Source organism: Ceratotherium simum, chromosome 19, assembly GCF_057802395.1.
Source record: "Ceratotherium simum simum isolate JZ-2026a chromosome 19, ASM5780239v1, whole genome shotgun sequence".
Classification (NCBI taxonomy): Eukaryota; Metazoa; Chordata; class Mammalia; order Perissodactyla; family Rhinocerotidae; genus Ceratotherium; species Ceratotherium simum.
Window position 1 is genome coordinate 23,476,095 of NC_141918.1, and position 72,089 is coordinate 23,548,183.

General features: G+C 39.1%; 1 protein-coding gene across 2 annotated transcripts; it reads right to left on the minus strand.

Annotated features, from left to right (window-relative positions):
• Positions 1 to 2,396: 2,396 nt before the first annotated feature.
• On the minus strand, positions 2,397 to 49,258 carry MCHR2 (melanin concentrating hormone receptor 2). 2 transcript variants are annotated; one of them, XM_087443923.1, is made up of 6 exons: positions 49,070 to 49,258; positions 22,599 to 22,805; positions 14,088 to 14,297; positions 9,855 to 9,902; positions 7,384 to 7,503; positions 2,397 to 5,070 (listed from the first exon to the last, which is right to left on the minus strand). In XM_087443923.1, the coding sequence occupies exons 2-6, from the start codon at positions 22,778 to 22,780 to the stop codon at positions 4,755 to 4,757; spliced, it is 876 nt and encodes a 291-aa protein (XP_087300049.1). In that variant the 5' UTR covers positions 22,781 to 22,805; positions 49,070 to 49,258; the 3' UTR covers positions 2,397 to 4,754. The 2 variants fall into 2 exon arrangements, with proteins under 2 accessions (XP_087300049.1, XP_004422209.1); XM_004422152.2 differs by having other exon boundaries at positions 9,708 to 9,902; positions 49,070 to 49,257.
• Between the last annotated feature and the right edge of the window lie 22,831 nt (positions 49,259 to 72,089).

The following is a 72,089-nucleotide window of genomic DNA, read 5'->3' on the forward strand; positions in this document are numbered from 1 at the left end:
ATAAATCTTTCTCCATCTCCAAGCACCAATGTCTCAGTGTTTGGCTTGCTGGGCATTGGGCACACAAATTTGAGATTAAGAGGTTCGGTATCACAAGCATATCACTACATTTATAAGCCAAACTTCTTGGCATGAAATCCACAGCCTCCTATTCTGAGTGCAGCCTATTGGAGAGAGAATGATACAGTGGAAACAGGGAAGGCCTGAGTTAGGAGCTTCAAACTTTGCCATTGTTTTGACAATAAAAAGCTTGTTGACTTTGTTTACCCTCTTTGGGCTCCAATTTCCTAATCCATACATTTAAGCAGTCTCATTAATAGTTTTACCAAGGTCTTTTACACCTAGTAATTGATGAGGCTGGAACTTAAACCAGGTCCATTGACACACCAGGGATTCCAGAGCTTTCTACACAATATTGAAAACTGAGGAGTGGAACCTCATTCCTTATTTCTTATTCCTGGAAATAGTTTTGTTAACTGTTTGGGAAAAATCTACATATAATATTTTAGATAACTATTATTAAAAAGTGCCTATTATTACTTAAATCTATCTGCAAAAGATGGATGTTTGCTTTGAATGATTTTTCAGAGAAATAGCAAATGTATTCAGTTCTGTAAATTAAGAGGAGCAACACATTTTACTTAATGTGCTACAGAAACAACTGTATTCTCAGTAAAAATCACACAGTGTTTTAGAAATGTTTTTGCTTTTGACTAGGGGGCGACTTGATACTTTTAAATAAATTTCTGATAGAAGAGAACACCGTTGAAATAGTATCCAAGAATTATGTTCCCAGTGATGGTGTGATGAAGCCCAAGATATGTTTTCACCCTCAAGAAACTCAAAGCTTTACTTTCAGGATGCAATGTTAAGTTTTTCAGTTGTTAAGGTAGCAAGTACTTGTGCCTTTGTTGCTATAGAAATACAATTTATTTCAAAATTATTCACACATTTTCTCAATCCTGTGCCTCAAAAAAAGTAAAACATTTTGTGAGATGTTAAATTGATTTTGATCCTTTTATATGACTCATTTATGTGTTTGGATTTAGAAATTTATTAGTAATGAGGAAATCACCGGGTGGAGAATTCTTTCATTGAATGATAGAGACGAGTACATTTAATCTTAGAAGAAAATACATCGATGAGTTGTTAATATTGGGTTTTTTCCCCCCTCAATTCCGTGATGTGCATTTTCCCACGTTAGTGTTTCTGAAATTAGGGTACATTTTACTATTAATGTGAATGTTTAATGTTTTTTTTTAATTTCCCAAAGACAATTATTAAATTAATGGTGCATTTTACAATCAATATTGTATTTTAGAATTGAGAAATCACTATAGATTATTCTCTGGTTCACCCAGAGAATACCTAACAGGTAGGTAGAGGTGATCTACAGGAAACACAGGAGACATTGGATTATCAGTTCTTGAGATTGGGTAATGCCTTAGGCATTAAAAAAAAAAAAAATTTCAGTGGAGCCACGTGTTAAATGATAAATTTACAAACACTAGAAATCAAGATACTGATTTAGCATGGTCTTTTGAATGGACTGGCTGTAGCTGTGCTAATTGCTAGAAGGGCAAATGAAACAATTTGATGCTAGCCTGCTGGGGTTAAGGCATGAAGGAATCATAGCTGTAAGGCTGTTCCTAATCTTAGGTGAGAGAGGAGGCTACCTGCAGAATGAACTAAATTCTTGGTATAGAGAGATAGCAACAAAAAATGTGGATAGTAAAAGAAAATGTTATTAATTTCTATATTTTGCTTTGGGCTCACTCCATAGAACTCTGTGAAGTGAATGGAAAACTAACCTCTGCCATCCTGACAAGAAGTCCAAGCAAATTATAAAGAATCAGTTATTTTTTAAAAAATTCTACAACTTTAAAAGAAAAATTATACATCTTGATTTACTCACTAAACTTTCAATAACTTGTCATAGCCATTAAATGTCAAATTTAATTTTCTTAGTAGTTGTTTTCCATGGTCCCAAAGGGAGGGAAGTTTGGTGGAAAGAACTCAGGGCTGGTTTCTAGCTTCCCGTTAGGTGTGGGTCTCTGAACACACACCAGACTGTGTTAAAAATAATTTGATCTAGCTGAGGTTAATTTTTCTCATCTGTTACATTTGATAATCTCTAAAGTATCTTTCAGGTCCAAGATTCCATGATCCCTGTGATATCATAACCCATGAAAAGCAGTAATTCCTGGGACTTCAGGTGTAATACAAGTGCCTAGATTTCTGAGAATCTGGTGTGAGAGTGCCTGCAGACTATTAGCCGTATTTAACACACATTTTACTAATTCTGAAATCTTTATTCTTTGTTCAGGAGAAATTATATTAAGGAAATATGAAATCTTTTATATAAGAGAACCTTAAGAATAGAGGTACAAGCCAGAAGTAAGTTAATATACAAGCAATTTTTATTCATTGATTTATATTAATCAATCAAAATTTAAATGAGGCACCTAAAATTGAATAAGCATAGAGGAGAGATACAGTTAGGATTATAACGATTTTATGATTCTACGTAATGACAAATACTCAAGCATTAATTAGATATGTGAAACTGATCATTAACTTCTCTTATAAGTAAACATGTGTACATATCATGGGCAAAAATACAAAACACATAGAGAATCTCTGTCAAACCACCTCTGCAAATCTGCGTATATATATGTTTATGCATAGAAAAGCTATATAAAGGCACAAAAATGAATTTAACAGTCACCCTTTTTATTTTGTCCTTTGATTAGATGCTAAAGTTCTTTACAACTCTTAATAAACATAAATTAAAATAATTCACTGACCAATTTATGTATTGGAAATAGTTGAGGCCTATTGGAAATGCTTTTAGAAAAATGTCTGTTGATTTAAAACCGTTTAAATCTTTAAAATCACAATACTTTCTGTATTAGAAAAGACAATGTAAGTTAAATCTTGAATTTCTCTTCAATTATCAAATGATAACATCTGTTTATGACTCGTGTAGGGTCTTCAGATGTCAGGGTTCAGTGAAGAACCCTGACTGTTGGCACCTTAGAGAAATGAGAATGAAGGACCCCTAGAATTGTAGCCACGACATGGCTCTTGATTGAAATTGTAAATGAGCATCCAGTCTGTGTGTGTAGCTCTCCAGACTTCAGTTACAGAACTAAAATATCTCAGAGGTGACCTGTCTCAGTTTGCAGTCCTCACATTGTTTACATGACCTTTTGTCCAGATCTGCATTTAGATATGACCTTGTTCCAAAATGGTCTCTAAAAGATCTAGAACCAAATACATTGGGTTAAAAGTCATGTGTCTTGACAATTGAGATATAAAAATGGAGATCAGGTTGTTAAAAAAGCTGGTCTCTGTGACTTTTTATATAAAGAGCTGATTAAAAATCAGTTTCAGATGTCCACGGAGCAAGTGGTTTTATGTATTTAGATGAAGGAGGTGGGTTTACAGATTTTATTCACAAACAAAATAACAATATTTACCTTTTTTGAGAATACAGGCTTTAAGGACATTTTTTTTTCTTTCCTCACTATATCAAAGTGCATGTTTTATACAATCCAAAAGAGGAAAAGATAGATATAATGAACAGCTATGAATTTAAGGGCTAATTACTTTTTGTACCCTTGAACAAACATGTACTTAACCTAAATAGAATGTGTCTAAGCATATGCTTAACATCCTGAAGAATACTATTATTAAAATGCAGATGCTGGTTTCTATAATTCATAGGCATGAGAACAAAGCTAAATGCAAAAGAATATGCTTATACCATCAACTCATTTCTTGCAGACTTTCGTTCTCTCTTTGTGGGGCTGTAGGAGAAACCAAAAAAAACCCCTCCAAATTATTGGCTCTCTCCAGTATGATAAGTACAGGTTGCCAAGGCGTTGCAGTAAAAAGACAGAAACAGGCAGAATTGGATTTTAGCCCAGCTCTTACGTAGCTGTGCAGCATTAGGCCTATCACTTAACCTTTATGAGCCTTAGCAACGTGAGGTAATGCTTACCTCATAGGTTTGTTACATGTAATCTTACATGTTGCACGTGTTCAATACATGGTAAGTGTTATGCTAACAGGTGGAGCTGATTATTGAAGGCATTAGATGGGACTATATGAAATTGACATTTTTGTAGATAAAAAATGGCCAAATTTCAGATCTCATTGTCAAGTGGTCCCCTTTTAGGAACCTCAAGGGCACGAGGCCACAGAGTGGACGGCAAGGTCAGATTCCTTGGTAAGTTTTCAGTCAGTGATCATGGATGGCCATTTCTTTTTGCTGAGGAAGATTCGCCCTGAGCTAACATCTGCTGCCAATCTTCCCCTTTTTGTATATGAGCTGCTGCCACAGCATGGCCACTGACAGACGAATGGTGTAAGTCAGTGCCCAGGAACTGAACCCAGGCCGCTGAAGTGGAACGTGCCCAACTTAACCACTAGGCCACTGGGGCTGGCCCTGGATGGCCATTTTTATCAGTGACTAGTTTATAACATGCTGAGATAATGTCCACAACCATGGAGTTCAAGTGTCTTAGATTATCCCACTCCCTCTCCCAGTACAGATAAGTATTTCACGTTTTACTAAAATTAGCATACTAAACTCATTGCACGTGAATGGTTACACTTCTCTGCCATGCCACTAAGAGTCACAAGTACACAAGAAGAATGGACACAAGCACATCATTTCACCCGCCCTTTCTAATAATACCAATAACATAGACAAGCCTGTCTAGACTTTTGATGATCCGGGTACTCTCCTAGAAGCTCGACTTCAAGGTGTTTTCCATGTTGTTGATTTCCTTCTCAGTCACTCTTTTCTGCACTCGAGGTAGGCGTTTCCGGAAATTTCCACTCAGCAGGATGTAGAGAAAAGGGTTAATGCTGCTACTGGCATAGCTGAGACAGACGGAGAGGTAATAGCCCACATAGAAAGCCAGTGTGGGCTGCTCCATCTGTAAGTTCACCAGCTGGATCACGTGATAGGGGGCTGCACTCAGGACAAAGACTGCCACCAGCACCAGCACCATCTTTGTCAGCTTCATGACTCTCCGCCTGGGAACGCTGGGATTGTAACTACAAAGGAAACATGAGGATAGACAGGACATAAACAACCAGAGAAATTGTGGGGCAATGATTTCCTAGAACTTTTTGGACAGTTCATAATGGCTATGCAGTGGAATATAAAACTCTTTTTTTATTTCTACCTATTCAAAGCATTGTGAAAAGATTCTTTTTCATTCCTGTTAAAAGTTTCCCAAAGCCGGAACATTTTGAGAAACAAAATAAATAATATAGTATTGAATTAAAATCCAAAGTATCAAATAAATATACATGAGTCTATACTGACATAAATAAATGATTGAATAAAATGGGAGAGAAGAGATAAACCTTCTTTACAGATGAATTCCAAATAATATATGCAGATGCTCCCCTTTCCAGGAGATGAAGCTTAATTTCCACCCTCCCCTTGCCTCCTTGAGGGTGGGCTATACTTAGCGACTTGTTTCCAAAGAGTAGAGAAATGGATAGTTACTTTATAGTGGAGAAACCTGGCAAACACTGCCTTAACCAAGTGATCACAGTTAACATCAACAGAGATGTCATGTAGTTATCATGCGCCCCCTGACGTGTTGTGACGAGAAGAGCTGATTTTTTCCAAAAACACATAGCTACAGTCTAACTGTGATACGGTATCAGACAAACTCAGATTGGGTGACATTCTATAGGATCCCTGACCAGTGCTCCTCAAGACTATCAAGGTCATGAAAAACAAGGAAAGAGTGAGAAACTGTCACAGACCAGAGGAGCCTAGGGAGACATGACAACTAAATGCAATGTGGTCCCTTGGATTGAATCCTAGAACAGAAAGAACACTTCAGTGGAAAACTGGTGAAATCTGATAAAGGGTAGAGTTTAGTTAATAGTAATGTACCAATGCTATTTTCTTTGTTTTGGCAAATCCATCTTGGTAAGGTAAGATGTTAATGGGGAAACTGGGTGAGGAGTATACGGGAACTCTCCGTACTATTGATGCAACTATTCTGTAAATTTAAAATTATTCTAAAATAAGAAAATATTTTAAAATTCCCAAATTTTAGCATGTTATGTCATATTTAGACATTTAATAGAAATTTCCCTGGGACATGGTTGAAACAGATGAATGAGCCTGGGGAAAATATGAAAAAAGCATGGCAGCTGAAAATCATTCGAAGATGATTCCTCCGCAGCTTATCAGAGCAGGCACCATCATTGCTCTAACTTCTTGCATTTTGAGGGATAACTGGGCAGTATGAGCTTTGTTTCATAAGACGCTCTTAGTATTTCTGAAGAAAGTGTTGGGAGCAGTGATCTGATTTGGAGAACCGTTTTGAAAGGGCTGAAGCACCCTCTCCAGCTGTCAGTGTCTTAATATTCCATACGATATTTCAACCTTCTCACCAACTCAGCTCCCTGTGATACATTTAGAAGCTAAATCTTTTTCTATAACTTTGGCTGCATCCCTTTCCCATTCTAAATAGACTACCCTTTAAGATTGTAACATTTCCAAAGAACTTCAAGAAGCTAAGGGGGAAAAAACGTCGTGGGGCAAGGACCTACCTAAACCTTTGATACTAGGGTTTGTCACAAATTTTGACCAATTGTGGTCAAATTGTTCATATATTCTTTTTTTTTTCATCTTCACAGTGTTATATATGGTGTGTGGGAAACTCAGCAATCTTGTCTTTTGAAAAGAAATACGATAATCTATTCTAAAGAAATTTTAATAATGATTTCTTAACCCAACATGATATATAATCACTGACGTACATGAACAACTTGGAATGTACAATCTCAAGTAGAAAATAATTTATATTTTTTATGCAGTTTTAGAGACAACTATCTTGAAGAGTACTTTCCCAGTTTATTGTCTTTAGGTAAGTCTTTGTTTTTATTTAGTTCTAATTAACTTGTAAGTATTCAAATATTAATGAGATTCCGCTCCTCTAAATTAAAAAAAATTAAAAAGCAAAAATTAAAAGGTTATATACAGCATCTGGGATATTTATCAACATATATATATAACTGCAAAATGTACAAAGAAAACATTTATATAACATTGTTATTGTTGATGACAAAAATAAAACTATTCTGTAGATAGAATCTTGAGTTTTGTTTAATTTTTATGAAATGATTACATCAGTGATTTCAACATTTATCACTAAAGATCCTCAAATAGCTGCTTCAGAACACGTCTTATTTTCAGAAAATGCCTTATGTAGACATTACTGCCTATATGTCTAAGTGTGGTATGTTTCAAGTTATTGTTGCTTGAGTTTCTGTTGTAGATGTCTTAGGATCTCTGAATTGTTCTTTTAACAAATAAAGCAAAAGAAGGCAAACACTTACCATCTGGCATCTTTATTCTGTTGATACATCTCCCAAGTAGAGCATAAAATTAAAATATAGCACACCAAAATCAAGGGCAAAGGGAAAAAAAAAGTTGTTATCGTCAAATAAAGTGTATACCTGTAAAATGAGAGAGAAGACATGACTGTTACATTCACAATGCTAGAAACTGGCTTTTACAGTTTATGAGGCATGGTTTTCTGATTTTTCAGGGCCCAGGATAAATATCCTTGGGAAAAGTTAAGGATCTTTGGGTGCTTTCATGTAGAGAAGTCCTGCTCTTCGTTGTCCACTGACAGTGATGCCTTTCTCTTCTCTAGCCACATCCAAGTCTACTGAGTATGGAACAAATGAGGATACCTATTATTGTCATTATCTTTAGTGTTATTAACAACAACAGGCAACAGCAGGTAACATTTATTATGTAATAGGCACTGTTCTGAGTGCTTTACGTAATTTAACCCATTGAATCTCTGCAGTCTCATGAGTACAATGCCATTGGTATCCTCACATTACAGAAGAAGAAGCTAAGGTACAGAAGAGTTAAGTGGCTTCCCCAAGGTTACCCAGCTAATAAGTGGCAGAGATGGGATTTCAACTCAGACAGATGGTCGAGCTGCACAGCCCACACTTGTAACCAATGCTCCAGGTGGCCTCTCAAAGGCCCTGTTGTAAAATCAGCCAGTCTTTTCCTTGGTGCTCCTCTGGGGGGAATTCTCAGGTGAGCCAACTCCATTTCTGCACAGACGCCAGGCGTCCTCCTTCCTGGCAGAACCCTGGCATCAGTGAAAGAATGCAGCCCAGCCTGGGTGGGTATGGACAGGGTGGCAGAGAGAGAGCACCTGGGACCAGAGGGACTCTGAATGCAGCACAGTAGCTCCAGTCCCAGTTTATTGTAAGGACTTAATTCTAGGAGGAACAACAGAGGCTGAAACCCCAGAATATCCTTTATGATAACCAACCCAAAACAGCAGAAGCAGCTGTCGGTGCAAAATAGTTGATCTTTGTCTCTTTGACCCAGGCCAAAGTCATACATCCTATGGTGAGCCTCAGGCTGTGTTCTTCTAGATAGGTTTGGGCCCATGTTACTCCTAGCCTCCAGTGATTAAGTACCATTTCACCTGCAGATTGGCTGGTTTTTGTCTGAGAGTGTAGCCAATGCTGGTGGGAGGAATGATGAATAAACAATGCTATCGATGTTGTACTCCTGGAGACTTTTGTTACTGGATTTGTGTTCTTGCAGGGCCTCTACCTCCATCCCTCTTGGGTTATGTCTATATGATGCAGAAATGACTCACCTATTTGACAAGTGGTAGATAGGAAAAAGGGATGTGCCAGATCAGCTTGCAATAATGTATGTAAAAACCACCTAGCACAGTCCCTGGCCCTTAGTAGGTAATTGAAAATTTTAGTCATAGACTCCACCGTGCTGTCAAAAATTTCAAATACAAAATTTTTGACTTAATTTTTCTTTTCAAATTAAAATGTAAGAAATGCCTGTGTTGGTTGCTGTATTAGTTTTCTAGAGCTGCTGTAACAAATTACCACAAACTGGATGGCTTAAAACAACAGAAATTTATTGTCTCACATTTTTGGAAGCTAGAAGTCTGAAATCAAGCTGTTGGCCTGGTTGGTTCCTTTTGGGAGTTTTGAAGGAGAATGTGCTCCACATCTCTCTCCTAGCCTCTGGTGGTTTCTGGCAATTCTTGGTGTTCCTTGGCTTGTAGATACATCACTCCAATCTCTGTCTCTGTCTTCACATGCCTTCTCCTTTCTGTGTCTCTTCAAATCTCCCTCTCCTTATCAGGAACAAATCAGTAGCTTTAGGGCCCACCCTAATCCAGTATGACCTCATCGTAACCTGATTACATCTGCAGAGACCCCATTTCTAAATAAGGTCATATTCACAGGTACCGAGGGTTAGGAGTTGAATGTGTCTTTTGGGAGACAATTCAACCAAACTCTAGTTGCATATCGATAAAGTTTGAGTCTGAGTAACTCCTAGACCCTTCTGGAAATTCTGCCCATCCCTTGACGGCTTCCTCCCGGCCACATCTGGTTGCCAGGGATCTTTAAAATACATATTTAAATATATTTGTGCCCACTGGGGTTACATGATTAAACTCAAAATCCTTTTCTAAAGGTTACCCTCTCCTTAAAATCAAACTATCAACTTGATTGTGGAAAGCAGAAAACGAAGTAGGGAGACCGGTCGGAAGAGGATTCCCAAGGACACTCTGCACGGCTGCTCACGTTTGCACAAGGAGGATGAAGCACTTCACAACTTAATTCCACTCTATTTTTCTTAAGTTTTAACAACCTACCAGAGTACATCGTCGGGGGATGTTAAATCAAAAGCACAACTCTCGATGCCGTCTTTAAATTTGATGACCTTCGAGTAGAGCCAGACAGGCAATGCCAGAATAAAGGAAGCCGCCCAAAGCCCCAAATTGATGCGAATGGTCTTGTACCTCGTTCTCCAACTCGTCAGTCGAAATGGTTGGACGAGAGCCAAGTACCTGCAAAGTCAGTTAAGAAGGATTTGGGAACAATCAATAAAAGCCCTGGACTCCAAGGATGAAAGGTTCATGACAAGAGTAAATTATTAGCATTATTATTCTCCCTGAAGCACACCTCTATCAGGGTACAAGAAAGTTCTATTTTTTAAGAGCTGGCTGGTACCTGTAGAGAAAACAACTCTTGACCCTGCAAGTCTGAATAAACCACTCACTGAAATAGCTGTCACTCCACGAACACACTGATAATGGTACAACTCTGCCAAGCAGACTCGTTCTTTACAAAGGTGCTTCCCTTATAGACAAGGCTTTGGAAAACTTGGTCTCTGAACAGGGATTTCCTCCAGGAGGGAGAGTAAAGCCCAGTGGGATTTACTGATGTGGAGGCGGGAAGGAGGAAAGGGCGCTGGCTGGTAGGAGAATCCTCCAGCAGGACGAGGTGGAGGCCCACAGGACAGACATTTTGCTCAGATGCCTTTACTGGAGGGTCCCCTGGCTCTTGGAGGTTCAGTTCTCACAATCACAGTGAAGATAGACAAACGTGATTCTTACAGACGATGCAAATTCCTCAGGGAACTTAGGCTGGAGGCCGGAGGGGGGAAAATGGGCTAATTTCATGGGGAAGGGTTTTTCTTTTTTCATTTCTTTTTTTCTATTTTAGATCCAGAACAAAAGGATAATCATTAATCAAACTTGAAATCCTGACATACCAAATATATTTTGTCCTTTAGCAAATCCAAGAAGAATTTTTCAGAGCCAACTGAAAGCTAAAGCATGAAAAAGAGAACTCAAGTTCAAAGGGAAGGGTATTTGAGAAAACAGTTTTGCTCAAGGGTGGGGGTGGTGGAAGGTGGTATTCATAGAAATTAAATAAATGTAAAATATAGTTTCGATGGTCATTTAATTTTCTCCAAGTTTTCGTAGAGCTACTTAATGAAGATTTATAAAAATGAAAAATTCCCTGTCCTCTTGCTCTTTCAATTTTGCTCAAGAGGCAGGACGTTTTGCACTCAGTTAAGGAACCCCTTGGTGTGCAGGAAGAGGCTGTGGTCCAGGGTGCCTCAGCGCCCCTCCTTCTGCACACGGCACCTGCATTACCTGTGCTAAGGATAGAAGGCCCCCTTCCATCCCTGCTGGGGAAGGGGATGAGGTAGTGATTGTTCAGCAGCCCAGGCATCATTCTGTCTGGGATTAAAGGATGATGGAATCATAGCATCAATCAATTAGGGAATTTTCTCTGATCATATTCTCCTCAGCTGAAAATGCTTCAATGGCTTTCTGTCATCTTTCAGGTAAAATTCAGAATTTTTACCAGGATTCACAAAGTCTGTCTCCACCTGGCCCTGCCTGCCACATGGCCTGAAGCTTGTGCCAGTCTCCTTCTGGCCTTCCTTCAAGCTCTTTCCCCTTTTAGGGCTGGGCACATGCTATTGTACCTGCCTGGCAGCATCTGCCTCGGCTTCCTTCCGCTCTTCCTTTGAGTCCCCATTTACCCGTCTCCCTCTCAGTGAAGCCTCCCCTGACCACCTGATCTATACGAGGGCCCATGACTAAATGTGGGTTGTAGGGGAACTCTACTTTTCCTTTGTAGTGTGTATCACTGTGTGGAAATACGCATTTACTCGTGTGACTCTTCACTTAATGTCTGTCTACGCCTCTGGAATGGAAACCCCATGATGACAGGAGCCTTGCCTCTTGGTTTAATGTTGCTGTATCTCCTGCATCTGGCACAGTCCCTGGCGTATGGTCCATGCGCAATAAATATTTGTTGAATGAATGAATGAATAGGGAATTTTGGATCCTACTTACTAAGTTTTGTTGTTCTAGGGAATTTATTTACAAAAGTAACCACTAATAAAAGTCTAGGTAGCTTTCATCTGGAGGCAAATATTTTTAATATTTTGGATGTTTACAATTTTTTTTTTGAACTGCTTTGGAGGTAGGAACCCACTATTAAAATGTTCCACATGCTTGCAGCTATTATTAATCAGAGACAGAAAAATGAAAGAGTTATGGGAAACACTTGAAATTTATGATCCATTAAACTGACAACTAAAATGACTTAAATGTATAAACAATAAGGCATACTGATGGCACTGATATTTGGTTATGGCCTTAAAAAAATCCATTTCTCTTTTACAAAATTGCAGATTTTGTTGAATTTTTATGAATTTAGTAGAGTTAGAATTGTAAGAAATGCTGGGGAGGAAAAGGTTCAGTTTTATAGAATCTTCATTTGTCTCTGGCCAGCTGATCCTCTAGTGTGAGGACAGGGAGGAGGAAAGGGCCTGAGTGTGTTAAGTCCAAGTAAAACCTTAGCATACTGCGTCCATCAGATTAAAGCAAACACACGCTATTCAGGTGTATAAGACACACACACACTCACATACACACTCAGAAAAAACTGTGAACGTTAGAAAATATATACAGTTGGTCTGTTCCAAGGCAGACAATGTCCATTCACTTCATTTACAGTGAGAGGTTTACAGAAGAGGTACAATTTCCTCTCTTTAAAAAAAAAAAGCTAGTATTCTCCTGCTTTCAGAGTACAGGGTATGAAGAAGCTTTTCTGCAGTGCGCCTGCCCTGTGCAAGGCCTTCTCCTCAGTGTTGGAACCCTGGCAAGCTCACCAGACTTTACTCAAGACACTGTCAGTGTTGGCTGGCATCAGCTGAACTAACCAGACCTACACAGTACATTGATTAAAAAATGTGATGTTAATTATAAATTGAGAAGGAAAGCAGCAGGATATAAAAAATGCATTAAACATTACCATCATTATTCATGTCTGAATAATAATGGTCCAGTGAATGATTTATATGAACCTTGCTATTCCTTTGTTTATCCATCTGAAGAACTGCTCATCATTTCCCCACCCCAAAGGCCCACTTGGAAGGGTAAAAGAGGCAGAGCTCAGGAAGAAGTCCTGGATGGACCAGGGGAAATTTAACACAGCCCTCAAGACTGACATACATTCATTCATTCATTCATTCATTCATCAATATTTTTTGAGCACCCATGTGCCAGGCACTGCTAGACAGATACTTGGGTTGTATTGGCGATCAAAGACCCTGCCTTTGTGGAATTTACATTTGAGGGGTAGGGGAAGCTAGACAATGAACAACACATCCATCTACACACAAAGTAAATTAAACTATGTAATATATTCAAAGCAAGGGAGAAAGAAAAAGTAGATCAGAGCAAGGGAGATCAAGTGTGCTTGAGTTGGGGTGGGAAGAAGAAGGTCAACGGAAATTTGAAGTAAGTTGTTCTCTGAGACCAGAATACTACTGTTTTGCATATTACTACTGTCTTTAGGGCTTGTTTCTGTTTGGGGAATGCTGCTAAGACCTGGTGTGGAGGTCCTGGTGTCTGGCTGATGCAGGACACATACCAGCTCGCATACTTCTTAAAGAGGCCAGCTGGTGACATAATTGCCAGCTATCTGCCATCTCTAGAGTCAGACAGCCTGGGTCTGAACTAGGCTCTACCACTCACTGGCTCATAAGTACTCACCCTCACCATCATCTCCTTGAACAGCATTGGCTTACATGGTTGGTGAATACAGCTATGGCACATTCCAGGGCACAGTTGAATAAATTTCTAATGATGTGAAATGGCAGCATTTGCATTAACCAATCATAACAATGAGTGTAAAAGATGGTCTTCCTGGTACTGGGACATCTCTTCATAGCTGTATAGGAGCCCATATCTACTCCACTGATTCCTTAGAGCTGGTAGGTAATAACAAGAGTGTGTGAGACAATGAACATACCAGAAGTAGACATGGACAGCGAGGGAGGAGACCTACTTCAGTTCTCAGCTCTGCCACTGGCTCTCTGTGCCTTCAACAAATTCCCTCACTTCTCGGGGGCTCAGCTTCCTTATTGCAAGAATGATGGGGGTCATTCATTCTGGTTCCAACATCTCATGATTTTATGACTTTTTTTCATGCAAATAAAACTGAAGTCAAAAAGAATGATTAGAATAAAGGAGAATTTAGTGCTTTAAGTTTTCCATTAAATAAAATAGAGTTCTGTGAAAGTTGGAAAAATATTAAGTAATCAGTCCTACAATGAAACAAGCAAAGCAAGAGGAGCTTTGCTATTACAAACCAGCACTGATGTTTCATAAATTGAGGTGACCTTTGGGAACCTCTCAAAGATATTTCATTGTCTCTTCACTTACCTGTCCACACTCATTACAGTCATGATGGCACTACAGGCAAACTGGTTGCAAGTGTCCAGGGATGTGATGATGGTGCAGAGAGGCCCCCCAAACACCCATTCTCCTCCTCGGGCCCACTGGTGAATAAGAAAAGGCATTCCAATGATGTGGACCAGATCAGCCACAGCCAGGTTGCAGATATAAATGTCAGGAATCGTTTTTTTCCTGGACCTGAAACAGAGGGAAACTAAGGATTGACATTGAAAGTACCCACCTTCAATTTATGCCACCTGTTACGCATTTTCAATTGCCAAAACTAATTTTAAAAGTTAAAGGAAAACCTACACAAGTGCACATATGAATGCCTAGTTTTGTGTATATTTAAACATTTTGAATGATTTATCTGATAACTAACTGTAGTGGTTTAGAAATATGTCCACAAATTCTTGGATATTGCTTTCAAAAGATGGAGCTTATTCCCTCCCTTTGAGTGTGGGTTGAATTTAGTAACTCACTTTTAATGAAGAGAATATGGTGGAATTGACAGTGTGACATTCGAAATTAGGACAGAAAAGCACGGTGGGGTTTTCTCCTGGCTCTCTCTTGGGTCACTTTGTCTGGAGGAAGCCAGCTGCCATCTTGTGAGGATGCTCAAGCAACACTATGGAGAGATCCATGTGGGGAGGAATTGAGGCCCCCTGCCAACAACCAGCACCAACTTACCAAGTGTGTGAGTGAGTTATCTTGGAGTCAATGCCCCAGCCCCAGCCAAGCCTTTAAATAGTCATCTAAAGATGAATATTTTGACTGCAACTTTATGAGAGACCCTGAGCCAGAACCAGCTAGCTAAGCTTCTCCTGGATTCTTGATCTACAAAACTGTGTGAGATAATAAATGTTTATTGTTTTAAGCCTCTAAATTCTGGGATAATTTTTACATAGCAACAAATTACACCAACTCTAAGCTCACTCAGGCAAAAGGCTTGGTCTTTACTTATCCCTACCACCAAACAGCTGAACGGGGAAAATAAATGGTTTCCATTGTGCAATGCATTTTTTCTCACTAAAGCTGTAAGTTCAAATCCTAACTGAGGCCATTGTTAAAAAAATTTCAACCATTACTTAGAAATATTCCAATAAAATCTAACCCACTAGCAAAGACTATTAATTAAGACCTTGAACTGCAGACAGCATGGAGAAGAAATCTGAAACGAGTGAACTGGTAGAGGGCACTGAGAAGGATCTCGTGTCTCCTGCCAGGGAGAGTGAGTTTGATGCTATCTAGATGTGACACTTTCCTCTGTAGGCAAAAGAATTTTCTGAAATCAGAAATTTAAATTTAAAATTCAGTTGGTCCTTATCTTCAAGAATTTGGGACTTTCAATAATAAACAGGTATCATCTTTATCTGTGAGATGCTATTCTTTAATTCAACAAACATTGTATTGAGCACCAGTTACACGTCAGGCATAATGTGCTCTGGGACTGCAGAGCTAAATAACCCAAAAACCCTAACATCAAGGAGACATGTATAAATAAATGATCACATTACAATGTGGTGAGAGAAAACTAGAGCAAGCACGAGGAGCACATAAAAAGGGCCTCTACCCACTCCCCTGGGTAGCCAAGGGAGATTTCTTGGCAGAAGTGGCATCTGAACTGAGAAGCCACTTCTTTAAATTCTTATTGAAAGAATTTAAAATTCTAAAAATTAGAATTTAAAGAGCATATAAGAATTGGCCCTAAGATTATGCCACAATCATTAGTTCACTCTGGATCCAGGGCTATTGTTCTGTTGTTTGGAAGCCTGTATTTGTGTTTATAATTCATGGGCTGATAATTCTACAGCCTGTGAACTTTATATCTAAGCTATCAAATCCTCGTGTGAGACATCAGTCTGGGCGAGGATACTTTACTGGCAACACACACCGTGTAGGGAAGTTACTGCCATTGAATCCTTACTTAGCGACCACACTCTGGGCTTTGTTGATGCCACTGATAAAGCAGGTTAGTTCTTGCCCCCAGGAGGTTGGTGCCTTGTATCAGAAAGACTAAGAAGGAGAAGAGGCTTGAGGAAAAGATCACGTCAACCAAAATGGGCGCCAAATGACTGCCCTTGGGTCTCTCATCCTCTGTCCTCTCCAGGCCATTGGGAGTGGGAGATGGAAAGGGGACAGGAGAGAGGAACAGCCACTAGAGGTGAAGTAGAAGGAGTTCCACACTAAAAAAACAGAAACAAAAAGCAAAATCACAACAACAAAAAAACCCCATAAATCTTAGCTTATAAATAGACGTTATTTCCATTTGAATTGGAATATAAACCGTAAGTGGTTGTTTAGGTCCCAATTCTAGCAATTAGGTGCATGGCCCTGACACTCCTCTAGACAGGCACCCATTGTTTACTGATAATGAATTATGGTAATTCCATTGTTGAGGACAGTATAGGCCATTAACTCGCAATTAAAAAGAATTAACTAAAAGTGTTTCTAGATGATATTCTGTATAGTGAAAGAGAATTCTGAAGGAAATGATGTATTCATCTGGGCATAAGGTACTAGGGCAATAAAAATAACACAATATTTATTATTGTTTTCTTTACTGAAAGTGACAGCATAGAAATTAAAAATACTTAAATAGAAATTGTAAAATTTCTAACTATACAATTTGCATTCTTTTTTTAGGTCTAATTTATCTTCAGATTTCCTGTTGCCAGACTTCATTAGATTTCTGTCTCTCATAACTGAATCAAATAAAAAATATAGACTAGTGATCATTTCAGCTAACACGTTTTCTATATGGTTAACATGGCCATATCAAACGCTCACTAATTTGAAGAATGACAAAATAAATTATGTTATTCCACAATACCACACAATAAATGATATAGTTGTTACAAATCATAGTTTGTAAGAATATTTAATAAAATGGGAAAAATATTTATTAAGTAAAAAAGTCCCAACTATGTATGTAGCATGACCTCAAATTTATTTAAACATTTTTTAAAAATATGCTGGAATAATATGTCACGTGATCACAATGATTATCTATTTAGTAATAGTTGTATGACTGATTTTGACTTTATTCTTTGTATTTTTTTACATTAAAAAAAATTTCTATTAAAAATATGTTTACATTTTGCAATCAGAAATAACCATATATGCAATGGATTAAATAAAACTAACAAAACATATAACACCACACGTGCAGGAGGCTGCTTTCCTGATCAGCTTGTTCTCAAATTCGTTTCCCACCCTCCCCCAGCTTTGTTCCTAGTTCTCCTTGTCAACAGGATTTTGGTTAGTTTTGGCCAATAGGAAGCACTATCAGAGGGAAATTGGAGGAGAGGAGAGACCAGGGTATTTTCTTCCCCTCTCGGCTGTTGGCATCTCTGGCAGTAGCTGCCTCCTTTCCACGGCTCCACCTTCCGCCTGCAGCCCCCACTCCATGGTCCCAGATCCCACTGTGGCCACAGCTTCCACCAGGCAGCCCAGACTGCCGGGGTCTGTAAAACCACCTCCTTTTCTCCATCCAGTTCAGGGCCAGGAGAGGGGTGGTGGTATTGGGATGCGGGATAGTGGTAGGATGCAGTAGTAGCTTCCTGCTTTTGTTTATGTCTGGGTTGTCTCACCAGTTTCTGTTTGGCATTTAACTCTCATTGAATTAAACTCCTATTGCAACCTCAATGGGTTAGTAGAGATAACGTGAAGCACTGTGCTGAGAAGAATTCTGAGTCCTCACACAGGTACTACTACAGGACAGACCGGTGTGATTAGAGGTGACTGCCGAGGATGGGAGAGTTTAGAGCAGAGCGACATATTTGCCAACCCTGCTCTAGATACATAGTGTAATAAGTGGGAAGAAAATCTAATTGGAATTCTATTTTCTATTTCTATTAATAATTCTATTTCTATTTTTATTACTATCCCTTCATTTATTGTGTCCTTGAGCTAGACATTTAGCCCTTCTAGATTTCAGAGTTGTCTCGGTACATTGGACCATAGCAATGAGGGTCTCCCACCCACTCTCCAGTTTAGTTGAACAGATGCGGCTATGAGCCACATCTAAAACATAGAGTACGTGTGCAGCAAGGATATGGGTCAACCCCAACAAGAGCTTACATATGGCTGACACTCTGGGAATGGTAGAGGGCTGGGTCAGAAGGAGACATTAGTTGTGATTTAAGCTTGGTAGGAAAAAGGAAGAGGCCTTGTGCTAAGCATTTTCCCTCCATCTGTCTTAGCAACTGGTATTCTACCATTAGATCATTAGTGTTCCTTTAGGTTAACACACTGTCCCTCTTGCAATCTCTATAAAAATGTGGACATCAATGGGAGGGTTAAAAAGTAAGATGTTTCAGTAATTTATGATTTAGTGTGAATTAGTTGACTTGACAAGCAGTTGAGGGCAGGGAATGACAGAACGGGGACTTTTTATTTATTGGGAGACAGGGCATCCCTTAGAGAGTCTCTGCCTACTCAAAGCCATCAGTCAGTAGACAGGAGAAAGATGTGTCCAGGAGGGGGAGGTGGGGAATTGATGGAGAAAAATGTCATCTCTTTTACTGAAGTAGTTTCCCAGGGCCCACTGTGGCTGTAGAGAGCAGTTGAGTAATGGCACTGAGTTCATTAGTCTCTCTCCAAAGGGGGGAAGGGGAAAATATGTTATAATTGGCCCAATTTTCCTCCTATATTTTCTAATCTGGCTTCCTTTTGACCTGCTATGAATTTAAAGTATGACAGACTGGTAATGATCTGGCCTCACCAATTTCTAGTCACCCGCTTAATGCACAAATTGCTCCTTACTTTTTAAAAAAGCCACATAGAACATCTTACTCTGGAAGTTCTACCTTCCTTAAATCTACTTTTTCATACAGGTTTCTACTCTTCCTTTGGCAAAGTCAAAAGTTAGTTCATTGCTTGCTTTCCAGCACCATTAATGATCCTACTGACTTTTAGTTCTATTCATTCCCTTCTGATACAAGTATTTATTATAAATGGGAAAGTTACTAAATCTTCTTTAAATATATGTATTGCTCCTTATTTTTAGAGTAGTCTTAATATTTTAATTGAGCCACCTGTCTGTTAAGAAGGTAACAAATAAAAGATCATGGCAAGGCGTGATGAAAATATTAACATAAATTGCCTAAAATTTTTAGAGGGCAATTTAAAAGAAAGTGTTAGATAAATTGCAAGCCAAAAAAAAAAATTAAAATTAATTCACTTTCAAATAACTTTTGAAAGATTAATATTTTTCTTTGCAAATTGCTCTCCAAAAATTTATTAAAGTCCTAGCAATAAAAATTAAATGAAGTTTGCTTCCAAATATTTTGAAAGATTAAAAGATTCATCTTAAAATCTACATTAACATATATCTGCTCACATATTATCTATAAAATGATAATATTAAGAAATGACATATTTTTCATAATCATTGCATATAAATTGGTCAATATGATGGCTCAGGTTTTCTTTTTTTTCAGTTAAATAATTATTTGCTTTATGTTGAGAATCTGTTTCCAGGAATTACAGCTCAGTATTGACTTTTAGAAGAGTTCATATTCCTCATTTCTTTTTTCCAGCTTTGTCTTCATATAAGTAGATAGGATCAGGCCATTGTCTACTGGTGTAATTTGAGGCAGACCAAGAAGTTTCTCTGGCCCCAAACATCTCTTCAATAGCTTTTCACAGGGCCTGAAATCCAACACTGAAGAGCTTTGCATATGAAAGTTGTCTGTTGGTTGCTGGCCCCGTGGCTTAGCGGTTAACTGCGTGTGCTCCACTACTGGCGGGCAGGGTTCGGATCCCAGGCGTGCACCAACGCACCGTTTGTCCAGCCATGCTGAGGTGGCCTCCTACATACAGCAACTAGAAGGATGTGCAACTATGACATACAACTATCTACTGGGGCCTTGGGGAGAAAAAGGGGAAAAAAGGAGGAGGATTGGCTATAGATGTTAGCTCAGGGCTGGTCTTCCCCAGCAAAAAAAGAGGGGGATTGGCATGGATGTTAGCTCAGGGCTGATCTTCCTCACAAAAAAAAAAGAAAAAAAAGTTGTCTGTAAAAATGCAACTGTTTCTGAAGGGCTAACACGTGATAAGGACTCAGTTTCTCAATAGTGCAACCAAGGCTCTATGGGCTTGATATATCTTTAGGAGAGAATGGCCAAATCCTGAGGGGAGTGAGAGAAGGTGGAAGACGCGGGCTCGCGCAATGGGCAAATAGGGGTGAGCTAGAAACAGTCCCATGTCTCTATTAACTTTCTACTCGGCACTATTGCCTCTTTTAGGCTTCCTGAGAAGATTTAATTACTTCCATTTTCCTTCCTGGAACTATCTTTCTTTTTTTCTTCACTTGATACTATTTAATGTCTTGTATTATTTTTCAAATTATTTCATGTGTTTAAATCTTATCTTCTCCACTAAACTATGAACTTTTTAGAGTTAGATGCTGCCATATTTCTTTGGTGTTCACATAACCCTTAGGACAGTGCTAGACATGCAACAGGTATTTAGTAATACATATTAAGTCGAACTGCTTCCAGAACTTTAAAAAATAATTTAAAATGCTTCATATTCACAAATGGCTTTACAGGACACAAAGAATGCCTGCATTCATTAAGAGTAGAATTCCAATGTACTAAATAAATCTTCAATTATGGATGGTGTAAAAAAATACCATTGATATGCTACCCTTAACTGCAGAGATAATGACAATAAAAATTTGAAAATGGGCTGGATGATGAGAAGCCACCTGGGGAAAGTGACCAGTTATGAGCTTTCTCAGGGATGGTGAGCGTCATCCCCATCGCCATCCTCAGGGCTGCTCTTGCTCTTAATTGATCCTGGGAGAATTCTTCCATCTACATGGTAAATCCAAACATCTTTCTAGTTTTGACGATTTGTTTGTTTGTTTTCATTAATGTGGAGAAAATAGCCTGGAATTTGAAATCATGGGATCTGAGTCAAGTGCCAGGACTGTCACTTATTAGCTTTGTGAGGCTGGACAAGTTTTCTCTCCTGAGCCTCTTTCCTCACACGGGTGTTATAATAACAGTACTGTTGTTTTGAGGATTAAATGAGTTTACAGTGGTGCTTTGTAAGTGTAATATGCTACAAAAAAGTTTGTTGTAGTTATATGTTAACATAAGGTTAACATCTATTAGGTAGTACTCTAGAAGGTGTTTTATAATATATAAATATGGACAAAAATTTTTTTTTTTTTAAAGATTTTATTTATTTTATTTTTTCCCCCCAAAGCCCCAGTGGATAGTTGCGTGTCGTAGCTGCACATCCTTCTAGTTGCTGTATGTGGGACTCGGCCTCAGGATGAACGGAGAAGTGGTGCCTTGATGCGCACCCGGGATCCGAACCCGGGCCACCAGCATCGCAGCGCGCGCACTTAACCACCAAGCCACAGGGCTGGCCCCTGGACAAAAATTTTTTAAATGGTGGTTATAAGTATGCTCGGAAACCAGGACAGAAAAAATTTAACATCTTTCATTGATTAAAACAAGAAAACTTAGGGGGCCGGCCCAGTGGCGCAAGCGGTTAAGTGCACGTGCTCCACTGCGACAGCCCGGGGTTCGCCGGTTCGGATCCCAGGCGCGCACCGACGCACTGCTTGGCAAGCCATGCTGTGGCGGCATCCCATATAAAGTGGAGGAAGATGGGCATGGATGTTAGCCCACGGCCAGTCTTCCTCAGCAAAAAGAGGAGGATTGGCAGGTGTTAGCAAAGGGCCGATCTTCCGCACAAATAAATAAATAAATAAATAAAACAAGAAAACTTAAATGTGAAAATAATCAGGATAGCAAAGATACCAAGCAGTGATGGTATCCTAACTGTATATCCATTTTGTCAAGCCCACAGAAAACAAGCAATCTGTTCTTATTCTCCAGGTTAAACCTTATGCTCTACACTTGAGAAGAAGGAGGAAATGACCTGAATGAGGTGACAGAGGTGAAGCAAAGGTAGGAGGTACTAGGGAGCAGATGTCCCTCAGTGTGGCCTACATGGGGGTGGTCTGTACTGAGGGGAAAAGCCCGTCATTTATGACCGCCTGTATCTTTGGGTGATCAAGTAGACTCTGTCTCTTGCCCACATGAGTGAAAAAAGAGTCTCTTTCACCAGCCAAATCAGGTCAACATCTTAGGATAACTCTTACTGCCAGAAAATAAAATGGTTGTATTGTAGTTTCAATCCTTGCCTGGGCTCTACCTCCAGAGATTCTGAGTTCATTGGTCTGGGGTGAAACTGTGTATTAGGAGTTTTAAAAGTTCCCTAGGTGATTCTAATAAGTAGCTAAGGTTGAGAATTGCTGCTCTAAAAATTCACTAACCCAGCAGTAAGCATCGGCCTAGGTCTTTTCATTTTGAGATCTGCAAATGATGAAAATATCTGTAGAATCTTCTTTAATTATCTTAAGCAAATATTTCAAAAACGTGATTTCATTAAGAAAAATCCTACAAGGGGAAAGGATTCATTTAGGGAGTATAAGATGTCCCTAAATTATGGAAAAGAATAAGAAGCCCTTACCTTATTATAGTGGATACAATGAGGATGTTGCCAACCAGCCCCATTGAACAGATAATTCCAATCATGGAAGGGAGGATGACTGTATCCACAACGCTCAGGGCTTGATAAGCAAACTCTTTATTCCAGGACTTGTTCAAAAGTTCAGCAGAGGTGTTCCAACAGGATGAGTGAAGTGAATTCATTGTTCATGAACTCCAGTGGTTAAAGCTATGAAGGAATAGGAAGTGATTTATTTATTAAATTTTTGAGGCAGTTCCCTCAATATAGATTTTCTTTAACTTGATTAAAAAAATATTCATTGGGGTCTTCTTTGCACCAAGAATCCGCACAACATAAAATTCCAGGATGAGTATAATTGCTCCCTGTCCATAATGATCTCACAGATTGTCAGAGGAAATATGTAAATAGCAAATTACAGAAGAGTGTACTATGAAAGTGTGCATATGTTATCACACCTTATTGTGGTCCGTGCTTTGAGCATAGCTGATATTGACTCAGTACACACTGGTTCAGGTTGTTTACAGCTGGCGCTTGTTCTTATTGACCTGTGTGTCTAGTCATATTGACAAGTATCCCTGCAATACTTATGTTGTTAATATATCTCCTCCGTCTGTTATAAAGTGCATGAGGGACACTAACTCTGATTATTTAAGAATGGAATGGGATAAGACTTCCTGAGATGATTCCTGGGCTTTATCTTGAAGGATTAGGAAGAGTTAGCTCAGTAAAGGACAGTGTAGGAAGGGAAAAGTGTTGTAGCCAGTGGGAGTACCATGTACAAAGAAGAATTATGGCACAGGAAACAATGCCCACCAATCAACCTACAAATAAACAGGTAAACAACAAAATCAAATAGAACTGGAAAATTATTTGCGTGATCAATCTTCTTGATAAAAGACATTTTAGAAATGCCATCTAAGTCATGTTTCTTAATGGTAAGTTGGATAACTCAGACTAACCATCCCAGGGAAAACAAAAAACTATGCTGGACAAAATGTATATATGTATATGTATGAATATGTGTGTGTGTGTGTGTGTGTGTGTGTGTACAGCAATTTAAAAATATTCAAGGTCTGTAAAGTTAGTGAGCCTTCCTTGGCCAGTTTTTGGATGAGATCCTGTAACTGGGAGGTAAGCAGATTATTGAAGCACCAAGGCTATCTCTATCTAGAAGGCAGTTATTGATGCCACAATCATTAGAGCTCTGTTTCCATGTCTGTATTGTGTTCAGAGGGAAGTCAAGGCCCACAACCCACTACGGGTGGGGAATTTTGCAAGAGAACCCTTTGTCTGGGCTGGAGCTCCAGGGGCTACACCCTCAGTTAAGGATGAACCAGACTTAGATTTTCCTCTCCTACCTCCACAACAGTTGGAAACAGCTGAAAGAGCTGCCTTGGTACTTTTGGAATGGACAAGAAAATGAAAAGAAAAAGAAAAGCCGACTTCTCCAGGAGGTCGTGGCTCCCAGAGACCCTTCCTTGGGAGGGTCCAGAAGAATCCTCTCAGATTTGCACCCTGAGCAGGCAAAGCCTAGTTTGGCCAGCGACTCTAAAGGCTTGAACTTAGTCTGAGGTGGTCCAGGACTAGGAAGCCCCATATGTACCAGGCAGATGCAAATGCAAGTCCTTTGTGAAGGGAAAAATAGCTGTCCTAAGGCCTCAGAGAACCCATAAAATATATTTTGAGGGTAATGGCCAGCAGGCAGTCAAAGATACAAGCATTGCTTATATACTGCTGGAAATAGATTAAAGACTTAAATGTAAGATCCTAAACTGTAAAACTTAGGGAAAGACATGTTTCTTGAAAGAAAACATAGGGAAAAAGCTCCTTGACACTGGTCTTGGCAATGATTTTTTGGATATGACTCCAAAAGCACAAGGAACAAAAACAAAAATAAACAAGTGGGAATACAGCAAACTGACAAGCTTCTGCACAGCAAAATAAGCAATTAGCAAAACAAAAAGGCAACCTATGGAATGGGAGAAAATATTTTCAAACCATCCATCTGATAAGCAATTTATATCCAAAATACATGAGGAATCAATAGCAAAATACAAATAGTCTGATTAAAAAATGGGCAAAGGACTTGAATAGATATTTTTCCAAAGAAGAAATACAAATGGCCAATAGGTACAGGAAAAGATGCTCAACATCACTAATCATCAGGGAAATGCAAATGAAAACCACAATGAGATATCTTCTCACATCTGTTAGAATAGCCATTATCAAAAAAACAGAAAATAACAAGTGTTGGTGAGGATGTGGAGAAAAGAGGACCCTTTTGCACTGTTGGTGGGAACATCAATTAGTACAGCTACTATGGAAAACAGTATGGAGGTTCTTCAAAACATTGAACTACCACATGATCCAGCAATACCACTCCTGGGTATATATCTGAAGGAAATGAGATCAGTATCTTGAAGAGATCTCTGTACTCCCATGTTCATCGTAGCCATTACTTACAACTGCCAAGACACAGAAACAACCTAAGTGTTCATTGGTGGATGAATGGATAAAGAAAATGTGATACACACACATATACACACAATGGAATATTATTCAGCCATAAAAAATAAGGAAATTCCGCTTTTTGCAACAACATGGATGGACCTTGAGGGCATCATGGTAAGTGAAATAAGTCAGACAGAGAAAGACAAATATTGTATGTTCTTCCTCATATGTGGAATCTAAAAAAGCCAAACTCATAGAAATAGAGAGTAGAATGGTGGTTGCCAGAGGCTGGGGTGGGGGCGGAGAAATGGGGAGATATTGGTCAAAGGGTATAAATGTCCAGCTATAAGATGAATAAGTTTTGGGGATCTCATCTACAGCATAGTGACTATAGTTAATAGTATTGGATTGTATACTTGAAAGTTGTTAAGGAAGTAGATCTTAAATGTTGTCACCATAAAAAAAGAAAGGTAATTATGTGAACAGATGAAGGTGTTAACTAACCTTATTATTAACTAACCCGAAGGTATTAACTAACACGTATATGTGTGTCAAATCATCACATTGTACACCTTAAACTTACATATATGTCAATAATATCTCAATAAAGCTGTAAAAGAAAGAAAATGTAGTATATACGTACAAGAGAGTATCATTTAGCCATAAAAAGAAGGAAATCCTGTTATATGCTACAGTGTGGATGAACCTCCAGGACATTATGCTAAAAGAAATAAGCTAGTCACAGAAGGATAAATACTGCATGATTACACTTATATGAGGTATCCTATGTAGTCATACTCATTGAGAATAGAATGGTGGTTGTTAAGGGTAAGGGGAAATGGGGATTGCTGTTCAATGGATATAAAGTTTTAGTCATGGAAGATGAAAAAGTTCTAGAGATTTGCTGTACAACATTGTGCCTACTCAACATTCAACATTTTCCGTTCACTTAAAAATTTGTTAAGAGGATTGATCTCATGTTATGTGTTTTTTTTTTACTAGAATAAAAAAAATGTATGTGAGGACAAAAAGAATGTTTAAGAAATGGGATACAGTGAATGTTTCATGTTCTAGACGGAATATTCCAGTCAGTAGCCTATCGAAAAAAATATGTTCACAAAAAATAAAAAGTAACATGGAAATTGAAAAGAAAGAGATATCATTAAGATAGAGAAAAGGCAAGCCACACAGGATATTTCTAAGACATATAACCAACTACAGGCTCTTGTTGAAAATATGTAAAACATGTCTACAAACCAATAAGACAAATATAGACAACTCAACAGAAAAATGGCCAGAGACTTCAATAGGCATTTATAAAACAGGTATCCAGTGGTCAATAAACGTTTCATAAGGCATTCAACATCACTAGTGATGAGAAAAAAGGCAAATTAAAGCCACAATGGGATACCTATACATACCCATCAGACTAGTAAAAAATTTCAAGTCTGCGAGTTCCAAGTGTTGGTGAGGATATGGAGCCACAGAAATCCCACCACTGGTGGGAGTATAAAATGATATACCACTGTGAAAACAGGGAGGCGTTATCTATTGAAGTTGAATAAATACATGTTATCCTATGACCTAGAAACTTCCTGTCTAGGTAGGATATACCTTAGAGATACATATGTTTAATGTACCAGGATAAGTGCTCCAGAATATTCACAGAAATATTTGTTTTAAATATTTTAAATGGAAATTAGTCAAAATGCCCATTACGATGGGATGGATAAATTGTGATATATTCACACAATTAAATACTGCACAGCACCAGAAAGGAACAGACTGTAGTACACAAAATAACATGGATGACTCTAGTAACTTACGGTTGGGCCAAAAGCAAAAATTTATACAGCATGATTCAATTTGCATAAAATTTAAAAATACAGGCAAAATTAATCTATATTATTAGGGATACATGTAATAATGGTAAAAATATAAAGAAAAGCAAAGTGATAACGGGAAAAAGACTGATGGTTCCCTCTAAAGAGAGGGTTTTCTGTATGGCTCTGCAGGTTATATTAACAGTAAAAATAGTTTTTAAAAAGCAGTCTAACATCTGACCATATGGTTTCAAGGCAACAATCTAAATCTCTATTTTTTCTTCTTTATTAATACTTATCTTCCTCTTAATTTTCCTACTCTGCTTCTGTTATCGTCTACTTACCTGTCCAGTTATTTCAAACTTTAATAATCAGCTACTATAAATGTTAACTTTGTGTTTCTGTTATGCTGAAATCTGATGCCAAAAGGCATGCAAAAATTTAGTAAAAGACCCATTTTCAGGCAAAACAGGTATATAGGATTGACTGGCTGAACTCACTGAAGGATTTCACATGGCGAAACATATTCACAGTCCATCACCTCATGTTGTTTTAAAAACAGGAGTCCCTATTTGAAAAAGTCAACATAATTTATTTATTTCAATTTTTATTCTGTTATTTAGATTATGAAAAACGAATGCTTAAGAGAGATTTTGGGGAATACACAAAAATATAATGTTTAAGATAAGAGGTGAAAATTAACTTTTATGACAACTGTTTTTTAAGCATTTCCACAAGTTTAAAAAAGAAAATACGGATTACATATTCAAATTAATAGGTTTGGGGAACGTGCATTTTTGGAAATGATGGTTTAAGTTTAAGACATAGGCAAACTTTTTCCACTGAATTATGTATATCATAATCCATTATCTCCCAAATCATTTATGTATTTCAATATCTCTTCTGCAAATATAATCTACAGGAATATGACTCCCCAAGTTTTGGCCAACAGTTACGCTAATAAGCGTGTTTCTAAGACTAAGGGCCTCACACCTAAGATTTGGGAGGATAATCTATATGGCTACATGTTAATTTTTTTTAATGTTACATGTTAATATTTTTTAATGTTTAACAAGAAAAAATTTGCCAAGTCAGAGGGCTCACCTGTTATTGACAACTCTTAGGTTATTGAAATCTCAACCCAAATCTCTTCAGTCTCACCCTTCCATCTCTCTGTACCTCCTGCTCTATTTATCTCTAGCTCTCAAGTTCTCTGAGGAAGATGGGAACTTCAGAGAGTGGGAAAGGAAGTTATCTGTAAAATAATACTATATGTGCAAAGGACTCTGAAAGTAAACTGTAACCTTTAATCTAAAACCTTTACTCACGTCACTAGAAACCTGACAAAGTAAGGGCCTTGTTACACTGTTCTTCCCCAGTGTCAGTTAAAACCTCATGTTTAGCATCTTCTATAAATGTTGGAATTTGAAGTAAAGGCAAATTGGTGTATCTGTGAAAATTCTATATAATTAAAATTGTGTGAATCCTTCTGTCATATTTATAAGAAATTTCTTATTTTATTAATGCACTTAATTTCAAATTTGAGAAATTCATCAGTCAAATAAGAAATCCATGTCAAGGAAAATAACCTCCATGTCCTTCATCTTGTCATGTTAGCTGTGGCAGGTAGCAACCTGCTTTCCCTCCAGGTCTATGATTGCTAAACATGAAAAGCTAGTATCCAACAATATGTGGTGCTTCATAAGGCTCAGCAGGTACCATATTCTTATCTCATAGTTAATTATACAGAAACAAAATATTAATTCACTGATGGTTGTTAAATATTAGCTGTTGAAAAAGTTTTAAGCATTATTATTTAAATTATGTTCATATTTTAAATACTGTTAATATTTACTCAGAAGGTTATTTTTTAGGATCCTTTATACAAAGAACCTCTCAATTGTTAGGTATGATTTCATTATATTTAAGGGTCATTTTCATCCAGGACAACTCCGTCTAATTTTATAACGAAAGCTAGTACTTAAATAAGATTAACTTAATAAATACTCCTTTGCAAAAAACTCCCTGAACTCTGTCCGTCTTCATGTGGTACCTCCAGGGTGAGGCCATCCACCCAGATATTAAAGTACTTTCCTTTAGAAACTTTTCTAAGTGTAGAACTCTTTCTCATTTATTAAATTGCAAATTTTGACACTTATTTGGAATATAACCCAGAACACTGATCTTAAATAGTTGAAGATGACTTTTTGTAGGAAGATTTTTCCTTAAAAAAAAAAAAAGGAAATTTATGCTTGTGAGGTTGTTGTTGATAGAAGACTGACAGGGTCAGTTTAATGTATTCTGATTCACATCGTTCATCTATATACACTGACATCTTCATACATACACAATTTATTCATGACTATCAGCACAAGCAAAAGGAGGAATGAATTTAAAGGAAGTTAGATTTTTTTAAAGAAAAAAGAAGTGTTAAGAAGTCTGAAAAGTGATAAGAAAACGTGTATGACAAAGAAGAGCATGATGTAGAGAATATATTAAAAGAACTAAGAGATGATGAGTTTACTTACATTGCAGTGACAATTTCACACAATTTTGATTATTTTTAAAGTAAATGCTATAATAGTAATCCTCAACTATTTTTTAGGAAACATAGCCATGATGATGGGATTAACTGAATCTAATGAGCCAGCTTTATGGCTGCCTGTCTTGCTAAGTTAAATAGCAAGTTTAACTTGCTATTTTCAAGTAAATATCAGAAGAAAAATCATACGGGAAAAAGCCTACTGCCGGTAACTAGCAAAATCAATAAGGATGTTTTGATAGCCACAAAACACAAAATATAACAATTACATTTACCTACTACACTCCTGTACACACACACACCTGTGGGTCCATGTTGTATAGATTTGTTCTCCAAGTTATGGTCCATCTAACTGGAGGCTCATTATTTTTCAGTTGATCCAGCCATCTCCTTCCTCTCCATTGAACCTCTCTTTGGGGAATCTCTATTTTAATTATCTCCAGGCATGCTCTATTTCATGTCACTCATTCATTCAACAAACATTACAATGTCTAGAGCAAAGAATAAGATCAACAGGATTTCCAGCTCCTGAGCAGAAGAGCTTATGGTTGTATGTGTGGTTATAAAGGTTTATGGTTTATATAAATGTACTGTGTTCTGCCACTTGCAATCTGTAACTTTGGTTAAGTAATCTAAGTCTTAGTTTCCCCATTATAAAACTAATAATAACAGTAACTATCTCAAAGTATGGTTGTGATAATTAATATGATAATATGAAAATGTGCTGAGAATAATGTGTTCTAGTAAGTGTTCAATTAATTTCAGTCATTGTCGTCTTTATCATCATCATCATCGTCATTATTATGCCATAGAGTTTGCTTACTGGGGTACAGAACCTGGGAATGGGGATTGAGTGGCAAGAGTTGTAGGAATAAGAGTTGTGAACCAAGACAGGGCTGAAGTTAAGGCTGCCACTTTTTAATCTTTAATCTACAGTGAGCGGGTTTAGAAACTGTTAAAAGGTAAACTGAGGCACATTAAAATTTTCAAGAGTTTATTTGAGCAAACATCCATTCGAATTAAGCAGCACCAAACCAAAAGTGGTTAGGAGTGCTCCACCGATAGGAAACTTGGGGAAAGGTTTTTATAGAGGAGATGCAGAAGCAAAGCAAGGAAATGATTTGATTGGCAATAGCTTAAGGTTCCCTTATTTGTGAAAGCCTCATTGGCTGTTGTTGGTTGTTCTTAAGTGTTATTTTCTCAAACAAAAGTTGGTTTGTTCTTAAGTATCGACTCTGGCTTAGGTTTTGGTTTGCTTACGTTGGCTAGAAGGCATCAAGGCCACCTCAGTCTAATGGCCTCCTTGTTGAATTACTTTAACATAACATAGTACCAGTTTTTGGCTGAAAACACTTCAGACAGTAAAGAGAACCAGAGGAAGGGATCACTCCCATGACCCTGTCTCTATTGATTGTCTAGACAGCAGCTGCAATGACCTGATCCAGACTTGGGAAAACCAGGCTTGGTCACCTCACACAGCTAGAAGAAAGCCTTCTAGGGGCCACACCACCTCTCATTTCTCAGTTTCCAATCTATCTCTAAGTGACAAGGAGAAGCCGGAGAGAAGAGACTAATGGAGTTTATCCTAATGAGGAATACACCAAAAACATGGTCAAAATGGCCGGGAGTGTGTTTTATAATTTTTATTTATTTATTTTTCCCCCAAAGCCCCAGTAGATAGTTGTATGTCATAGCTGCACATCCTTCTAGTTGCTGTATGTGGGACGCGGCCCCAGCATGGCCGGAGAAGCGGTGTGTCGGTACGTGCTGGGATCCGAACCCGGGTCGCCAGTAGCCGAGTGCGCGCACTTAACCGCTAAGCCACGGGGCCGGCCCCTGGGAGCGTGTTTTAAACATACTCACCACTTCATTCTGCCTCACACCTATCTCCTTAGGTTAAGTAGTAGCTAAACACTGTAATCAATGTAGCCTGAACAACTGATATTTATGCTCACACTTAATTGATACAAAGGCATTTCACTTCTTATCCCAAACATTTATAGCATCCTTAATTTGAATTCTTTTTCTAACTAAGCAGAGAGAAGTCTCTCTCCACTGGAACAAGGAAGGAATTGGACCTCGCATGCAGACAGTCAGGAACAGATGCAGGAGATTTGTGGGTCCTTTAGCTAATACAACAGGGAGGGGTGCTCTTTAAGAAAAAACAAAGTTACAAATTTAAGGGCAAATGTTTATTTAGAATGAGAAAAGACATGACAGCACATTACAAACTTTAAAAAGCTAAAAATACTCCAAACACAAAATCCAGGAAAATAACATAATATTTTTATTAATTGCCTAAGAAACCTCTATAATACTTTTCCCCTATATGTTTTGGTTGCAGAATCTTTATCTCTTCAAATGACAATGATTATAAAATATCATCTCTCTCACAGTTCAGAATCTACAGCCTTAGGAAACTGTGACTTTGCACAAGTCTCAACCTTTTTATGTCTGAGTTTTTTCAGTCTATATAAAAACCAGTTATAATCTGGTGGGAACCAGCTCTGTGCAGATTTGGGGCATCTCGGGTTGGCATTAGCACCCTGGGAGATGAACCCACTGCTGGTGATGGATGGTGTGTAGAGCAGGGCTGCTGTAGGCTCGACTTGTGTAGCCACAGCTGCTCCACAGCTCCATCCTTCAAACCACTGCCCCCCATGCCCTTGTGCAAAAATTGCTACCCCAGGTGTGGCTGCTGCAAGCTAGCCAAGTCTTTCAACTTTCGTGAAGCATCACCTGTGGCTTTTTGACAGCTCTCCCCAGCTCCCTCATGTCTGCTGATGCACCCACCTGACCTCCAGGTGTCTTCAAGCCCCTGTGTCCTACTTCAGCTCACGTTCTGGCAGCTTCTTTAGTACCAGCACTTTCCAGTCGCTGCACACGGACTGCTCAAGCTTGCTAAGGTAAAGCATGCTGGCTAGGATCCAGGGCCTGCTGCTCAAATTCGTTTTGCCTTTAATGTAAAGGATTTGCATCCTTTGCTCGCGTTCTTGCCTCTCGCACTTGCTGGCCCCTTGCCACACACATTTCTTTGTCAGCAGCTCACACATTCCACAACATCAAAAGCGATCTTAGGCTTAGAGAGGCCATAATACTAATACTTACCTGACTTAGTGATTTTCTTTTAACTTAAACTTCACTTTTATTATGAAGTTATATTTAGTGAATTTGGTTTGATGTAAGTAAACGCTTAACTTTTGAGAAGAGATTAAGGTCTGCGATACAATCTGACATGTTATCCCACTCATTCATGAATCACACTCAAAACGTGTGAATAAAAATTAGTTTTCTTCTGCTCAAGTAATATCTAACTTTTTAATTAGCACGTTCAAAATCTCCTTTGACCTTGGACTGAATTAGCTGGAAGGGAATGTTCTTTGCGGGTTTGAAAACAGGTTAGAGAATCCAGACTTTCACATTCTAGGCCTTATTTTTCTAAACTTTTTCGATTCTCAGGAAAACTCCAGCTCATCATTTTGCTAGAGAGTTTTTTTTTTTTTCACAATAGCTGGAAAGATATTTGAAGGAAACATACTCTTTGCTTAGGAGGAACAGAGTATCTATGAGACTGTTTCCGGGACTTGTGGTGTCAACCAGAGCAAGGCTGTGTCGTTACTTCCATGGCGCTAGACACTTTTGCTGTCATGACCCCCTCCTCCATAAAAAATATTAAAAATTTTATTTTATTTTATTTATTGTTTTTTGTGAGGAGATCAGCCCTGTGCTAGCATCTGCCAATCCTCCTCTTTTTTTGCTGAGGAAGACTGGCCCTGGGCTAACATCCATGCCCATCTTCCTCCACTTTATATGGGACGCTGCCACAGCATGGCTTGCCAAGCAGTGCGTCGGTGCACGCCCGGGATCTGAACCTGCAAACCCCGGGCCGCTGCGGCAGAGCGCGCACACTTAACAGCTTGCGCCACTGGGCCGGCCCCAAAATTGTATTTTATAATTGCAGTGATATAAAAACAAATATAATCCGGGTTGAATTCTATTTATTTTTTCCTTTTGAATTTAAAATATTTTTGTTGGCCTCTAAAAGTATCGTGGGGCCTGGGCAATGTGGCTTCTGTGCCTATTGAATAAATCATTTCCACTTCTCCTTACATTAAAAAAATATAGCAAGTATTTAATTAGAAACCCAAAGTGTTATACTATTCACTCAGCTTTGAATGAAGGCTCACGCACAAGGCTATTACCAGTTAATTCAACCACAATGAAGTTTACTAGATGCTAGGTATAATTTATCATGCTAATATTCAATCTTGGGCCATATCATTACTTTTCTGGAAATAAATATAAACTGAATGTAAATACTTCTAATATGTGGTAAACTCAGTAATTAAACCCACAAATTGAGTAGGCAAGAAAAAAACACTTTAAGCATCGACTTAAGCAGAGATTCCAATGTTATGTGGTAAAGGTATGGAGAACTGTGAAGGAAGAAAGTTGCACTGATGGGCATGCCTGGCAGAGCCACAAAGGCAAAGTAGGTTTCCACTTCATGAGCAACGTTTCAGCAGCTCCAGGCAGATGCGCCTCTTATGTGCTTGATGATGCTAGAAATTAATTAAACTGAGAAGGTAGACTTTCATCCCCATAGTGAAAATGGTGCTTACAATGTGAAAAACTCTGGGAAAATGAAGTATTGTATTACACGCATGATGCAGAATTAAGGACTGCCATATGAACCTTCTCCAAAAGCACGTTGTGTTAAGGGAGGATGTCCTGGTTTTGCCTAGCTTTTAGAATCTGGAAGAGGCTATGGGAGGTCAAGACAGTTCTTTAGAAGTATAGGTCATCCATTGGCCTTCCTTGAAGGAGGAAGATAGCATGTTGTGGGGAGGGGAGATACAGATAAAGGAGGCTGGAATACCAAAAAAAGTACCCTTCTTCACAGTGTGTGCTATAATTCAGGGTGAGAGGGCAGTGGACTTTCTGAAGCAGTATAGGAAAGTCCTGTTCTTCTGATGTGGGTTGGGGTGTGGGCCGGGATGGAACTGGGGAGAGGAGAAGGTGCCATGGCCAGAATTAGGCCAAGGGAACCAGAAGGGCATTTGGTACAATAGTGCAGGTTGTGCACTGCTCAAAGTTACCACATCTAAGGGAGGATGGTTCATTTACTTGTAGATATCATAGGTTTTTATACTTATTAAAACCATTTTCTGGCTGATGGTAGCAGAATATCTTGTATTATTAAAACTGGTATATTATGTCCATTTTCTGACAGATGGGAGTCAAGTGACTGGGGAAGGAGAGAGTCTCTAGTTTGCAAAAAGGTACTTTTAGGCTAGTAGCCCTGTACCCCCCAGGAAGGTCCCCAGCTTGAAAGAATCCCTGCACTTTGCCCTCACTGAGGGCAGGGGCCATGTTTTATTCATCATTTTTTGCTATCAATTAACATAGTATCACAGTATGCATGTGAAATTGAACTTTCCCCGGAACCATGGTAGCCGCTAGCCACATGTGGCAGCTGAGCACTTGAAATATGGCTTGTCTGAATTGAGATGCTATGAGTATAAAATACACACCAGATTTTGAAGACTAAGTATAAAAAGAATATAAAATATCTCCTTAATAACTGGTTTATATTGATTATATATGGAAATGATAATTTTTTATGTAACAGGTTAAAATGTATTATTAAAATTAATTTCACCTGTTCTTTCTTACTTTTTAAATGTGGCTACTAGGAAACTTAAAATTACATACGTGGCTCGCATTGGTAGCTCGTATTTCTGTTAGAGCTGCCTTAGAAGGCTGACTAGAGAAAATATCCTTGATAACAGTTTATACAATACTTATTTACATTGTTCCTACTTTAATACCCTTTGATTAACATAATTCTGATTCACTTCATATCCTTTTTAAGAATTACATGAGGTATAATCCTAAATAGGGGTAAAGAAGAAAATTTCTGAAAAATTTATGTTCCTTCTTGGCAAAGACAGTTCAGTTAAAAAGAAAAGATAATTTTTTATTGGCTTGGTACTTTGCCCAGCTAATCTACAAGTTTTTATTTGGAGAAGAGAGTTGTTTGTTGCTGAAAATCTGCTAACATTATTTAAGTAGTCTCATGTGAACATAGTGACTCATGTTTGGTACAGATTTTTGTTTAATTTGATCAGTTCAATTTATATACTGGTTATTCTGTTCTGTAGTTTATCTATAAATTAATGAGAAAGGAAGCATTCTAAAAGCACTAGAAGGCTTTACTCATCCAACCATGGACCTTCGTTAAATACTAGTTTCCAAATATATGACTTTTCCACAGCACCACAGACTCTTCTATGGAGATGAGTGAGGTGGACCAACGGAAGGTCAATACACTCCATTGAATCTGGACTATTCTCATGCTCAGTAGAGATAACATTACCTGGGAGCATCTGGGTGCCAGGTTAGGTCTGGGCAGGCTGAGACTGAAGCTGCTTTTCTATGGAAGTGTGCGTGTATGTGAGAGAAAGGGAGACAGAGAGAAAGAATTTTCTAACATAAACTTTCCAAGGACTAGACACTACTGCCAATAAAATACCACCTATTTTGGGATTTTCAGAGTTGAATCAAACCCTAGCTGTCTCAAAAATTGGGAGTGAGGTACATAATAGCAATTAGAATGTGGAAGAATTCTTTATTCTGTCAATATTCAGTGTTACACTGACAGGTACTGATTACATAAAACTAATTTTCAAAACATCAAAGAAAAAGTATATTCACTCAGATGGTACAGTCCCAGAGGGAATGCATGCAATATTTAGTATTCATTTCTGCTGCAGGTTTTATGATAAAAAGTGATTGTGTATTTGAGTGGATGTCAAAATAGGGTTGTGAATTTAACAAAGGAAACCCTTAGATAATTTACACTTCTTTCAAACAGGTCAAATGCTCATAAAATAAGAGATATTTTAGTTTGACAATCAGAAATCTACTATAGTAAAAACAAGCGTCTTCCTAGCTGCTAATCCTTAACTTGGTCACCAAAGGTAACACTTCATTTGCTTGTTTATCATCATCATCATCATTATTATTATTATTTGGTGAGGAAGATTGGTCCTGAGCTAAAATCTCTTGCCAATTTTCTTATTTTTGTTTGAGGAAGATTGTTCCTGAGCCAATATCTGTGCCAATCTTCCTCCATTTTGTATGTGGGATGCCACCACGGCATGGTTTGATGACTAGGTCTGCGCCCAGGATCCGAACCCGCGAAACCCCTGGCTGCCAAAGCGGAGCATGTGATCTTAACCACTATACCACCAGGCCGGCCTCGCCATTATTATTTTTAATTTTAAAAGTACAGATTGTCCTAAGCTGTGGTCCAAATAAAAATTTAGCAATTCATATATCTATCCCCTATATTCTATACTGAAGACAAAAAACAAAGATGTTTTATCTAATAAAAAAAAAAAAAAATCACAGGCACCTGAGCCTCCATCCTGGAAAGAAAAAAACATTGTTGCTGAAAACATTATTTAAATAGTCTCATATGAACATAATGACTCATGTTGTTTTTTTTTTTAAAGCACACACACGGTTTTCATCCCAGGCTTTTTAGGACTTGACCCTCTCTCTCTAGAGTGTATTGAGTGGTGTCCCCTGATAAAGAGTGTTTGTAGAAAAGAATGCTTGATACAAACCCAGCCATAGCCCAGGAAATATTCCTGAAACCATTCACATATTAAAATAATCTCACAAAGCAACTAAGAGGACTTAGATTTTATGATAAATACTGTAAGCTCTGGAGCCTGAGTGCCTAAGACCGAATCCTGGCTCTGACACCAGCTGTGACTTTGGGCAGGTCACCTCACTTTTCTATGCCTTAGAGTCTTCATCTGTAAAATGGATGATAATAACAGTACCTACCTCATAACGGTTGTTTTGAAGACTGAATGAAATAATGCATGTAAGCACCATGCCAGATATAGAGTAAGTGCTCATAAATATTAGCTATTATTTAATTCTCCTACAGTGCCTCACAGTTCTATGCCCATAGTCTTTAAAGTATTTGTGGAACAAATGAAATGGACAACTATTAGTTTATATAATACATTTTCTTAACATGCTCTTAGCCTACTGAATTCCCAATGATATCAGAATATCTGTTGTTACAATGACCTAGCTCTTTCCCCCTAAATTAGTGGTTCTGCCTTCCTTTCCCAAAACCCATTTGCTGGCCCCATCTCTGCCTCCTCTCCCACTCTGTCATACTTGCTCCTATACAAGTACCCTGTGTTGCTTTAAGATTTCAGAGGGTAAAAAGAGAGTAGTCATTTAAAGAAGTGTTTGCAGGTGGAAGGGGGCACTTCCTCTGCCCCACCACCATATTCTACAGTTCTTTCTTCTCCTGTGCATCTAGAAGATTGCTGTGGAACAGAGAGACTGCCACCTATAGGAAGTTTTATGGATGTTTTCTTTAATAGAGTTGAGATAAAGTTCATTGATACTTTTCTGCTAAACACTTCCCTGCAGGGGTAAGAGTTTCAAGAACAAGGAAGAGAGTGGCCATAAAGAAAAAAAGTTCTGCTGCTGGGTATCAGCTTGTGGCTGGAGCTGTTTTCCTCAAAACTGGGGCCTAGCCTCTGGGAAAATCTTTGTCTACTCTGAGCATCTGGCCAATGGTGTGTGTGGTTAATTAAGCCTGGGGATGCTGGGACTGAATCCAGGTTCTAACCTACCAGGAATGAGAGTGTGGGCAAATTACTTAACCTCTTTTAACTTTAGTGTCCTACCTGTCTAATGAGAATAATACAACCCATCTCATAAGGTCATTGTGAGGAAATGAGATGGTGCAGGCAGAGCCCCTGGCACACAGTAACCATGAAATAAGTGTTGGTTATTGCTCTTGTTACTATTAATTTCATATCTGTGGCTTTGCTCATGTCCTCTCTTCACGAAAGTCTCTACCTCCTCGTTGTTGTGGAGAACTCCTCTTCTTTTTAGGCATGGCTCACATTCTCGGAGAAATGTCCCCTGGTTTATCCGGCGCTGTGAGTCTCGCCTGCTTCTATGCTCTCAGGTTTTGTACATGTCTCATGATTTTTAGTTCTGTGTTCACATTCCTCTTTCCCCAAACTGTAAGCTACTGTCAACACGGGGCACAAGTTCAACACAAGTTTGTTGACTGATTAACAGACAATTTTCTCTCGCCAACCCTTATCCCTCCTGACAACTCCCCATATATCTTGCATCTGATTCCATATTCTAGACTTTGATTTCATGGCCCTGAGACCCCTTGCTCCCCACCGATCTTTGAGACCCCTTCTTTGGGGTCTCATCCTCGTAGCTCCACTGCTTCCTTCAGTTATGGCAGCCTCCCTTGCCCCTGCAACAAAATTCCTTCTTGGTCTTGCACAGTGCATTTCAAAGCTGCCTCCCAAATTAAGCCTCAGTTAATCACTCACGTCAACCTACGTTTCCCCAACTCCACTCAGGATGACTCTTCATAAATGTAACCCCTATGGCATAAAAACAGTCTCAATTGGGGCACTGTTACGGGTGCCATCTGAATGGATGGATATACCGTTGATGGAGAAGTAACTTTTTCCACTCCTCCCTAAATCCCCAATGTGGGCCGACAACACCCAAACACTAGATGTTAGGGAAGGAAGCCTACCCATTAGATGCTGAGACAAGAAGAAAGTGGCACCACATGCTCTTATCACCCCATTGTCTCCCTTCTGGACTCAAGGCAGGGCACTCTTGTGGTGAGAGTGGTCTTCCTCAAATGTATGTGGTTGGTGTCAGCCATGATGTTACTGACCCTTCCTGGAAAAGGACTTTTCTTGCTCCTGAGTCCTTGCTTAGATGTTTGCTCATAGAGGATGTGATGAGTAGAATTAGGTCTCAAAGCGCCATCTGAGCTAGCAGAATATGCACGGCAGCCAGCCTTTCTGTGACTCGGGCCCTATTCTAGTATAGCCCTGTCCCCTACTCTGAACTATAAGAAGCAAGCCTTTTCCTAATTGTTCCAAAAAAAGAACTTGAAAGCATCATAGTCTAGCTTTTGCCTCACCACTCTAATGAAACCATTCTTGTCAAGCTTGCACAATCTTCTGGTTGGCTAAATCCAGTGAATTCTTCTCTGTCGTTTTAGTTGGTTTCCTGGCAACATCTAACATCACTGCATATTTTCTCCTTATAATACTCTTTTCCCTTGACTTCCTTAACATCACACTCTCCTAGTTTTCTTCTTACATTCTGGGTGTCCTGCTCAGTCTCCTTTGCTGCTGTCCCTTCTCTTGCCAGTCCTTAAATGTTGACACTCCTTAATGTTTGGTCCTAAGCCACTACTTCTTGCCCCTTCTCCATCCTCTGCAAGGTCTCATCCATGCCTGATTTCAATGATTGTGTGTGTGTGTGAGTTTGTATTGCTGCTAAAATGCTAATCATGATGTTGACGAAGATGATATGTACTAAGCTCTCATTATATGCCAAGCGCTTTAAGAATTTCATTTGTGTTGTCTCATTTAGTGTTCACAGTAAGCCTACGAGGTGGAACTATTATTAATCCTATTTTACAGATAAGTGCAGAGCCAGCACCTCACCAAACAGTCTAGCCCTAGATCAGTATCTTGCACTGCCTCTTTCAAATCTACAATTCTGTCCTTGTTCTTGAATATCACCCTTGGATTTTCCAAAGGCACCTCAAATAATATATTAAGAACGAAACTTATTATCCTCCACATACTCCCCTTTCTCCTGTGTTCCCTATCTCACGGATGGCACCACTTCCACACAGTGGGACAAACTGCACCTTGGCATTGTCTTTGCCTTCACTCTCACTCTCTATTTAATCAGGTGCCAGATCTTGTCCATTGTCTTTTTCTCCCAGATCCAACAACTGTCTCTAGCTTTATTGCTACTACCCTGATTTTGGACACTGTTAAGTATCCTTCAGTCTGCATTACTGTAATAAATTCATAACTGGTTTCCCTGCTTCTTATCTTCCTCCCCTCTGCAGTCAGTACTAAACAGATGATATCACTTCTCTGCTTAAATCCCTTCTCCCTTTAAGGCCTTCATACTGCCCCCAGGCCAAAGCCTAACCCCCTCCATGTGGCTGCTTCTCTCTTCTGCCTCAACTTGCATAGGTGCTATGCCCCAGAGCTCTAGGCTTCTTTCAGTTTCTGGAACTTGCCACAATTTCTTCATCTATGAGTCTTCACATTCGCTGTTCTCTTTGCCTTTAAGTGACTGGTCTCTCCTCTTCAACTGAATAACTCTGATCTCAACTTAGCTATCACTTCATTCTACAAGCCATCCCTGACTTCGAGACTAGATGATTCTACTATGCACCCCATGGCACCCTGAATTGCCCATCACAATAGTTATTATTCCATAGTGAACCTGCCTGTTTTGTGCCTAAATCAGTTTCTCAATCTTGGCACTTTTGACATTTTGGGTCAAATAATTCTTTGTTTGGGGGCATGTCCTGTGCATTGTAGGATGTTTAGCAGAATCCCTGACTTCTACCCACTAGACACCAGCAGTACCTCCCCAGTGGAGACAACCAAAAATACCTTCAGACATTGCCATATACCCTAGAGTAGGAGGTGGAGGCAAAATCACCTGTTGTTGAGAACCGCTGGTCTAAATGATAAGTCTGTTTTATTCCTTCTTGTATTCTCACCACCCAGCTTGTTGGCTGGCACCTAGAAAGTGCTCAGTTAATATCTGTTGAATTCATTATAGAAATGCATATCTTAAAAGAAGATTAAATATAACAAATTAGGAAAATGAGTAGATGGCTGCTGTTCTTTTTTTTATTAAAAAAGAATTTTATTTTTGAATGATTCAACAATCAAAAGTCATTTAAAAAGTGTGCAGTGAAAGGTCATTTTATAGTTCCTTTATGATTCAAGAGTTGTGTAAGTTTTTCCCCCTTATTAAAAAAATTTCCAGGTGGTAGGTCTTTTTATTTTCTAATTTTGTCATTAATTTCTAGTTTTGTTGCATGTTGCCTGTACTATTTCTATTTTTTGGAATTTACTGAAGTTTTCTTTATGGTCCATTTATAGTCATTTTCTTCACTATTTAAAAAATATTTCATGCAAAGAAGATATATTTACTATTATTAAGTTCAGAGTTAGATATATATCAATTACATCTACTTCATAATTGTGTTATTGAGGTCTTCCATAGTCCATTTTATGTTTTGTTCCCTTGTTATACTATGAAATGAAAGAGATAAATTAGTCTTTTACAATATGTATGTTTCTATTTCTCCCTGGCTCTTCTGTAGTTTTTATTTTTAGTGTTGATTCTACATTATTTGGTGCATAGATATTCATAACTGTTATAACTCTATTAGAAATTACACATTTTAGCCTTATACAGTATTTTTTGTTTTAACAATTTTTGCCTGAATTTCACCTAATTAACATAAGATCTTTATTTAGGCTTTATTTTTGTTTGCATTTATCTGATATACTTTGCACATACTTTTAATTTACAACCTTTTGGAACCACTTTAAGGTATGTCTCTTGTGTATCGTATAGAGTTGGATATTGTTTTATAAGCCAATCTGATATTCTTGTAATAGAGGTGGAGTTGAACTCTTTTACATTTATTGGTATGACAGATATGTTTGGTTTTTGCTCTGGAAGAAAGATTTGTGTCTTGCCAGGGGCTTATGGTTAGGTATCCTTTAGCTGGTAGGTGAATCATTTGGGATGCCTTTGACAGCTAGTTTCAAAAGACCCATCCCAATGGCTTAAACATGAAGGGGATTTATTATCTTGCATAACGAAAAAGTCTAGAAGTCTTTCATATTTTGTCTTCTGTTACACACACACATGCACATGTATGTGTATGTATATGTACATGAAACATTATCTACTTATCTAAGTTTTTTACTTTTTACTTCTTTGTTTTGGTTTTTTAATGCATTTAGGAAGCTGTGTATTTATATGTTACTTTTGTTTAACTTTATATACTACTTTTAGATTTTAATTCTTTAGACATTATCTCTTAGTTCTTTAATATGGGCAATGATAACATTAGCACATTTCCTCTTCCTTGCTCCCTTCCTTCTGGCCCTCCCCTACTCAATTTTGGTCAACATATAATACTTTTAGTTTTTAGCTTTGTACATTTTAATGTTCTTATATTTTAAATACTTGTTTGATAAGCTTGAATAATATATCCTTTGACTAACATTTATTACACATGAGACCATAAGTGAATTTACTCTACCTCCCACCTTTTTCCCTCTTCATCTTCCAAGTTTTGATAGGTATGTAGTTAAAAGTTTCAGGGCATATAGCATGCCATCTAATCCCTATACTTGCTTCAGGATTGGTTCTACAATTAAATACATTCCATGCTTATTACCATTCCTTTTGCTTTAGGTTAAATAATTTGCCAAAAGCTACACAGAAAGTAGGTGGTAGAGCCAGTATGTAAAAGAAAGTATGACACAAAACTTTGTGTATTTTCCACTACCTCATGCCTGTTTTGAAAGTAGAAATATACATGCACACACATTTAAAAGATAAACCATACTGAAAACGATAGAGATCAAGACAGTATATGGAAAATATGAAAAAAGGTAAAAAGGAAACATAATAAAATAGAAATAAATGGATAAATATATGAAAGAGACTAAAAGTCACTTCAATGGCATAAAACATGCAAAAATAAGTATGATTTAAAAATTTTTATGTGGGTGCAAAAGATTATATATTTCTTGATATTTATAAGCTAACAATAAAATAAAATAAAATAAAAGGCAACAAGGGATTAACAAGCCGTTAGAGGGTTAACCTTTTTTTTTCAAAAAGGCATTAAAATAGACCACAGGTTAGGTTAAAAATCATTAGAGATAATCTGCATTCCTTGAACACAGGCAGCTATAGACTCTAGCAGAATATTTAACCCTTTTGATCACTGAAGGGATAGATTTCTTGCAAGTAATTTCTTGTTTGGTTTCCTTTGGCTGGTATGTAAATCATATCAGATGCCTTCAACTGCCAGTTTCAGAAGATCCAACCCTAAATAGCTTAAATATAACAGGGAAGCCCAGAGATAGGATGGTAGATCCAAGATTGTTTATTTCAGTGGCCTAATGGGGACATCCAAGTTCTAGGTCCTTTCCATCTTCTTTACTGCAGCCACCCTCGTCAGGTTAGCTTTTTCCCAAGGCTGGTCCCCTCAGAGATACAAGATGGGTGCAGCAGCTCCAAATACCACATCCTCACATAACCACAACAAAGGCCAGAAAAGAAACCACTCCTTCTTTGTGGATGTTTTAAAGAATGTGTAATCCTTTCTGAGCGGCCTCTCTTGCAGACTTCCCCACAAGTATCAATGGCTGGAATTGTGCCACATGCTCATTGCTAAACTAATCAATGGGAGGAGGAGTGCAATTACAGTGATTGGCCTAACATAATCTAGATTCCCTCCCGTCCACCCTGGGGCTAGGGGTGGACACAGACTTGCCTGAGGCACACAGCCACCCAAACCCAATGCAAAGAGGACGGAATAATCAACCCACAGCATTTGTCACAGATGGAGACAGGACAGAAAGACTTCACCCTTTACCCTCCACCAGTCTGCCTCTCACTTTTGACTCTCACATACCAGTGAGGGGCAGGATGTACTGGGTGAAGACACACAGCTCCATCTTTTCTGCATATATCTTGCAACAGCTGATTGTTACTGGGTACAAGTTGCTCCATTAGGTATATAACCTTTTTCATATAATGGGTAACACATTGGATTTCTCTTCAAGAATTGCCATAATGAAATATTTACCCATGACTAATGTTAAATTCTTAAAGTATTTATGAGTCAATGAAGAGACCAAGCTTAATGTCTCCATGAGCAAGGTGGATATTTATACACACACACATGCACAGTCACACTCACAAACACACCTTTGATTCCAAGGAGAAAAATAAATATAAAGTACATGTTAAAAACAAGCATTTCCAATGGTTAAAGAGGGTTGAAGATCATATGTACAGAAATATACCCTAAATTTAAAATTACTGCCCAGATTTTCATGAAAAAGGGGAAGACATAAAAACCAACACAGAGAAGTAAAGTGTCAATTATAATAATAAGCAAATTTACAGAATGCTCGTAATGCGCCAGATACTGTTCTCAGCTCCTTATGTACATTATCTCATTTAATTCTCACAATAAAATCACAGGCAGAACTACTATTATCTTCATTTTGCAAATGGGGATACTGAGGCTAAAAGGACAAGGGTATTGCTCAGGTCACCCTGTTAGTGAGTGGTAGCCCCAAAAATTAAACCCAGTTCTGTCTGCTTCCAAGGCTCTGTGGTTGACCTTTGACCTCTATCCTGAAAAGATGGTAGAAACAATCAAACACAGTCCCCCCCTAAAATGTTTCTTCTCTTTTTAGGGGCCCAAACTGCTCCTAAAAGCTGCTTAGACATTGCATTAATAGATTATCATTGCTGCTTGAAAAGAATCAGGAAATATTTTGAGAAAATCCCATGTCTCAGATATAGAAGCTCTCTATAAAGAACAAACTGTATAAATTCCCCTTCCAGATTTTGAAAATATAAAATATTTTAGGTGGAATTTATGCAATGAAATGTTTAATAGCATATAGTTTTGTACCTTTTCTTTTTGAAAAGACATTTTTATACGTGTTCTGTGAAATAATCTCCCCCAAAGAAAGCAACTTCTCTTTTAAATTTCCAAAGAATTTTAGTTGGAGGAAAAATTCACCTGGACTATTAAAAAGAGTGGCAATACATGATTTTTTTTTTTTTTTACATTTTCAAGATTAAAAGGCATTTTTTGTGCAAGTATATTTGCATGTTCATAGGCTTTTTTTTTTTTTTTTTTTTTTTTAAAGATTTTATTTATTTTATTTTTCCCCCCAAAGCCCCAGTGGATAGTTGTGTGTCGTAGCTGCACATCCTTCTAGTTGCTGTATGTGGGACTCGGCCTCAGGATGAACGGAGAAGTGGTGCCTCGATGTGCACCCGGGATCCGAACCCGGGCCGCCAGCATCGCAGCGCGCGCACTTAACCACCAAGCCACAGGGCCGGCCCTCATGTTCATAGGCTTTAAAAACAGAAACTAAGTTCCATCTTAATGAAATTTATCAGAACGTTGTTAAATGAGTAGCCCAGTTATTTAGAAGGTTTGGGACATCACGCATATTTAGGATAGAATGGGACCCAGCTGATGAGACTTCAACGTATTCAGTGCTCCACAATCCAATGGTACTTAGCATGTACGTATTCAGTGCTCCACAATCCAATGGTACTTAGCCTACATGCTTAAAAATTGGGGTAATGAGCTGCTAAATGTATGAAATGAGTTCAGTGTGGCAAAAGCTTTGCCAGTGTTTTACACGCTTAACATAAATCCCCAAGGATAAAGCTCCTTCTCATGAAGCATGGATATTAGAACGTTAGAGTCACAGAATAAGCACACTATTTACCTGTGTGTGTGTGTGTGTGTGTGTTTATTGCAGTGGGTGATCTGATAATCCTGCCAAACACTGGGATCCATGAGCAACTCTACTAGGTTTGAGTATATAGGAAAAGTTGAGATTTTATTATTTCAGTTCACTAAAATGTACCACAAAGTTATTCTGACTTGTGTATAATGAAATACACAATTGTTACTGTGCTGCATGGTAATTAGCTGTAAGTCATAAGAAATTTACAAAAGACTGTCATTTTGTCAGCATTAATTTAACACAGTCAAATCTAATTTTTAAAAACTTTTCTATAATCAAAATTTTCCCTGGATAAGAACCATTCTCTTTCTCCCTCTCTCTCTCTGTCTCCTCCTTTTCCTTTTCCTCCTGCCTTTTCCCAAGATAGAGGGACCCCCAATTCTGCCCAAGCATTCTCACTCATCTACCTTCTCCCCCTTCCCGCCCTCATCAGGGGATCCAGCAGCTGGGAAGCACCAGGCCCAGGATTCTGCGGACCTTGAAGCCATGCCTGGTTTGGGCCCTTAGATGTACATCTCCTGCTTTATTGGGAGGGGTCTTTATAACATCCCCAACTGTTGGCGAGGGATAGAAAGGAGAAACCAGGCATGAGGTAAAAGAGTGGTGCCCCGGGGAGAGAAAGGACAGAGGCCAATGGACCTGGAACCCTAGCATTTGACAGTTTGGGGTCAGAGGGATGAGAGAGTGCAGGGCTGGAGGTGAGGGTGGGGGAAGGAGGGGAGCAGAGCAGCCTGTCGGGTAGGCACTTCTGTAAGAGATCCTTGGTGTCTATACACACCCCTCAGACATAGCTTTTGGCAGTTTTAGCGCAAGCTCCTCCTCCTCAGGAAAGCTAGGAGACAGACAGAGAGGGAGAACAAAGCCATTCGGGCTTTTCTCACCAGCCCTCATGAGTACAGCATGCTTACCTTCCTGGAGAAATCAGGAGATTCAGACAGGACAGGCCTAATCTTAGCCTTACCACTTTCTAGCTGTGTGACTTCAAGTAGTCACCAACCTCTCTGAGCCTCAAGTTTCCCACCGATGGTTTCCCTATTGGTGAAGTGGGAATAATACTCTCCACATAGTTCTTGTGAGGATTTAATGAAATGAAGCACCCAAACATTCCTTAAAACAGAGTAGACCCTGGATGAAACTCCTTTTCTTCAGCCCTGAGGCATGAAGAGGGCTTCCCCTTTGCTTTCCCCATCTCCAGCTTCCCTGGATTCCCGCACCCATATTTATTTCATTGCACTTCTGAGGATCAGAATGTTAAAAATAAATACACAAGGGATTGGAGGTGAGTAAGTTTGAGACACAAGGCAAGTGACAGCCTTTGGTTCCTTCCAGGTGGGTTGCAGGAGGGGGTGTCATGGTGGGGAGGGGGTGTCATGGTGAAAGGCAGAGGCACCCTGCTGTCTAACCCATCCTAACCCTATCTGCATTTCCAAAGGCAGGGCACAGGAGCATTTCTCATCCTTTGTCCTCTGTGGAGTGGGAGCTGTGACTGGCCTTCCCAGGGCACCTAGGACCTCTGACCAGACACTGCCCTGGCCATCAGGTCTGATGGGCTTCCAAAGGTTCCGTGGAGGTAAAGCCCCATACCCTATTCTGGGACTAACCTAGCAAGCTGGGGACTTTGGGACTGCTGGTAGGACAATTGCTACACCTTATACATTTAGCCCATTACTTGTGTTATGTGCTACAGGCTCACTTCTCAAAATAGATCCTGGATGTATCACTGTACTGCAATAGACGTCCCCCTAAAATCCATTTCTGGTGTTGGAGGAAAGCTGGGCTGATACTAAAAATGAAATTGGTTCTCTCACAGCAACTTGGACCCACAGGACTATTCCTGGCTCCTCTTTAAAGTGCCTGGTGGTTTTCCTTCCCTACTTAATCTCTGTTTAACCAACTACACTAATATTTCAGAACCATTAGGTGGCCTGTGCATTGCCGGTACTTTATTCCCCAGGCTAGAAAAACTCTTTTCTTGGGATTGCATTGCTTTGTGCAGTTTCACGACCTGTGCTAGACTAAGAGTCAAACAGTATTGCCCTCGTAATTATCTTGTCATAGCCACGAGATGATAGATGAGGGCATGTCTGCTCTGCAAAAGGCCAAATTCAATTGTGACATTAAACAGATGTCATGATCCAAAGGAAATACAAATAATGAGCTACCAACCCAATCCAGTCATATCCAGCCAGTCAGCACCCCCTCTCCACATCTCTACCCACTAAATTTTACTAACAAACAAGGGATTTAAGTTGAAAATGCAATATTAAAAAGTTGTAAAACATTCACTGAAAACCCCCAAATTTGCACTGAGCTAAGTTCAGTGAAATTTCTGTGCGAGCATCAAATGGAAACAATTTCATGTTTATGCCTATTTCTTTAGTAGTGGCTTCAGGGGTATTTTAATAAGATCAGACTTTGGGGAAAAACCTTATTAAGAAGCATAAGAAAGCACATTTCTCTCTCTCGTTGCTGAAGAAAGAGCTTGTAGAAAGAATTTCTTAAAGGCTCTCAGGAGCCCCAGGCTGATGTGCAAAAGCCCACACTTCCTCCTGCCCACTCTCCCCGGTCCCCTGACAGCCACTAACTTCCTAAGGGCATTGGAGGAGTTCAGATGGTCTTGCAAGCTTCGTGTGACATGTGAGTAATATAACGTTAACCAAATGGGCAGGGGGCTTCACAGAAGGCCGCCCAAAGGCGCGAACATCGGACACGGGGATTTACTTGGGTGAGGAACTGTATTTGGCTTTTCTAGTTCAGAAAAGGCATCCTGAACTCTTCATTAGGAAAACACGAGCCAGTGATCAATGAGTCGCCTTCGCCACTCTATTTCAGCCTATTCACTCCAGGAAAGACCGGGGATGCGTGAGCTCCGCGCGCTCCAGCGTTCTGAGCTGAGGCTGCCGCTTCCCTGAAAGCCGTTCTGCCTTTCTCTTCCCACCCGTGTTTCCATTTCCTTCACCGAGTATGAAACCAGGCGGCCCCCGCCCCGCTCCAGGCCGCCGGTGCCTCCACAGAAGCACCCTCTGTATCTTGCGGGGCTGGGGGGAAGACGCTCACAGGGATCGGACACCTGCCGGTGAGCCCGCCCCTTGGGAGGAGCGGCGGGTGGAGCCGCGCCAGGCGGTCCCCCCGCGCCGCCCGCCGCCCCCCGGGCGCGCCCGCTCTCGGCGCCCCCAGCCCTCGAGCTCCTGACCGCGGAAACATCACCTGAGTGCTCCCTGTCCTGCCTCTGTGGAGTGACCCGGCGGCAAGCGGCGCGGACGCCCCTCTTCTCTTCGGGACTGCAGACCTAGCCAACGAGCCCTCGTCGCATAACCGCGCGCAGCTGGTTCCAGCTGCAGGAAGGTGGGGAGGGGTGGGAGGGTGTGGATCGGGACCGCACTCGCAGACACGTCCGGAGCTAACCCTATCTGCATTTCCAAAGGCAGTGGCAGCAGAAGGAAACGGCCGCAGCCCCAAGCAGCGAGCTTACCCTTTCCACTTAAAGCACCCTTCATCCAATCAGCGCATCTTTATTGAGCGCCTGCTGTGTGCCCGGTGCTCTTCTAGGAGCTTGGGAGGCCCGTAATGAATAAAATGTTAAAATGTCTCTGCTCTCGCAGGGCTGCTTTTTTCCAAGTGACTCTGGTAGTCGCATAGGTTCCTGTGAATATTTGTAGGTGTTTTCAGCTAAAGAGTGAAGGAATAGAAATTCGACCTTCTTTTTATTTCAGCAAATGTTTATTGATGTTCCAAAGGAAGGGAGGGAGGGAAGAAGAAACCTATAATATCACCAAGGAACTAGTTTCTTTTTAGGAACTTTGGCTTAGGCTGATTAAATCTCTTAGGTATCCTCCAAACTATTAACTCAGGCCAGCAAAAGTGCTTGAGAATGACCTTGAGCTTCATGTTTTCCCCTTGGTCAGATGTGCTGGCTTCAGTTGCTACTTAGCAAATATGGAGACATTTATAAAGCTGGAGCTGGACCATTTCTTCTTCCCCAAGGGAGACTCGTAGTGTTTTGAAGACAGCCCTGGTTCCATCTCAGCGTCATCATTCACTATTAGGCATACAACTTTGGGCAGATTCTAAAATGTCTCTAATCCTCAGTTGCTCCTTCTGTAAAATAATGATTGTAATATTTCTCTCCTAGGGATGCTGGGAGGCTTCATTGGGATGACATATGCAAAAGCACTTTTGCCCTACATATGCTGGGCCTGGCGTGTGGAAAGTGCTCAATAAGTGGTCCTTGTGATAGTTAATGGCAATTATAGCAGCTTTCAGAATCCTTCCTCCTTCTATAATCTGAGCGGTCACAGCCGCATGGTGAAATGTCATGTATTTACACATTAAATTAGAAAAGTCAGAAAAACTTGAAAGATTGAAGAAATTGGCTCCAAAATTCAGCAGATCAGAATTTTCAAAAGCAAGTGTAGTGCCAATGATTATACATTTTAGAACTGGAAGTTAACTTAGAGTTAGTGTTTTATGCAAAAAGATTCTGCCTTTAAATGAGTATTGCTCTAAAATCTCTAAGGAAAAACCAAGGGCATGAGTATGGGAAATGGAATTTAAAGAGAATTTAAAGAGTTCGAAGTGGGAGACTTAGTGGCCACGATCCTAGAAGGGTGTGGGGATGGTTAGTAAGTGGTTCAAGTGAGATTTCATCACAGCATCTTTGAGGAAAGAAAAAAACAACCACCGCATCCATCTCTTAGGCTGATTCTCACCTGTTATCGAAACTTCTGCAATACCCTTGTTGAAAAGCATTTTCTATTTCTCTGTAGTATAAAAATGCAGTCCACTATGAGTTCATACACCTTACATTTTCCCCAAGTTAACTTCTTGAAGTTTATTTCCCTGCCCAACCTTTCTATCCCTGACCAGATTTTGAGTGTTTTTCAAGTAAATTCAAAGGTGGCTTGTCTTGCAGTTCCCCTGTGGAGGCATCTATCTTAAAAAGGCAGGGTCTCTGCCATAGTAATTTTTGCCACTTTGTTGCAGTGATTGATAATGATGATGACAATCAAATTCTATCTAATTGCATACTCTGTATAAGGGATAAATAAATCTCTTTTTGTTGTTGTTGCCATATTGTAAAAGGAAAGAAACTATTTTTTTTTTTTCTAGTCCAATGCGTTGCCACCAATAGCTCAAAGGCCTGTGCTGGAGGCCACTACTCAGGAAAATATCATCCTGTGAAATTTAATTGCATCCTTGCTTATGTTTGACAATTTCCATAGATGTCAATGGAGGATATGTGGCCTCATCTTTTATTGTGGTGGCACTTTTACATATAATTTAAAAAGTGTCATTATATATATTGTTTATTTTTATAACAACTCTGGAAAGTACACAGGATGGGTGTTACATCATTTTACTAATAAAGAAACTGAGGTAAAAGTGAAAATAAATGATAGGCAGTGAAATAGGGGCTGAACCAGGAAGAGAATCCCATCCAGTTCTTACCTTAAACCATGAGTTCTTTTGATGATGTCACCTTCTTTAGAGAGCACTTGGGGAGCCAGAATTCAGAGTTTGAAACATCTGTGCCTGTTTTTCTTGGCTGGAAACTGGGCTGGGGGTTAAGGCAAACCCTTCAGTGTTAGTGGTGACGTGTGAGGAAGCTGCTGGTGACCTGGTTTTGTCCCACTCTGGACGCAGATTTTGACCATGCTTATCTGAGAAACTTCCATCTGGTTCAAGAAGTTTTGGTGAGTTCATTGATTCTGGTCTTATGAAAGTAACAAGAGGAATGAATGAGATGACTGACCACACGTGCTGATGCAAATGAGGTTCATTGTGCTCCACACGTGTATATGTTAGGAAACCTGAGATGAACAATTGACAATGATTTTCAAGCCTTGCCAATCAGACTCTCTAAAACAGTCCCTATTTACCTTCTCATGGCTGCTGAATTTCACGTCAATGACTTGTATTGTATGGCTCCAAATTACTCAATGACTAGAATTTATTTTCCACTGTTGATGCCAGCTGTATTTCAGAGTGATTTTGTAATCAGTATAAGAACACTTATTTTTAAATAAATGAGCAATGAATTAGATTGATCAATTTTAATTACTTTCATTGGTTTTTTTCAAAAATCACATATCTAGTAATTACTCTTAAAGTTACTCAGAAGCCATGTTGGTGTCAAAAATAAGAATGAATAGCCTGAAATACTGGTTAATCCCTTTTTCTCCTCAATTTTAAGAAATGTGGCACACATATAGGAGAACTGTTTTTCAGGCTTAGTCACAATGCCAAGCACCAAAGAAAACACAGAGGTTTCAGGAAACAACTCCCTTTTTATTTGTTTTGGGTAACTGTGGGTCGTTGATAACTGGTTACATATTCTTTAAGCGCCTTGGCATATGCATTCATTTCAAACATTCACAGGTGCTTATGTTCAAAACTCACCATTGGCTATGAGTTCTGTGCAACAATTTATACTTGTATTTTTTTCCAACTTTTTGAAGAATGGTCATTAATCCTCATGTATGCTGTCTTAGCAACCATAAATCAATATGACCTAAAATGTCTTAAAATCAAATGAAAAATTAATTGACCTTTTATGCCTTTTCCTCTTCTTAGGTGAACTTCTTTCTTTTCATATATTTGCCCATAGCTGGTTGGTCTATGGTAAGGTGTTATGTGTTAACTAAAGTGTTAGTAAAGCTTCATGATTCTTTGTAAGCAGTATTTAAGTGGTACTTTTTAAGGGCATGCTTAAAGACATCCATTTCCAATGACAAAATGCTCAGAGACTTGAAGAAAGCAGTCTATAAGGGTAGAAAGACAAGTGATGAACTTGACAATATTCTGCTCAATAATCTCTCAGTCATATCTCGTGTGCAGTTGGCAAACTCTGACAAATACTCTTGGGGATAAGGCCCATGCTACAATTGGGATTTCACACCTTAAAGATGTTATACTTTGCTACTGAAGTGGGTTATAGTTAGCTACTTAACGTTAATTTGCTTGGGGTTTTGTGGTATAATAAAGTTGTACCAATGTAAGCTTTTGGAAATTTTTAGAATGGACAATTGCAAAAGTTAGTTTCAACTATTTAGGAATTTAGCAAATTTTATTAAAGAAGATATTCGTTTTAATTTGAAATTCTATTCATAACATAAAAATCATTCCCTAGAATAATTCATCTAGAGGCTAATGGGTTGAATGTTTTCAATTTACCTTGAAGATTTTAACTGTCAGAACTAAGTCATTCATTCCTTTGATCAAACAACCAGTCAGCCAGCTAGGTATCAACCAACCTACCATTTAGCCACCCAGCCAACCAACCTATCCACCAATCAGTCAGCCAACCAAGCAATCAACAAAACTGACTAATCAGCCAATCAGCCAACCAAACAGTCAACCAACTAATTGGAAACCAGTCAACCAACCAGCCAACCAACTAACTAGAAAACAAGCCAACCAGCCAGTCAGCCAGCCAACCCATTTACTACACACCAGTAATGATTCCAAGCACTGCGGTGTACAAGGATCAACAAGATATCATCCCTGCCAATGAGAAGAGATGTTTGCAATCTTGTGGGGAAAATAAACACATAAATAATTACAGTACAGCATGAAATGGAGGTATTATATGCATTTCCAGGCAGAAATAAAACATGTTAATTCAATATTCTTGACGGAGGTCTACTTTAATGGGTTTGTTCATTTTGGGGACCAGAATTTTGACTGGTTAGTGAGGTAGAGAACACTCAGCCTAGCTTTCATTCTTTGAAAAAACATGAGAGGTGCTTTAATTTGAGTTTCAGGGAAGACAACCACAAAGACTTACTGTGAACTACTGCCTTTAATCTTTGGAACGAGAACTACATACTTTGTACTAACTGGTTGCCCTAAGCATAAATGCACATAAAACACCACACATCATTTAGAAAGAGTAGAATTTAATTTAATATCCAACTCCATCCTGAAGAATTTGTGAAAAAATTTGACCAAGTAAACTCAAGTGAACTAACTCTTGTTTAATTCAGTTGATATTTCTCCTGTTGCATCAGGTGCAATAACCCTCTTCCATGTCTCCATTGATTCCTGGGCTGAGGCAGAAATGCCAGGACTTCATTTTCAGTCTCAGCTAATTCACTTGCATAAGTTTCACATTGAGTTCAGAGTTTGTAAAGATAATTGCCTTCCAAAGTGCTCTGAGAAGTGCATGCTACTTACTACTCAGGTTACCATATGTCTCAGTTTGCCCAGGACAATTCCAGTTAATGCCTTTGACCCAATGTGATTATGAATAGTGTCTAATGCCACTGTTGTGAGCCCCAGGGGCAGCCACCTATGTGTCCTACTGATCCTATGGGGAACGGATAGGAGTGTTAGTCTACTCCCTTTGCCTTCAAGATTAGCTATCAATAGGAAACAGAAAGAAATGTGGGTACCATGATACTTTCTGTGGGGTACCATTAATATCTTCCTTGGGGGCATTAGCTCAGAATTCTAAGGTTTTATCATTTCATTTCCCCATTAAATAAGCTTCATGAACATACACACATACACACATTCTCTGAGAGCACAGAAGAAGGCATGACTCTGCGGGAGGGCTCTGATAAGACTCGGCAGTGGTGGTTTGAGCTGGGTTTTGGTGGATAAGCAAAGAGGGTAGAAACAAACATGTCATCCCATGGTATGAGTGTATGCAAGGTGACCATTTGGTTTTGTCTCCTTAGCACAAGTCTTCATATATATGTTACTGCTTATGAATCATAAATGTGCAAACTTACAACTGGTTATATAGAAATGTGCTAGCAAACATGCACTCAATGGTAAAGTGAGCAGTCTGGATACCCAAAAGGATCTTCTGCAAAGGGATCCACCCCAGTAAGTCCATCATCAGCAGGAACAACCTCACTCTGTCTAGGCTTTGGGTAGACAATTGAAGAAATCATGTGCTCCATTGAGCAATACCTCTTCAATCTTAGGTTTTTAATGATTCTGTTCTTAGAAAGGTCCAATTCTCAATTCCACTGCAGTAAGCTGTATGAGCTCACTTTTTAAAAAATTTTTTGAGGAAGATTAGCCCTGAGCTAACATCATTGCCAATCCTCCTCTTTTTTGCTGAGGAAGATTGGCCCTGGGCTAACATCTGTGCCCATCTTCCTCCACTTTATATGGGACACTGCCACAGCATGGCTTGATAAGCGGTGTGTAGGTCCACACCCAGGATGTGAACCTGTGAACCCTGGGCTGCCAAAGCAGAGCTCGAACTTAACCGCTACGCCACCAGGCTGGCCCCTAAATGAGCTCATTTTTAAGAGAATTATGAAATGTTTAAAAGCTCACATTTTTCTATTTACACATTTATATTTTCAAATTATTGTTTTAGTAATTTATAAATGCCCTTGATTTTATTGACACAGATACTCAGAAAATGATTTAATATATCCCAGTTTTAGCAAAGAGTCACCATAAAGCCAAGGGGGAGATTGAAGAGAACTCACTGATTTGCTATTTGTTTCTCAATCCTGGCAAATTTCATCTCTTTTTATTTCAAAGGTACACTGTGTCCTTGTGTATTGAGCAAAAATAACTCTACTATACAGTAAAAAAGGCCTAAGGTATTTGACATAGTCCAGATTACAAAACACGTTTATGGCCAAATTGATATTAAAATTTAGAGGAGCGTCTAAAACCAGTCTTAATAGATATAATCTTAAAAAAATTTAGAGGAGCAGCATGATAAGAAGACAGATCCAAGTATGAGTCTAGGTACGAATTGCAATCAAGTCCAAGCACCCCTTTTATAAGTTGTATGCTTTGTGGAAAGTCGCTTAATGTTTTTGAGTCTCAACTTCATCACGGAGAAAATGGGGAAAATAAAACTTGCCCTACCCACTTTATAAGGTAGACAAACAAATGAGATTAAATATAGGAAAGTACTTTATCAAGTGGTAGTGGTGGGGTTTGAACTTCAGCCTATTTTGAGGTATTATACTCACAGAAGAAATAAAATATATCTGCCTGCAAGGCTGAGCTTCTTACTCTCGCTCTCTTTCCTTTGCCAAGTCCATCCCTCTTTGCAGACTAAAGTCAAACAAGTTCAGGTCAACAAGAATATATGGAGAATCTGTCAGGATATAGCGGTGGGGGTGAGATGGGCAGAGGGTGCTAGTCAATGGGCACTTCAAAGATACTAGTCTTTGTAAATTCTGCACCGCTGGGGCCTGTGCTTGCCAGTACCTGAGCATGTCTTCGGGCACAAAGAAAAGTAAGACATAGTTCCTTCCCTAAGGAGCTCACAATCCAGTAAAGGGGATAGACACATACATAGATTAGTTTCAATATAATGCGGTAAATAGTATAATAACAAGACAGTCACAGAGGAATGTGGAGGCACTTAGCTAAGTCTGACTCTCATCAGGTAAGTTTTAAGAGATAGATATTTTAGGTGCCAAGGATATTGTGTGTGTCACAAAGACCATTATGGTGGAATTTGCAGGATTTACAAATGGGACAGAGGTTACACCTCCCAGATTGTAGTATACAAATAACAAGCACAGGATTTGTTATAAGACAGACTTGCGCTTAAAACCTCATTATGTCAATTACTTGCTATATTTCTGAGCTTCAGCTGCTTTAACTGGGACACAGGGGTAATAATATCTACCTCAGTCCACTGGGACGTAAGCTTTATGAGGGCAGGGATTTTGGCCTCTCTTGTTCATTACTGCATCTCTATCACTCAGAACATGGTAAACACTTAGCTTACCTGGAGTAAGTGCTCAACAAATAATTGCTGAATTTGTTGAATAAATGAAGGTAGCTATTCAGTTTCCAATCTTTACTTTTCGTCTAGTTTTAGTGGAAAAGCCACAATAATGTCAAGGCGAGATTAGAGATGGCCTACTGGTTTACTACGTGCTTCTCAATTCTGACCAATTTCACCTCTTTGTCTTCCAAATGGGTATTTCAAAGGTACACAGTGCCCTTATGTATTGAGTAAAAATAGTTCCATTATACATGAAAAAGGTGAAAGGTATATGAGAAGGCTATGCTTATGATGCTTCCCCTTGTATATATACACGTCATCCGCCATGTTGTAATGTCCATCCACATTGAGAAGTTTGTGAGGATCTGAAGACTCAGGTCTGTCTATAAAGATGGCATGACCAAACATTCTTATTTTTTCTGTTTTTCAATGTTTTGGAGTTTTTTTTTTTTTTTTAATAAGTGTACAATTCTTCTGAAAACAACCTTTTCCCAAATTGCTAGAGAAAATTGTGAATGTGCTAGAGTAGATCACCTCTCAGGCTAAACCTTTTACGTAATTTCTCATTTAATGGATTGACATATTCCGCATTTCACTGGGAAGCTGTCACACAAATACTACCCTAGAGAGTTGGTAGACCTCTGCAGGTTGAAAGTTGGGTCTTGAACAGGCAAATGCCTCATTGACAATTGAGTCTAGCACCAAATGCAGTTCTCAAAACTGACCACTTGGTGGCAGTACCAACTAAGTCCCAACTCAAGAGGTCAGGGTTCACGCAAATGTGTGATCCCAAATTTCTCTTTATCCATTCAGATTTTAGGACCTGCAAGAGGTGTTTGGTCAATCCTATGGGTTAGGATAAACTTTTCTAGTTGAAAAAGAGGCTATAGTAAAATTTTTAGTAAGTTTCTTACTGTAGTTTACTACATTAGGATAGGCCCCTAGTTAGTAACACCTGGCAAAGTGAATAATGAAAATTTCTGCAGTGTCCTTTAATAATCTTTACCTCTACTCTATATCAGTCACACACTTTCTGGGCTATATCCCAGAAATAGCTATCACTCTGAACTTCTCCACCTCTGAAATCCGAAACTCTGCTCTCTGACTGTAAGCACTGACCGTCCCTCTTCACTGTAACTGCAAAGGTTGTGTTCTCTCAAAGACCAGTCTGTCGAGTTCTTCTCTTTACTCCTTGATTCAGTCTAGGCTCCAGGGTCCACCCTGCAACCCTTCCCTCTGTAAACCTCTTTGTCCTTCTTTGATGCTCCTGTAAGATCGCAGATCCCTAAGCCAATCCTTCTCCTCCTTATATTTTCTAGCATCTCTTAGCTAGGGGTGGCTCTAGGACTAAGTTCTCACCAACGAACGTGAGTGGAAGCGATATCTGCAAATTACACTTTACTTTTTGAAAAGAAAATTCCTTGCTCTAGACTTCTTCTTCTGTCTTCCCCGTGAGCTAGAACACAGATGAACCAGCTAACCAACTTTGCACAGATGAGGATGAGAGGAACCTAGTCCCCTGAATAAACTCATGAGTCCACACCTCCTGGCCAACCTGGACTTTTCATCTTGTGCCTATTATGTGAGAGAGAAATAAACTTCTGTTTTATGAAAGCCACTGTGGGTTGGGTTTTTTTTGTCGTAGCTGCTTAACCTTTACGCTAACCGATACAGGGCCCACCTGGAGGAACCCCATGTCTAGATCAACCCAACTCTCTGCTTTCTCCATGTTTACAGGATGAGAGCTTCCTGAGATAAGCAGCATACACTGATTATCTTCATTACATACAAACAATGGCTTTCTCCTCCAGTTAGGCCCTCACACTGCCCAGTGGTTTTTTTTTCAGATCCTTAGTTGGCTCTCTTATTCTCCCTGGTAGCTTGTTCAACTCTTTCCTAAAACCATCTCCTGCTTTACAGAGAAAATAAAAGAGACAAGGAAGTAACTCCTTCAACTTCTTGCCCCAATCAAGATAATTACTTGCTGCTCTCCTAAAACTTTTACCTCCTGTCATAATGGAATTGCTCTCCTTCCCTTCCCTAACCTCATCCTTCCACCTACCCTGGACCTCATGTCCTTCTACCTCCAGGGGGACTTGACTCCATCAGTTTTCCTTTGGCTTTCTTACACCATCAAATACTCCCTCCCTATTTACTCTTTCTAATCAAAATTTAAATCTACCTATTTCCCATTTCCTATTTTAAAACAACAACTCAAAACTTTGCTTTGGTTCCGTCAAGATAATGCCCTATCTTCTTCCTTTCATAGTCACATTCTTGAAAAGTCTTGTCTACACTGGCTGTGTATATTTTCTATATATACTGATTTTTTGGAGAATATTATTTAGAAACCAAAATACAGGAGCTGGGTGCAGGCTTTATTTTGAATAATTTCAACTCAATAAATGCTTCCAAAGCTGGCTTTTTTAGCACTACATTAAAAAATAATTTGATGGTAGGTTTATAGCTGATTTTATACACACACATACAAATATATAGATATTTTGAGAACAAATGGGGCAAAAGAGACAAAATCTTCCTTACAAGGAATTCCAAATAATGTATATAAATACCAGGCCCCTTCCCTAGCAATTGGAACTTAATTCCCTCCTCCTTGAGTGTGGGCTGGACTTAGTGACTCACTTCCAAAGAATAAAGTAGGGACAGGAAAGAAAAATAGTAACTTGACAGTAGAGAAATCTGGCAAACACTACCTTAAGCAAGTGATCAGTATTAACATCACTAGTGATAAGTCGTGTTACTATCACATGCCCTCTGTACTATGTGATGAGAAAGGCACTTCATGTCTGTGATATTCTTCCCTAAAACCGATAACACTAGGGTAATCATAAGAAAAACAACAGGCAAATACAAATTGAGGGACATTTTATAAAATATCTTACCAATACTCCTCAAAACTGTCAAGGTCATCAAAAACAAAAAGACAGACTGAGAAACTCATAGACCAGAGGTGGCTAAGAAGACATGACAACTAAATGCAATGTGGTAATCTAGATGAGATCCTGGAACAGAAAAAGGACATTAGGGAAAAACTAATGAGATCTGAATAAAGGATGGAGTTTACTTTATAGTAATTGTTATGGACTAAATGTCTGTGTCCCCTCGGCCACCCCCCCCCCCCCGTTCCCCCAATTCATATGTTGAAGCCCCAATCCCAATGTGATGGTATGTGGGGGGGGGCTTTGGGAGGTAATTAGGTGAGAGTAGAGCCTTCATGAATGGGATTAGTGTTCTTATTAGAAGAGGACAGAGAGCTAGCTAACTATCTTTTTGTCATGTGAGGATACAAGAAGTCAGCCCTCTGCAACCCGGAAGAGGGCTCTCACAGAAACCCAACTACGCTGGCACTCTGATCTCGGACTTCCAGCCTCCAGAACTATGAGAAATAAGTGTTTGATGTTTAAGTCACCCAATCTATGGTCGTTTGTTATAGCAGCCCCAAGTGACTAAGACAGTAATGTAGCAATGTCAATTTCTTAGTTGTGACAAATATACCTTGGTTATGCAAGATGTTAATAATAGGGGAAACTGAGTGAAGGGTATACAGGACCCCTCTGTACTACCTTTGCAATTTTCTGTAAATCCAAAATTATTCTAAAAGAGAAATTTCATTTAAAAAAGATCGTGTAATGTGGAAGACATGGAAATTCATTCTTCCAAAAGCACAGAGGAACTGAAGAAACTGTAGAGAAACAAACAGCATATACAGATGTAAATTTTGAAATTTATAGTTGAACTCTTGAATATCTTGGCTTGTGGGAAGAATATATTGATGGAGCTCCTATTTTTAATTGGATAAATTTATATTGTCAACTGGAACTGAAAGATATTGAGAAAGCTTAGGGTTCATAGTATTTAGATATTTGACAAAATATTCAAAAGAATAATAAATACAGGCTACTTTATTCACAAGTTTTTTTTCTTGCAAAAATCATTTGTCAAAGAGATGTACTCTGAATGGAAGCAAAAAGCAGTGCCTGTGACAATGTTTGGGGTGAAATATTTACACATTTCAAGTAGAAAAAATTGGAATTGAGAATATTCTCGATAATTGGCTCTGAGTTTACCAGGTACCTCAGCACCAGTGGAGAGAGCATTTTATCAGATAAAAGTATAGAGAAGTGTCAGTTTCAGGTGTCAGCAATTGCAAATGTATAACAACCAAAGTAAAATTTTGAAGATTACAATTGTTAAATAAAAATAATATGATCATATTGAAAAAAACACAGTCTTCAAGAAAATACTAGTGATGTATTGACAGATGCAATTAAGCAACTGATAGAATATGTACTCCTAATAACTGTTCTATTTCCCTTTTAAAGCATTCATAAAGTCAATATAACAAAGGCTTTTTAAGAAATTCTTGAGCCAGCCCTGATAGTCTAGTGGTTCAAGTTTGGCGCATCCCGCTTCAGCGACCCAGGTTTGGTTCCTGGGCACAGAACCACACCACTTGTCTCTCAGTAGCCACACAGTGGCTGTGGCTCACATAGAAGAACCAGAAGGACTTACAACTATAATCTACAACTTTGTACTGGGGCTTTAGGGAGGGGAAAAAAAAGAGGAAGATTGGCAACAGATGTTAGCTAGGGGCAAATCTTCCCTCCTCCCCCCAAAAAAGAAATTCTTTAATGTGCAGTGATGTATATTATTTTTAATTTTTAGAATTTTGTTTTAAAAAACAGTTTTGAATAGAACTACTAATGTAATAAAGTAGAACTACTAACATAGCAAAAACAATTTGTTGCTCAATAAATATTTTTAAAATGGTAAAATTTTAATTGTTGTTGGCATACTCGTTTTCACTCTCAAACATGGTTATGTGGATAAAGTCTATGGTCACTTAACATATAGATCTCCCTCAGCAGCCTGCAGGCAGGCATTGGTTACTTATTCATTGTTGCATCTCCAGCATCTAGCATGGGGATATTTAGTATATGTTTGTTGAAGGGATAAATGAATGAATGTACATTTTTAGCCTGTGGAATATTCAGTGGTGTTGCCACAAATGAGAGGTAAGCCATAGCAAAGCTTGACATCAATGCTTTTCCTGTTTGCAGTATATGGACATTTAACACCTGGGTAAACCTTGCCCAAGTGCTCATGGTGGAGACCCAGGCACAGAGGGTAGCACCTCCACTCTCATGCTTACTCCATCCTTCTTGGGTTCCTATCTCCCCAATTTTTTATTTTGAAGATTTTTAAATCTACAAAAAAAGTTGAGAGAATAATATAATTAACATCCACATTTCTTTCATCTAAGAAAATTATAATTCCATATGATCAAAAATGCACTTAAATTTTCCCATTTGTCCCCAAAACATCTTATTGTATAGCCTTTTTTTCCCAATCCTGTATCTAATGAAGTTTCATGCATTTTATTTGCCTATGTCACTTTTACCTCTTTTAATCTAGAACAGTCCACTGCCTTCCTTTGTTCATTTTTCACATCGTTGACTTTTTTGAAGAGTCTTACAGAATGTTCCACATTCTGGATTAGTCTACTCTACAGTTTTTAAAATATTATAAAGTAAATTAAGAACATGTGGCCAACGTCTCTTATTAGACAAAGATGTTTTAGGGAACTGGGCTTTTAGGTATAAATGCCAGTCATAATGTGGAGAGATTTCATCTAACATACAGGAAAGAGAGTCTCCTTTCCACACAGTCAAGGAAAAAAAAACGTTACAGTTATGCACTATATAAGGATGTTTCTGTCAATGACGGACCACGTACACGATGGTGGTCCCATAAAATTAGCACCACATAGCCTTGGTGTGTAGTAGGCTATACCATCTAGGTTTAAGTACACTCTATTACAAACTCTTCCAAAAAGTTGAAGAGTAGGGGAAGCTTCCTGACTCATTCTGTGAAGCCAACATTACCCTAATACCAAAACCAGACAAGGAAAACACAAAAAAAGAAAATTTAAGGCCAAGATCACTGATGAACATTGATGCGAAAATCTTCAACAAAATACTAGCAAATCAAATACAACAATACATTAAAAAAATCATACACCATGATCAAGTGGGATTTATTCCAGGGATGCATGCATGGTTCAACATACACAAATCAATCATGTGATACACCACATTAACAAAATGAAGAATAAAAATCAGGTGATCATCTCAATTGATGCAGAGAAGGCATTTGACAACATACAGCATCCATTTATGATAAAAACTCTGAATAAAATGGGTATAGAAGGAAAATACCTCAACATAATAAAGGCTATATATGACAAACCCACAGCTAATATCATTCTCAATGGTGAAAAACTGACAGCTATCCCTCTAAGAACAGGAACCAGACAAGGATGCCCACTTTCACCACTCCTATTTAACATAGTATTGGAAGTCTTAGCCAGAGCAATCAGACAAGAAAAGAAATGAAAGGGATCCAAATTGGAAAGGAAGAAGTGAAACTGTCACTATCTGTGGATGACATGATTTTATATAGAGAAAACCCTAAATAATCCACCAAAAAAATTTAGAGATAATACATGAATATGGCAAAGTTGCAGGATACAAAATCAACATACAAAAATCAGTTGTGTTTCTATACACTAACAATGAAGTAGTAGAAAGAGAAATTAAGAATACAATCCCATGTATAATTGCAATAAAAAAAAAAAGATACCTAGGAATAAACTTAACTAAAGAGGTGAAAGATCTGTACACTGAAAACTATAAAACATTGTTGAAAGAAATTGAAGAAGACACAAAGAAATGGAAAGATATTCCATGCTCTTGGATTGGAAGAATTATCATAGTTAAAATGTCCGTACTTCCTAAAGCAATATACAGATTCAATGCAATCCCTATCAAAGTCCCAACAACATTTTTCACAGAAATAGAACAAAGAATCCTAAAATTTGTATGGAACAACAAAAGACTCCGAATAGCCAAAGGAATCCTGAGAAAAAAGAACAAAGCTGGAGGTATCACACTTCCTGGTTTCAAAATATACTACAAAGCTATAGTAACCAAAACAGCATGGTACTGGCACAAAACAAACAAACAGATCAATGGAACAGAATCAAGAGCCCAGAAATAAACTCACACATCTATGGACACCTAATTTTCAACAAGGGAGCCAAGAACATACAATGGAGAAAGGAAAGTTTCTTCAATAACTGGTGTTGGGAAAACTGGACAGCCACATGCAAAAGAATGGAAGTAGACCATTATCTTACACCATACATAAAAATTAACTCAAAATGGATTAAAGACTTGAATGTAAGACCTGAAACCATGACATTTCTAGAAGAAAACCTAGGCAGTACACTCTTTGACGTCAGTCTTAACAGCATCTTGTCAAGTGCCATGACTGATTGGGCAAGAGAAACAATAGAAAAAATAAACAAATAGGACTACATCAAACTAAAAAGCTTCTGCCCAGCAAAGGAAACCATCAACAAAATGAAAAGACAACCTAACAATTAGGAGAAGATATTTGCAAACCATATATCTGATAAGGGGTTAATATCCAAAATATATAAAGAACTCATACATCTCAACAACCAAAAAACTAACCCAATTAAAAAATGGGCAAAAGATCTGAACAGACATTTCTCTGAAGAAGATATACAGATGGCCAACAGGCACATGAAAGGATGTTCAACATCACTAACTATCAGGGAAATGCAAATCAAAACTACAACGTGATATCATCTCATGCCCATCAAAATGGCTATAATTAACAAGACAGGAAGCAACAAGTGTTGGAGGGGATGAGGAGAGAAGGGAACTCTCATACACTGCTGGTGGGAGTGCAAACTGTGCAGCCACTAAGGAAAACAGTATGGAGATTCCTCAAAAAATTAAGAATAGAACTACCATACAATCCAGCTATTCCACTGCTAGGTACTTATCCAAAGAATATGAAAACAGGAATGTATAAAGATACATGAACCCCTATGTTAATTGCAGCATTATTCACAATAGCCAAGGCCTGGAACCAACTTAGGTGCCCGTCAAGGGACGAATGGATAAAGATGTGGTATATATACACAGGGAATACTACTCAGCCATAAGAAATGATGAAATCCAGCGTTTGTGACAACATGGATGGACATTAAGGGTATTATGCTAAAGCGAAATAAGCCAGAGGGAGAAAGTCAAATACCATATTATCTGACTCAAAAGTAGAAGATAAAAATAACAACAAACAATCACATAGAAACAGACATTGGATTGGTGGTTACCAGAGGGGAAGGGAGGGGGAAGGAGGGCAAAAGTGATGATTAGGCACATGTGTGTGGTGATGGATTGTAATTAGTCTTTGGATGGTGAACATGATATAATCTCTACAGAAATCAAAACATAATGATGTACCCCTGAAATTTATATAATGTTATAAACCAATGTTCCCACTATAAAAAAAAGAAAAACAAACATACAAAAAGTACACTCTATTACGTTCAGACAATGATGAAATCGCCTAACGACGCATTTATCAGAAAGTATCCCCATCATTAAGTGACAAATGACTGTATTTCAATGAAGAAGTAATCATTTAGAATTTGTTGATAATTTTTTTTCAAAAACATTAGGTAAAATTCCCATTAAGTAATTTCGGAAGTACAATAACTAGATTTGAAAGCAAATATTTTATACATTTAAATCACATTGCTTTAACTTTATATTTTCAACAAACCTTACACATGAGCACATTTGGAATAAAATGACCTGTCACCACGTTCTGATTCAATTTATGCTAATAGATAGCCAAATAGGGTGATAAAGAGGTATTTTAATTTTATTCCATTTTCCTATACAATATCATCATTTTTGTTTCTCTTGGTAGGGAATTAACTACATTTTTTTTTTTTTTTTTGGGCAGAGAATAAACCAAGCATAGGCATCGACCCAAATCAATTCTTCTTTCATTTAAACAGACTGACTTGTATTGAATCAGTAAATAGCATTTATTTGGTTTTACTGCATTAGGTGATGAGAAAAGATAAAGACAATATAGCAGGCATGGTTCCTGCTTTGGAAAATATTATTTTCTAATAGTATAAATAAGAGAAACACACTATGTTTTTCCACTTTCCACTTTTTGTAGTATATATATATTAACTTTTGGGGATATTAAATTTTATTTTAAATGCTTCATTATCCATGGCCTTAAATCAGCCATCTTTCAGCATCTTGTGCAGAAGATGGTACGCACTCAATAAATGGCTTTTGCACAAATGAACTCCAATTTGCTCCATGCATATTGCTATTTTCAAATTGCTGTCACACATGGTCTGAGCGAATTTCATCTGCATTGAAATTTGGAGGAAGCTCTTGACAGATGACAATGTGGGCCCTGCAGGGTGAGACGAGAAGCGGTGCCAGCCTAGTGGAGAATAACGTGACCTGATAGCCGCCCTCGAAAGACAGCTTGCGGCTCACACGGCCTCCCCAGCACCTCCGCGCGGGGTGGTGGGTCCCAGGATGTACACGGGAGAAAACAGGAACTACATTAGCATTCAGAGCCACCCACATCAAAGTGCTGCCTCCTCCAGTGACCTCTGCAGAGGGGAAATCGGGGGATTTTTAGAGGGTTTTTATGATAATTATAATGCCGCTTATATGCTCATCCTTCTCTACAACGTTTCTCATGAAGTAACTACCTAATCCGTTATGCTGTTGTTAGAGAATGAAAAAAATTAAAATTATCCAATTTCTTTGTTTACATGGAAGTCTCACCCAGCAGCATACATTTACATACTTTTAGAGAAAATGTGTCCCTTCTGGCACCAAACAGTGTTGGATCAGTCCCTTCACCTCTCTGAGATTTAGTTTCTTCATAAGTAGAGAGGGAATAAAATATATCCACTCTTTTTATCTCTCAGAGTTGCCAAAAGATCAAAGGAGAGAATAAATGTGTATGAAAGTGCTACAACCTGTACTATCCCCACCCCCACCCCCATATGTATATGACCTACATACATGTATGGAGTATGGTCACCAAGAGTATCACATTCAAGCAGAGACTGCTGTGGGCAGTTGGGCTGAGTAGAACAGACTGGTGGGGATGATGAAGCTCTATTCACTGGGGTCAGAAAGTCTGCCAAGAAAGGCCTGGGATCCTTCTTTAAAGTCAGGAAAGAAGACTGCGCTAATGGTTTCCTAGAGGCTCTTTCTCACTCTCTATCCATCAAAGCCCAGCTCAGCATTTCCTCATCTGAGTCTGCAGTGGGCATTCCTGCCCAGAAAGACATTATGGTGTGGTGGAAAGACTGTGAATCCAGAAAACAAAAAACAGGGCTGGAATCCTGAATTCCCCTAATTTGGTGTGTGACCTTGTACAGAACACTGAATCTTTCAGAATCCCTTTTTCTTATCCGTGTGAGAATCTTAGCATTGTTATGACAGTTGTGTAACACAGAAGGTCTGAAGCAGCACACAGTAGGCTTTCAGAAATTGTATACTTTCCTTCACTCCAAAGCTCCAGCCCACACAACCTGAAAGTCTTCATTTTTGCAATGGGGATTATGTTTATCTTATGGAGATGCTATTCAAATGAAGAAGGCAATATATGTAAGCCCCACACATGGACGATAATTAATTCATTTAGACTCCAACCTTAGGATGGTAATACAATTAAGAATGGTTAAGAGGAAAATAGGAGGGGTTTGTGCCTCAGACAGAGACCCAGCTCATGAGGAAATTAATCTGAGTTTTATGTAAGAGGCTTAAATTGAGGCTGCATGATCAACAACTTCTGGGCACAACACACACATTTGATTTCTCCCTTGGTTTAAAAATGTGAAGTGCCAATCATTAAGTATTTTCACAACTGACTTGCCTGTTGACATTGCTCCTTAGAAGGCACTTGCGTTGAAAAGCAGAGGGGCTTGTTCTCTGGTGTAAGTTGGCTGGGAGCTAAGCCTGCCACTCATAACACTTTCCTGATCTTTTTTTGCCTGGAAGAGAACTAGGAGCAGAAGAGGGAGACACTCAGTGTTTTTTAACCTGTTTTTCATACTAACACATAGCCCCCGGTCCCAATCAAGCTATAAGTTCTCTTGACTCTACCTTCAAAAAACACTGATTCTATCCACTTCTTTCTACCTCCACTGCCACCATCCCAGGCCAAGCCACTCTTATTTTTCAATTGGACAGTTGTGTCAAAAGTATGCTAGGGGCCAGCCCAATGGCATAGTGGTTAAGTTCGCTTGCTCCACTTTGGCGGCCCAGGGTTTGCAGGTTTGGATCCCGGGAGCGGACTGACGCACCGCTCATCAAGCCATGCTGTGGCGGCATCCCACATACCAAATAGAGGAAGATGGGCACAGATGTTAGCTCAGAGCCAGTCTTCCTCACACACACACACACACACACACAGAAAAGTATTCTCTCTTGTTCTGCTCTTTTCTCTCTTCCTCCCTGTAGTAGATATGGTGATTGTCTGGACAACCTCCAGTCACCACTCTCTACTCTGGCAGCTGTGTGGTTTGTGTGGGATTGACCCCACCCCTAACTCCAGGGAGAGCCCTGATGATTTAAAGCCCATCAGAAAAATCCAAGCCCTGTTGTAACAGTAATTGGTTGAACAACCCAGGACTAATCCAATCAGCCCCTGACATCCGTCTGGCCAAAGGACTGGTTCCAGGTAGTCCAGTTAGTGCAAAACTTGGGGCATTTGTCAAATGGTCAATGGAGGCATCCTGTTCTCTCCTCCTGGATGTGGAGGAGAAAGCATGAGGTGGTATGCAGACTAGTGGCCCTCTCGCACAGCCAGCCTGAGGACTGTGCACAGCCACACCACAGTAGGAGGCAGAGCCAGCAGAATTTCAGAGAAATGGAGTAAAATCCCCAATTAAACCATACCTAAAACCCTTCTTCCTCTGAACTCGTCAGTAACATGACCTAATCAATCCCCACTAAGCCATTTTTGTGTCTCTTACAAAGCTTCCTAATGGCTACATTCCCCACACTATAGACAGAGTGGTCTTTTCAAACACAGATCAGACCATGTCATGCCCTTCTATGCTGTCCAGTTCCTCGGTCTTTTCTTCTCCATTAGGTTCAACCTCAGTTTGGCTGTTGTGAGCTCAATTGCATAGACTATAATTTGAATGGTGTCCCTGAAGTTTTTCAAGGCCCAGACCCAAGTCTGATCCTGCCTACTACTTGGTTGTTTCTCACCCCTGGGCTGGAAATGTTTTCTTCACCCTAGCCACCGGCTGGAATATGGACCCAAACTGCCAAATCACTGGACCACCATGAGTTGTAAGGCTGCTACCAGCTTGTCCTTAGCACAGCTACTGCCTTGGGGATCTTAGCGTAGCCACTGCTTTGCTGCTTTGCTCAACCCACTGGATGGGCACCCCTTTGACTCTGTTGTCTGCCTGTAGAAAGTCAGAATGTGCCACCCATTCAGCCCACCACACCCAACATACATAAGAGCTTCTTAAACTCCCCATCCTTCCATCTTTTTGGGTAGCTTCTCTTGTCCTCTAGTCTGTTTTGGAGGAGTCAGAATGGCTTGTAGCTGATCCCACTTCAACCCTGGGGAGTTCTTGACCATTTTCTTCTGGAGCGCTCTTGACCAGTCTCCTCTGGGATGTGTTGTCATCAAAGGGGACAGAAAAGTAAAGAACCAGTCAGTCTAGGAAAGTGGATTATGGAGTAAAGGAACACTTCAGTTGTGAAAAGAGGCAAATCCAAGAGGTAAGCTAGCTACATTTTCTGTTAACCAGGGACATAAAGGAAAGACAAATAACATAACTATGCAGCTGTACTCTCCTTTCAGCCCCCAGGCCTGCCTTTCTTTTTGTTGTTACTCACGCATGGAATTGAGGCAGACCAGAGATTAATGGGAGCAGATGTGGTGGAGAAGCCCTCAATTTAGAATGCACTGTTTCTTATACCACAGAGGATTTATATTGTAATGTGTAACTGAGAAATCTGGGGAAGGGACACTTACGATCATCAGATAAAATATCATTTGGGAAAAGGACTAACACTACGCAAGAGAAAGCGGATTGACTTGTGATCTAGAATTTCAAACACTCAGATCTTTCCTTTGATAATAGAACTGAGAAATGTCTTTTAGTCTGGCTCTTCCTTTTAAAGATCCCTACCATTTATTTTGATTTCTAAAATAACAGACGTGAAATCTTTTACATGCAAGACTTTAGTACTATAATGTATATTAATCAAAGAGTTGGGCAAGAAGCTCCAAAAAGTACTATCATCTTAAATCTCCTGACTCTCCTCATTCTCTTACGTGATTGGAAAAGGACATCACCACTTGTAGGAGGCCTGGGCTGGGAGTCCCACCACCCACTTCCTGGGTGACCCTGGCACCAAAGCCTTGTTTCTCTGAGCCTCACTTTACACATCTGTGAAACAAAAGATGGCTGAGTACACTCTCAACTCTTCCTATGATTCCAACTTTATTTGGGGCTCTGTTTGGGAGTAAATTCAGAATAAAGGTGGTAGTGTCAATGCTTCTACTCCACCAAAAAGATCAGATTCGAATGGACATTTAGTCTGGACATTTAGTGACACACTAGGTTACTATTGGAGCTTTAAAAGTTAGATAACTCCTTAGAATACTGCTGATTGGGTTTCTCTGATGAACTTAGGGTTTGGTGATGATAGTAGGCAAGATAAAATTCTTTCTCTTTATTAAGGAATCTCCAAGACCTATAAACTTCTAATTTATGAACTTTCACAGTTTGAAGAAAGTTGCCTACCAGAGCAGAAGTGTGCCAGCTCTGCCCAACAGGTGGGGTTAGTGGGTGCTTGCACACTTTTAAACAAAAAGATGGAGAAATGACATTTGAAACTTTAATCTGTTCATAAAGATCTGGTTCCAGTTCAATCTTGTCTCAGGTTCACATTGCACAAATATATCTAAATTGGACCAAGATACCTTAAAATGATGTGGGGATGTCTATGGGCTAAAAACCCCAGTGGGCTTTTTACTACCACGATGATACCATCCTTTTAACATTTTAATTAGTCTCCAGGAAGAGTAGATTCTCATCTCACTTTGGTGTGTGTGCAGGGAAGTTAATAATATATCACTAAAAAGGTAATTAAAAATATCCTGGGTCCTTATTTTTCCAAGAGAAAAATATTCAACTAAGAGAATTTGTGAAATATTCACTCTTCTAATGAGGATTATGAAATTTAGGAGAATTTTTTAAAATCCACAATTATTTTTGTCTAGCAAGGAAGTCCCAAGGCTTTCTTATGAAGGGCTGAAAGTGTCCTAATGCAGTCTCAAAGGTCTTCCTGGTCTACTCACCTATTATTCTGTTAGGAGGCACCTTTGAATAAAGAGTAGAAACCCAAGACGGCATTCAGCAACATGTAAAAACATCAAGAAATGGTCACACTGTTTTATATGACAGCAAATAAATGTTCAAAAATTTCCCATCGATGATGTCATAACTCAGGTCTGGGGTACAATGAATAATGATTTCTCTGGGAAAACATAAGGCAAGTGAAGAAAGAGGAAGAGTAGGTGAGACCTGAGGTAAGGGAGTTGGGGAGAGGGATGAAGGAGAGAGACCTCCCTAAGTCCTACTGGGCTGTGGAAAGGAATTCTTCTGTGTTGAGCTGAAATATGAACCGGGACGAGAGGGGGCCCAAAGGAGCGTCACCGCTCTAGATAATCTGAATTTATTACGTTAATAAGTGTTTCTTAAGATCTATTTGTATTAGAAATATGCATGTTGACTCCAGTACACCGTATGCCTAGGAAGGGTATCCCAGTAACACCATTGGCTGGTGACAAAGAAAGACCCACTATGGGAATGGAGGAACTAAGGAGATGGACAGGAGTCAGAGGACAACCCCTGCAGAAGGGTAAAGGCCCAGAGGAGGAGAAAGAATCTCAAATGTCAATGGTGGAGACTGGAGGGCCCACAGCCACTCTGCTGATCACACTGCCTGCCTGTGTGGGGCTGTGCTGAAGTTACAGGCCACCCATTCTCTAGGTAGTGTGGGCAGTTTCACCAGTGTAACTCATAATAATCAGATCTGTGATTTTAATTTTAATAATATAAGTTATTTATTTACGGCAGAGACTATCGTATCAATCACAATGTCAACAAGTTATTTTTACTAATGACTTTTTGAGATCTAAAACATTTATAAGATAGAAATCATTTAGGCAGAACAAAGTGTATATAAAAAACAGTGTACAAACCATTTGAGCAAGTTGGGTACATCTGAAAACCCCTCATATATGCTAAGAGCATCAAGTTTTATATTCACAGAATAATGCCTTACAGATGAGTTACAGTTTCAGAAAAACACATAGTAAAAAGCTCAATATGGATAAACTTACCTTTTCATATTTTTTCCAAAAAGTGCCTTGAATTTAGATATCATTATAATAGAAATTATATTCTCAAGATACTCATTTTTCTTTCCTTAAGTATTAAGGCAATATTTTCTAGTATCCTAAAAAACAAGCACATTGTACACATTACACATTTATACATATAACTTTGATAAATTTCTG

What these genes read in the sequence shown, in the direction of transcription:
- MCHR2 (XM_004422152.2), bottom strand. Translation starts at nt 22,780, where the DNA reads ATGAATTCACTTCACTCATCCTGTTGGAACACCTCTGCTGAACTTTTG. An exon ending in ATTGTATCCACTATAATAAG is followed by an intron (nt 14,298 to 22,598) that starts GTAAGGGCTTCT and finishes CCTCTGTTTCAG; the next exon opens with GTCCAGGAAAAAAACGATTC. An exon ending in CAGAATAAAGATGCCAGATG is followed by an intron (nt 5,071 to 7,383) that starts GTAAGTGTTTGC and finishes TTTCCTTTGTAG; the next exon opens with TTACAATCCCAGCGTTCCCA.